The following is a 72089-nucleotide window of genomic DNA, read 5'->3' on the forward strand; positions in this document are numbered from 1 at the left end:
CTCCCACACAACTATGATTTGTCACTAACACTGGGGCTAATTAATGTTGCTGAGAGGAAAACAGAAATCCAGGACCTAATAATCTTATGTAGCATATGAGGGCCAAAACTTTCCTTCTTCTATGAGGCCGGATATGAGCCATGGCACATGAGTAAAAACAGCCCATTGAACAGGCAGATTGAGCTGAAGAAGGTCACAAAGGGAGGTGATTTTCTTACCTCCATTATTTTTGTAGGACCCTACAGGTAAGAAAAGCAGGTCTACAGACATAGGGGAATTGTCAGTATCCTCACCAAGAGTTGCCCAGAATTCTTAGCAAGGAGAGTCCTTCATCCTAGTCATAAATCCTGGTCCAGGGGCTTTCTGCTTCCTTACACTAAAGTGTAAATGACAAATGTGCTATAAATTTTCTAGGGTGGAGAAGTGAAAAAAAGAGAAAATACTGAATGCCTGAAATATGGAAGGAGGCCAATAAAAGGGGAGATTGAGTTCACTGAAACTCTAATGACTCCATAATATAGCAGATCAGTGGAGATCACGCAACCATAATCCTCAAGGAAAGGACTGCTTCAAGGTGAGATGGGCTTCAGGAGGCTGAGAATGCTAGTCAAGAAAAAGTTTAAGATCATATCGATATCAGTTAACATTAACAGAAAATCATTAGTTATTGATATACTGCAGAATATTGCAGAATAGGACAGAAGAGAGGTGATGAAAAAGGATGGCAGAAGGAAAAAGAGAAATACTATCTAGCTCCTGCTCTAGATTGCAGTCAAATGAAGATGAAAATGTACACTCAGATACACACACACACACACACACACACACACATTTTCTCTCTCTCTCTCCATCTCATCTCTCTGGCTGTCTCTATCTCTGTCTTCCTTTCTTTTTTCTGTCTTTGTCTCTGTTTCTGTCTGTTTCTCTCTTCTCCCCCCCACAAAAATCATTATAAAGCAGCAAGTCCACACATGACAGGCAGATACTGCATCTGGGTCCTTGTCTCCAGTAATTCAGAGAATAAGATAAATAAGTGAATTAGAAAGATCGGAGTTTCAGTCTGGCCTCAGAAACTTACTAAGCTGTATGGCCTTCCTCCTTCAGGAAATTCAGTACATGACTCAAAATTTTTCTGCCCTTTCCAACTCCTGCCCTCATACTATGAAACATCAGCATACATTATGACACTCACTCAAACTCCCTAACCACCTCAGTTCTTCAATCTGCTCACTTCCCTTAAGATATACCCACCCTAACTCAACCTACATACAAAAATAGACCCTTGGGCTCAGGTAGGTGGTACAGTGGCTAGAGCACCAGCCCTGAAGTCAGGAGGACCTGAGTTCAAATTTGACCTCAGACACTTAACACTTCCTGGCTGTGTGACCCTGGACAAGTCACTTAACTCCAATTGCCTCAGCAAAAATTTAAAAAAAAAAAAAAAAAAGACCCTTGATTTTGCTGTAATCCATAAACCCTAATCCACCTCCTCATGCAAGAATTCTGAAATCCTTTTATAGAGCCATAATCTATTGGTCTGTGACTTCCCTTACAAGACCTTCCTTCCCCTTCATTTGCACTGTCTGATCGCCAATCCTTTGTCCCCTCAATTCTCTACAAGCCATCTCCCCCCTTCACTAGCTATTCTATTTTCCCCTCTTGACCTATGATCAATTCAATACTATCCTCTCTTGAATCCCTGCCCCCCTGATCATTTCACTAATTACAACTTGCCAAGTCTCAACTTTGAATCACTCTCACAATTTTGCTGCATACACAGATTAACAAAAACAGAGAAAATCACATAACCTTCTTGATTAAGTCCACTACAGATTACAGAATCTTAACTGGATCCTCATTGCTGCTGAACAATACCTCTCATCAATTCATGATCCCCCTCTTAACAGTAGCTCTTCCAAACTTGATCCCTTCTCAAACCTCCCATGGCTCACCTCTCTTCCTACTCTCTTAGCTGAGAATATTTTATAGGAAAAATTGAAGACATCTCCCATGTTTCTCCCCTCTTCAACTCCTAAACCATCTGGTTTTCATCTCTCTTTCTTCACCCATCTCACATGAAGTGATCTTACTCCACACTAAGGTTAATCCCTCTACCTACTCAAGCAGCCTCAGTTCAATGCATCTCCTCTAATAAACTGCCACTTCTGTCATCCCTATGCTATCACTTATTCAATCTGTCTACTGGCTCATTACTACAAACATAAACATGTTTATGACTTCATCATCCTTTTTTCCCTCCCCCCCACTAATCCTCACTTGATCCCTCCATCCTCATTGTCCCTTATCTCTTCTGCACATTGTAGTTAAAACACTGAGAAAATACCACCTACAATAGATGCTTCCACTTTCTCCTGTTTACAATCTGGGCTCTGACTTTATAATTTCAGCAAATCTGCTCTCTAGTTACTGGCAATTAGTTGCCAAGGCAGTTGCCTTTTCTCAGTCTTCATTCCGCTTGCCTTCTCTGCATCTTTGCACACTGTTAATCACCCTCTCCTCTTTTCAGGACATCACTCTCCTAGTTCTCCTCCCCCTACTCCTTCTCCATGTCCTTGGCTTCATCCTCATCAGACCATGCCCTCGTCCTACAGGCATCCCCTAGGGTTTTGTTATGGCCCCATTTCCCTTCTCCCTCACTTAGTGGTCTCATCAGTTCTGATATTTACTTAACATCTCTGTGCTTATTCTCAAACCTACCTATTCTGCCCGAGTCTAATCTAGCCTCCAATCTCATGTCTTCATGAGCCTTTCAGACATTTTGATTTGGATACCCAAGAAATATCTCAAAGTCAGTTTTATGTCCAAGGTTCTAATTAATATGTCCTCACTTTCCCCTGGTGTAACTACAATAAACATAGTTAGTTTAAAAATACTACATAAATTTGAGCAGACCTATCCATCACCCACAACTAGTATAAGAATTACTGCCAGCCAACAGGGATTTTAGAGCAACTTTCAATGTTATCATCACTAGTGCAATAAATCTTAATATTAGCATTACATCTATTTGCCCAGTCTTTCCTAACATCCCATTCCTGCCACGTATTAGACATATGGCAACAGCAAAGGGCTGGACTATCATTGCTAGGGTTAGAGGTCACTATCACAAAGATCACCAAAACTCACAAATAAATTGAGAACACATTCTGTACCTTTGGGTAATTTAACAATTTCTGAGAACTGAAATGTTTCCCACTTGTCAGAGTAAAGCTTAGGGAAAGCAATAATCTCCATGTGAAGATAACCAAAAATACACATCAAGAGATTGAAATTATTGACAGGCTAACAATATATTTGATGTAACAGAAATAAAGCATGCTAGATCTAGATGGAGTCAAGTTCAGCCTTGTTTTGGAGATAGAAGACATTGAAAATCCCAAGCCCTGAAGTGAGTTCCCACTGAGCACTTCACGTGAGCACACGGACAAAGGCCTTGTCTTTTCCTTTGTGTCCACTGTGCTTAGCACAATGCTTGTTAAATTATTGAGGATGATGAAGACGATGAACATAGCAGTCCATAGCCAAGCCAGGCTAAGAATTCAGGCCTTCTGCTGTTTTCAAAATACTCCTCCCTTATCATTCTATTGTTACTAATCATTTATGTGACAAGGCTTGTGTCCCGAGTTAATAGACATTCTCTCTCATACTGAATCATTAATCTTGGAAGGTATCTAAATGGTTCAGTGTTAGGATTCTTACAAAGTGCTAAATTGGTTGTCTAATCTAGCATGGTACTTTGCAAGTTCTCTAGCTCACTAATGTATTTAAGTGCTCATTGGAGTTCACACTTTTGGGAGAGTTCACAAGTCTGGGAGACTCATAAGTCAGGAACCCACAATCCCACTCTTGGAAGAGGAGTCAACCTTTGAGTTCACACCTCTAAAAGAAGCTATAAAGGACCAAGCACTAGAGACTTGGAGGAGACTGAGAAAGTGGGAGTCAGTGGAGGGATTGAGAGCTAGAATGCAAGAGAGGAGATTGAGAAGCCAGAAGTCGGAGTTGAGCTAGAGACAGAAGCTAGAAGAGCTAAAGAACAAACTGCAAGAAGTCTTGGAAGAGGGAAGGAGATAGGCCTCTAAAAACTAACCAGGCTATTTTGGAAGACAATAAAGGACTGTACTTTAACAGCTGGCTGCATTTGAAGTGATTATTGATTTGAACTAAAACGAAGATTGCCTCCAGAAGCTCCCCAAGAAATATGCTCCCCGAGAACGATTATATTTGAGAAAAGAAGAACATCTACGTTCAGTGTGGATAGAATGCTGAGTCTGGATTCAGAAAAACATGAATTCAAATCAAGCCTGAGTCACTCTCCAGATGTGTGTCCATTGGCAAATCACATAACCTATATGTTTGTTTCATTTAGGACAGGGACTGACACATAGTAGACACTTAAATACTTGTTTCCTTTATTCTGACTTAGTGGCAGTATTCTCTCCCTTGATATCATACCATTCAGGTCGGGTCATTGTGAAATCAGAAAATTTGCAGAAAGATGATACCAGGAAGTTATAGAAATTACAGCTTTAATTGTTCTTGAAAGGGGAAAAGCAGCTTTTTTTTTTTTTTTTTTTTTTTTTGCTGAGGCAATTGAATTGAGGTCAAGTGATTTGCACAAGGTCACACAGCTAGGAAGTGTTTTTGAACTCAGGTCCTCCTGATTTCAGAGCTGGTGCTCTATTCACTGTACCACCCAGCTGCCCCGAAAAAGTAAAATCTCAAAGAGAAACAGTTTAGGGGGCAAAGGAAGATCCCTGGAGTTATCAAACAGTGTAGGGAATAAAAGAAGCTCCCTGGAATGATTCAGTGGGGGTTATAGCTTGTATTCACAAAATTAAGTCCTGACTTCAACAAAGACAAAAGGGAGACAGGGGAAACTCTGGAACCTTAGTGAAAAACTCATCAAGTTCGTTTTTAACAGAACAATATGCCAATTGCATATCTGTAATTAATTTTAGAATTGAATTTGCAATTTCCCCATTCTTCTGCCATTCCCAGAAGAGTTTGGAAAAATGAGAAACCAAAATAAGCAACACAAGTCAATCTTTATTGAAAACTGAAGTATTAATACATAACAATTCTTGTTACAATAAACGTGCTTTTTTAAGAATTTTAAATCTGAGCTCATCTACTCATCGGATTGCATAAAAAATAAAAAAGTATGAATTTACACATAATTGAACTGGCTCAGGATGGATTTTCCACACCTTCGTGTTGACACCTTAAGTTCAATGCAGAAGTGAGTGATGCTTTTTAACATTTTGGAAGACAACACTGACCTAACTTTAAAAAAAAAAAAAAAAGTACCAACATAACTGTCTGAAAAACAGTATTTTTAAAAAATGATAAAAAAGAAACCTGTGTCTACTCAATAACAAAATATGGAGAACTATTATTGGGTCCTTTTCATTTGTACTTTTGTTGCATGCAATCACTTGTTTTGGACACAGGGCAGCCAGTAAGAGTACTACAATAAAAAGAACACTAACAAATCCATTCTATTTAAAAACGTCTGTACAGGAACCAGCTAAAACAAACCTTTCAAGACAGTCTACTGCTGGGACCCAAACCTGACCCTACCAACAAGGTGGTCAGAATCACTCTTTTAATTCAGTTCCAAGAAGCTGGGAAAAGGCTGGTCATGTAATTATGACCAACAAGAATATAGGCTTCTGGTAGTGGTCAGTGTTCACAAATCTTGCATTCGACAATTTGAGTTTTCTCTTGAAGTTAATCAGGTTTCCTCTCCCTCCACCCATGTACACCAAGCAATGGTTTCCTTTATCAGTACCCCTCCCTTGTTTCATCTTCAAAAGGTTCATAAACCTGATAGAAAAGTCCCAATTAATCTGGAAAAGATCTCTGAACCAAGATGGGACTGCATGAATGACACAGGATGTTGATTGGGGCGGTTTTTTTTTCTTCAGGGATTAAAAAAACCCAAGGCCAATTTACTATTTTTCTTTTATATATTCTCTAAATAACCACCTACTCTACTTCTTTGTGTGTTATCTAAAATATACCAACTACTTTCCCTAGTAAATTTAGGTCCAATAAAGCACAAATGCCACTTAAAAATAATTCTGAAGTTTCTGAAGAGAGCTTAGTAAAATGAAAGTCTTGGACAAGAACTTTTACCTCCCCTCACCTAAAATAAGTTCATTTAGCAAGGAGAAGCCTCTCCTCCTTTGAAGGAAGCAAGAGAAAAATTAAAACAAGTGATTTGTTCCAATCCAACTACTAATTTATTACAGTCATATTAAATCACAATTGATTAGGACTTTATTGCTGTCCCTCTGCTAAATGAAGCACAGTCATTTGGGAGTATTTTTCTAAAAGCTTCAGACTAACATTCAAGCCACAGAGGAGAATTCAAGATGAAGAAGATGATATGTTCTCCAATCAAAACAGTGCAGACCACATATGTCTCTGCCACAAATTAACAATCTAAGGACAGGGAAACTGAGCCAAATTTTCCAGAACACTTTTTTTGTAATGCTTGTATTTCTTTAAAAGGCAGGCAGATACAGTTGCATTTGATTTCTCATGCAGGTTTTAAATTTCTGATGTGTTTCCCCGCCTTTTCCCACCCGTGGATATGCTAAAATAAATAACAGATATGCACAGGAGTACAAACTACTAGATAAAATCAATTAAATTACTTCTAGTTTTAGACAAGAACGTTATTTCCTCTGACTACTTGTAAAGTATTAACAAATACAAAGCATACTAATTTCAAACACCTTTAGTTCTAGAGCAGATGACACCAGAAAGCCTAGGTATGACAAACTGGGTTAAAGGGTGACATCAGGTAAAAATGACAGGTGGGGTTAAGAAAAGAAATTTGCTAATAGCATAGCCCAAAGGATTGCTGGTTCTTTTCCACTGAATCAATATTTCATTTGCATAGCATACAAGGAAAAAGTTCCAATGAATAACAATTTTGTAAAACTAGAACTTTACTAACATATTTTTCAAGTTTTATAAAAAGACTGATTTTTAAATTTTCTAAATTGCTTGGTTAGTAATGAACTATGCCAATCAATGACTGATGAATTTCTAATTACAATAATTCGCCTTGTTTCCCAAAGAATAGCCTGCATGTGTTGCTAGGTTTAATAAACTGAACACTACCACAGATCCTAAACAAGATTTTTATTGCAATAAAAACAGTAGAATCTACAGATCTGATACACTAGATCTCTTGGGTCTTTAGGTTAAAAGTTATATCATAAGAAATCTCACTCCTATAAAGCTGCCAAACATTGACAGGAACCAGTACATTTCCCCAATGCTGCTGTTCTGCCTTCCATTTCCTAGTAAGTCCCAATACAACTAAATGCTTGCATTTGTAGGAGTCCTGAATCAGGAATGTAATATAAAAAGGAGAAGGTTTCAGGAGGTTCTTTATTGCTATAATTTGTCTCCTAAAAATACAACTTTATAGTGTATAATTTTGACCCTAGTTATATTTCTTTATTTTTTTTAATTTAACAAAATGTCATTAAGATAAGATATATTTATCCCCTATCACCAAGTTTTGTTACTACTCTAATTATTCACGTGACCAGGCACGTGTCCTTAGTTAACAAAAGTCATCTTTCTCATTCTCTCTCATTATGCTGAATCATTTACAATAGATGGTATCTTGATAACTACAAAAAATGAAAATTTCTCTTTGTAGATGAATCCCATAATGCAATTTAGTAAAAGTATTCAATGAACAAGACTACCCAAATTTTTAAAAAGAGGAAAAGGAGGAGGAGGAGGTACAGAAGAGAAAGTATCACTGGGTGAAAAAAAATTACATTTGAGAACCTGATGTTAATGAAAAATGTAATATACAGAGAATCTCTCTCTCAAAAATGCTATCTAAGACAGCATTTAAGAAAATTCTCCCTCATATGGTTCCAATGTTTCATGCTTATTCCTGTGGAACAAGAAATTATACAGTAAAGACTTTAGAGCCATCTTGTATAGTTTCTTAAATCTGAACGATTCCACGCCTCACAGCTATTTTTTTTTTTTTTTAAATCAAGGACATGCCTTAAGACAGTGAATCTTCTTCTAAACTAGATATTGATAAACTCAAAAAATTGTTCGATCAGTTCATTCACTTTAGTCCATGAAGCAGAGCATCCTATCAGTCACTATCTGCAAACCTGTTCATTATACAAATGGAGTTATGAAAAACAGATTGGAACAAACTACAGATTCAATTTGTTTTCTCTGGGGGTAAATCTCTGTTCCATAGACATATATGGTAGTCCTTAGATGCATTAAGTGCTCATGAAACATTTTAAAGTATTTCTAAGTAAATACTATAATTATGTCAAGAGGCATTAGGAATAAAGGGTCTTCTGTTTACAGTGATCCATGCAAAAATATTCCTAAATTTTATAAACTAAATTGTTGAAGTTTTTTTAAAAAAAAAAGAGTGCTTACTGTAAAAAATAAAGTTACTAAAGACTCTCACTCATCTCAACGGGTTGTTCAGGAGCACATATCCCTCCCCACCAGGGAAGGATACTGGAGTGGAGGCATAGGGTACTAGCTTGAAGGAGTTGTCAAATCCACAAAAGGAGCAGGATATCCCACCCTCCCACAAAAACGTGCCATTCAAACTCACTTGTGGGTTGTAATAAAACTGCATATGCTACAGCCTGACAGACCTCTCTGTAAACTCTTAAAAGGGAACAAAATGTAGCCATTTACTGCACTATAACTTATCAGATTCACATATATTAAGTCAATCAGGCTCTGGGGGGAGGACAGGAAAGGGGGGGGGACACAAAACCAACCCTTGTGATTTTTTCCCACAATATTCAGATTTCTAAGTTAAATTCCTTTCAGCAATATTTCTGGCATGCAAATTGATTCTAATGCTAGTCCTTCATTCCTAACAGCATTTACTTTGAGTTGAATTATTACTGTTGTAAGAAAGAAGGAAAGGACAATGGAATAGACTCAACAATAACAAAACACTAATCTGCAGCTGGACTCATGGTCATGCTTCCCAAATGACATCTGAGGTAAAATTAAATTTAAGTTTGCATCAAAAAATACTGTGACTCACAAGCAGCCCATACTATGGTCAGAAATCAATTGGCAAATTGAAAGAAAAACTCCCTATTTTTTTAATGTTCATATTTTCTGACAGCCCTGCTACAAATGTATGCATAATCCACTATAAGAAACATCAGATTAAGGACATTTAAAAAAAAAAAAAAAAAAACCTTGCTTTGTTCCCCTTAAATTCTTAAGCATACAAACTTTATTCATAACGTATAACTGAATTCTTGCTTATTTGTGGGGGGGAGTGGGGGGGACACCTAGCAGTGCCCTACACGTTTTGTTACATTTTTTTTTTAAAGTAAGTTAGGTCAAAATGTACATATATTTTTCAGCTGAACCGAACATTTTTTAGGAAACAAATGGAATAAACTGGAATCTGATATGTCCCAATAGTGTGGCAGTATCACTTTTAAACCTATCCTTCATCGCATGGAAATATGATGATTATATACTTGATGTGTTTTCAATAAGATATAGAAATTACTTCTCCAGAATTTGTAGTAGAAATTTGCATTCAAAATTTAAGCAACCAAAAAAAAAAAAAAAAAAAAAAAAAGGCGCTTTGTTCACCTTACCCCCTCTTACTGGCCACACAATCTAGCATTTCATTCTGATCTTTAAGAAAATCTATGTAACACTGACTCCATATAATACAACTGAAAAAGGGATGCTTGGAAAACTGATTTTGTGCAGGAATTTTGTCCCTGCCAGATCTTTCCTCCAGTCACTTCTACTTGTAATAACTGAATTCAATTGGAAAAGAAATATAATTGCCTAAAATGAAAAAAAAAAAAAAAAAATCCATGTCCTTAACTGTCAACTTATCAACCCCCCAAAAGTTGAAGCACTTACTAATGAGTATTATGATGTTCTATAAAGAAATTCACTTTCACGACTCTACCTTTTTAAGACTTTGCATACGTTACAACAGTGCATTGATAACAAGTTGTAAAATACTTTTCAGTTCCTTTGGATTTTGCATATGATGGTTTTGCATCAGTCATTGCAGGTAGATTGAGCAAGCTTGTGTGTGTGTTTGTGTTTGTGTGTGTGTGTGTGTTTTTGTGTGTATGTGTGTGCATGTAAGGGTATGTGTTTGTGTGTGTGAGTGTGTGTGTATGTGTGTGTGTGTGTATTTAAACATGCATTCAACTAGATATGGATCAGAATAAATTTATACTCCCTTTTTATCATTATAGTTAGCTAAAAAATTGCAAGACAGTCCACAAAACAGGATTTGCTTTAAGACTAACTACTGGAGTTCCAAGATGTAAGATATGCAGCACTGGAAATCTTCAGTGATCTGAATTTAGTAGTGTTTAGCAAAGTGTTGAAAGCATTCAGAAGAAAGAAAGTCCTGGTTGGAGGCATGAGGGACTTCAGCACCAACTGTTAAACCTCAATTACTTGATTGCATATCTCCCATCTTCAAACCTACAGTTAAAGGAAGATATTAAAATAAGTCATCATTGATAAGTCAAGTGGTGTCTTTAACTGCTAAGTTCTAATATGCACTGTAAGACATTTGTCAGTCTTACAAATCACATCTTTTACACAGATACCCACACAAAGACACAGAGACAGGGAGGCAAACAGACAGACAGAAACAATACACCTTGAATTCACCAAAAGGAAAGACTATTTTATTAAGTTCATTTTGTATTCACTTGTAATTTTTAGAAAATCATAATAATGGGAATTACAAAGACAAACTTTGAAAGGTACATTATATTTATATCAATAAAGATCTATATGTAAATAAATATGGTTTCATTTTTCACACAATTCCAAAAGTAAACATAAAAAATCATAATTGCTGCTCACTTACATTTGCCAGGATGATCACCATTGTGGGGGCACGTAGCTATAGGTTGGTGTTCCTGGGGCCCGATATGTGGGCATAGTAACTGGATGAGGGGCTACTGGAGTAGGGGAATGAGTAGTCAACAAAGTACCTAAAAGAAAAGAAGATGATTATTTTCCTTAATAGATAATGAAACTGTTTTGCAAAGTAACTAAGGATCAAGTTGAATAACTTGCAGTAATATATAATTCATGGTATAGTACATTCAGTTTGTTTTTGAATGAAGAGAGAAATAAAAATAGATACATGGTATAGATATAATTTAATTTTGAGTTTGACAGAATGTCTATTGAACCCTAAACAAGTCTGAATTTATTCTTAATATATATCCACAAACCAAGCTGGTCATAAGTATTTTTTTCCCTAGTAAACCTATTTATTTTTAACATACACTGCTTTATGAACCATGCTGAGAGAAAAAAAATCAGAGCAAAAGGGGAAAACCATGGGAGAGATTAAAAAAAAAAAAAAAAAAAAACAGAAAAAGAAGTAAACATAGCATGTGTTGATTTACATTCACTCTCCTTATAGTTCTTTTTCTGGATGCAGATGGCAGATGGCATGTTCTATCCAAAATCTATTGGGATTGCTTTGGATCACTGAACCACTGAGAAGAACCAAGTCTTTCATTGTGGATCATCACTAATTCTTGCTGTTGTTGTATACAATGTATTCCTGGTTCTGCTTGTTTCGCTCAGCATCAGTTCATGTAAATCTTTCCAGGCCTTTCTAAAATCAGCTTTGTTCATCATTTTTTTATAGAACAATAATATTCCATTATCTCCATATACCACAACTTGTTCAGCCATACTCCAACTGATGGGCATCTAACTCATTTTCAAATTCTTTGCTATCACAAAAAGTATTACAACAAACAGTTTTGTACATCTGGGTCCTTTCCCCTCCTTTGTGATTTTTTTGGAATACAGACCCAATAATAGTACTGCTGGATCAGAGAGTGTGCACAGGTTTATAGGACTTTGGGTATAGTTCCAAATTGCTCTCCAAATGGCTGGATCATTTCACAACTCTAGCAACCATAATGCATTAGTGTCCCAGTTTTCCCACATAACCTCCAACATAAATATTTATCATCCTTATCTTTTCCTGTCATCTTAACCAATCTGAGAGGTATGAGGGGTGACAAATATTTTAAATTATGTACATATGTATGTATGCATGCATACACATCTGACATGTATATATGTACATATGTATTTTTGAGTGTATATGTTAATGAAAATGTAAGATATACTCTATATGTATAGAAATTCAAGGTGAATGGTTTTGATGGTTCATAATGATATGCAGGACTCCAGTATCTGTCCTGCAAATTTATGTTTTAAAGAAAGTTTTTAAAAATTATATGTAATAATCATTCTTTTTATGCTATTACATCTTTGCTTTTCTGCATACACCTGAAAAGGACTAAGCCTGTCAATTTTTTATTATAATTTTTTAAATTATAATCTTACTTTGAAATAAAGATTTTCAAGCCATCTCTTTTTCTTTGCCTTCTGGGGAGAATAATATACTGCATCATTTCACACAGCCTAGTCCTTCTAAGAATATCTAAATTCCAGTCCTTCTAGTGTCAATCCTTGTTAAATTTTAAGGGTAAAAGCTCTTATTTCCAGAAACTATGCTCAAGCAATTTAGACTTAATCAGATTCTGTAAGGAAAACCCAGTTTTGCTCGTCTTACTTGCTATAGTGCTAGGCCACTTTAACATTCTAAAGTAATAATCCTTTCCAACACACCATATATATCTAACATACATAATTTATATGCATGTTATTTTTACAAAAAGTAAGTCCATAGGCACATGCCTTGCAAATCTATACATCAAAATCTTTCTTACAGCATTTTTATTTCAACTATCATTTCCTCCTACCAAATTTTTTCAGTAGATAACTTTTTTTGTGTCTCATTCTGCCAAGTTACCCAGACAACAGTCAAATAAAACACATGTTCTTTTTTTTTTTTCTGAAGCAATTGGAGTTAAGTGACTTTCCCAGGGTCACATAGCTAGGAAGTGTTAAGTGTCTGAGGCCAGGTTTGAACTCGGGTCCTTCTGACTTCAGAGCTGGTGCGCTACCCACTGCACTATCTAGCTGCTCCTAAAATACATATTCTAAATGATAAAATCTAGACTCTAATGAACTGCTTTCCCCTCTGATGTTTTGTACAAACTATTTGCTCTGTCAATGAAGAATCTAAAATAAAAATTATATAAAGTAACCGAGGAAAGAAAGATGGAAGAACATACTATCAATATTCTTGACATTGTTCTTATTTTACACATTACACATAATATATAATGGAACTATATATATATATATTGATGTAGGACAAGTATTGGAGTTTTATATATCATTGCTATCATATCATATTATTTCTCTCATCGGAATTTTTGAAGCAACATTTAACTTTTAGGATTTTTTTTAGAATTATCAAAAATTTCTCTAAAATTAATAGAAATTTCATTCATTCGGGAAAAAAAAAACTCATGCAATTTTAATGCTGAAAGCACAATAGTTAACTCATAAATTGTTTGAAAAAAATAAAAAGCCAAAGCTGTCACTTAATTTTAGATGTTACACTTGATAGTGGTTTTGGACAATATGCTTGATTTCAGCATAGAGACTTGGGTTCAAATCTAAGCTCATGCTACATATTACCCCAAGAGACATTAAACAAGTCAGCTGAATTATCTTCATCTTTAAAATCAAAGTCTGAATAAGAAATCTTGCCTTCCTTCTAAATCTGTGATGTGGCCTTTTTAAGATTCAGTTTTTTCATCTGTAAAATGAATACAAAATCAACACTATGTGATTATTATAAAGATACATATCAAACATTAAATAACAACTATCACATTGGCTTATCTGGCTTGTAGTTGGAAGAAAACTTACAGATGAAGAAATTGAGGCTCAGAAATGTTACAGTGCCCAAGGTCATAGTAACAATATTGGTAGAGTCTGGATTATTAAAATTCATAAGATATTATTTCAGTCTAACATACTATCATTCCAGCAATGCCTAAATAATCTAAATTAAATAATGCTAATCATCAAACTGAGAAAATCTTTCAATTTGGGGTTTTCAGGTTGTTTTGTTCTAGAATTCCCTGCTTCCAATCACCTAACACTTAGGTTTTTCTTTCAATTAAAAACAAAAAAAGATGCCATTTAACAAAGCTGGTCTGGAATCAAAGTCTATTAATATTACATAATAAGAGATGCTGGCCAGTTTAACTGTTACTTCTCCCCTTAAGAGGGCAAAAAGGATCCACTAGGTATTTTCATGGGAAAGGACATGAATCTATGAATAAAACAAACCAAAAAAGAGAACTATATGACAGAGTTTAGAACACTGAAATCTTATTTTTGTTATTGTTGTTCAGTTATTATTCTGTCATGTCTGATTCTTCATAACCCCAATTTGGAGTTTTCTTGGCAAAGATACTAGAATGGTTTGCCATTTGTGCAGCTCATTTCATAGATAAGGAAAGTAAATCAAACAAGGTTAAGTGACTTGTCCAAGGTCACACAGCTAACAGGTTTCTGCTGCTCTATAATGTCCTGTGATATGATAAGCTATAAAAACAACAAACCAGTTAAAAAGATTTACCTGCTGACATTGCCATAGTGGTCCCAGCAACCATTCCCATAGTCACACCATTTCCTCTTGGGGGAGGAATGGGAGCAGGGTACATAGTTGCTGGCATGCCATTTGGTTGCACAACTGTGGTGTGATGAATTACATGAGGTGGTGCTGCATACAAAGGCTGGGTGTAGTAAGTGCCTTGCTGTTGGGAGAAAAAACAACTGCAATTCAGTTTCTCACAAAATGTATTTTATGGCTATAGAACCATATACCCCTTTTCCCTCTATATCTTTGTGGCTACAATGAAATGCTCACGTTATTTTTCTCAGACTTTTTCACCTTTAGGCACTATCTTTCATCAACAATTTCCCAACTAACACAGATTTTTTAAAAATTTGGACCTGAAAAGCAACGTTTGTTAAGATAACATCTGTACTTACTAAAGCCATCCAAATTGCTGGTGCTTATGCTTTACCTGTGCATATGGATTCTGCTGTGGATAGGCACTTCGAACTGGGTACACTGCAGTCTGATAAGGGTTCGGTGATGATGAATAAGGTGGCACTGCCCCACTGGTGGGTGAACAGGACACTTTATATGGTGTACCGGGTGTATAACCTAAAACACAAAAGTGGAATTATCTCAAAAAGCAGATGCCAAATCATTTAAATGAGATTTATTCATTTTATAGAAAAGAAAAGAAGAGAAATTAAATATCTACTTAATAAGTAGCTGGCCCATTCCATTCAGGACTGTTTCTATCAGTGTCACAAATGGAAATTAGTGGGACAGCATTATATTTGCTCTCCACAACGGGTCCTTTATAAGGTACATGGCCAAGCCTCTTGTTTCCTAATAATCCATTAGTGATTTCTCATCCATGAGTACTAATAATCAATAAGTGACTTACATATAACACCATTAGGAACATGAAAGTAATACTTCTTGCTGGCAATCTCACTTAATTACTGAAATTCTCACAAATAGTTAAAAAGCAAAAAGAATACACTTTCTTCTAAGTGATTTCTCTCAAATGTGTTTCCTTAGATATAAGAAAAGGTTGTATTCTTCTAAAATAAAATTAGTGGGTGAGATCAGTTTTGATAAGGAAAAGGAAAGAATGGAGAACAAAAAGATGTTATTGTTTTGTATTGTTCTATCAGCTGAGAAAGTCTTGTGGAAGATTAAGCTTCAATTTTAAACATTTCAGAAACAAGGAAAATATGGACAAGAAATAAAAACCAACTTTGAAGAGCAATTCAAGGTGGTTGCTACCATGGAACAATGACAAGAGTGACCAAATATTCCATTAGAGCAAAGCAAGATTACTAAGCTGGGATCTGTGAATTAAAAAAAAAATACTCCAATATAATTGTTTCTTTTGTAATCCTATGTATATTATTTTATGGATTTAAAAAACATTATTCTGAGGAGTCCACAAGCTTCACCAGACTGCCAAAGGAGGTCTATACAAAAAAAGGTTAATAATTCCTGTGCTAGAGTAAAATATATTGATGTTAGTTTAATCAAAGTATCTCCCACAATAAAAAGAAAAACCATATACAAAAAAATTCTTCCCTTGCATTCATTCCACTTTGAAAAAGAAATCAGTGGAAGGATCGGTTTCTATACATTTGCTTTTGGCAAAACAAAACAAACAAAACAAACAAAAAAACAGCCATAGGGTCTTATAAATCTTTAATGATTTCCCCTGAATTTGAAAATATTCATAATATACAGGAAAAACTTTTCCCTTTCTTGTAGAAAATAAAAATAAGGCAAAAATATATGTGGACAGTGACGATTATCAAGAAATGTATACACCATTCTGTGCTAAAAAAAAAACAAAACAAAACAAAAAAAAAAAAAACTCCATCTTTTTTTCACAAGGAAGGTAAGTTTTATCATATGTATTCTGAATCTATTAGTTCTTTAATTAGAGAGTTCAGCTTTCTTTTAGTAATCTAATTCTCTGAATTTCTCATATTCATCACTGCTTACTATATAATATTCACATACAACAATTTTTTCAGCTATTTCTAAATAACAGACACATTTTGTTTTCAGTTCTTTGTTGGCACCAAATGTAGATATAAATAATTTAAAATATGTTGGACTTGTGTTGTTTTCTCTCATGTTCTATGGAATATATGCCTAATAATGAGGTTGCTAGGGGGAAAAGTGCTAAAAAGACAGCAAGGAAGCAAGGAAGCAAGGAAGCAAGGAAGGAAGGAAGGAAGGAAGGAAGGAAGGAAGGAAGGAAGGAAGGAAGGAGAGAGGAGAGAGGAAGGACCAATCAATCCATATACAATTCCATCAATAATGAATCACTGTGCCTGTTTTTCCAAAGACCCTCCAACATTTGTCATTTTCTTTTTCTTTTTTTAAGGGTGATGGTGGTGGGTTATCTTTGCCAATATGATGGTTGTGAAATGGACTAATCCATATTTTTCTAATTATTAGCCTTCTCTTAAAAAAATGCTATATATAGTATAGCATATATTTCTTTGCTTGTGAACTAATTGCTCATCATTTTACCATTTAAATGAAGAATGATTCTTATTCTTATAAATTTGAATGAGATTAGCGATTAGAACAGACCTTTATCAGAGACCTGTTACAAAGATTTTTATCTCAGTTGTTCTAATCAAAATGGTAACAGATTTATTTTTAATCTTACATAATAAAAATTATCCATAGTATATTTTGTGATCTTTTCTAAATACTGTTGTCATGAACCCCTCCCCCACTTACAAATCTGACAAGTAATTTCTTCCTTGTTGATATGTCATTTCACTTGGTATGAAGTGTAAGACCTGGTCTAAACCTAATTTCTTTCATTACTGTTGTTCAATTTTACCAGTGATTTTTATCTAGTAATTTGGCTATTTGACTGGACTACTGCTTTCAATTGCTTCTTTTTTTCTGTCACTAATCTATGTTTTTCAAAACTATCCAAGTTTATTATATAATTATTGCTATACTACAAACTATAGTCTGGTAATGCTATGCTCCTTTTATTGCTACTTGTTATTCCTACTTGCTTCTGTCATTTCCTTTCTAGATTTCTTGTTCTTCAAGTTGAATTTTATTATTTTATCTAGTTTTGTAAAGTATCTATTTGGTGCTATGTCTATGACACACAATATTGGGTAGCAATTTTATTATCTTGGCATGACCAAACCATGAACACTAAATAACTCACCAATTCTTAGTCCCTTCCTTTCCATAAAAGATGTTTTAGTTATGTCTGTGTAAAACTTAAATTGTCTTTACAACTAAATTCCCAAATATTTTATGCATTTTGTACTTATTGGAAAGGAACTTCTATTATTATTTATTCTTAGAAGTTGTTAATATTTTAGAAACATGCTAATGAATGATTATGGATTTACTTGTCTTATTAAAGCTATGGATTACTTACCTTCTTCATCGATTTCCTTTAAATTAATTTTTTTTCTTTTTTTCCATCAGGTTGGGAAATAATTTGTTCGTTTTTGTTAGTCTGTTCAAAAAGTCAGCTCTATAAAGTTTTATCAGTTCTATAGTCTTTATTTTAATAATTCTCATTTTCAAGATTTCTTCTATTGTATTTGCTTCATGGTTGCTGGTTTGTTTTTTTAGTGTATAACTGCATGCTCAGTTTGTTGATCCTCTCTATTTTTTTTAATATGTTTACAGAGATGAACAGACAAGAGCGTTTATTAAATACTTGATGTACTCTGACCACTGTACTGCGTTCTTCTATGAACTGCTTTGGCTGCATCCCTTAAGTTATAGTATGTTGCCTTCTTATTATGCTCTTTTAATAATTATTATTTCAATAATTTGTTCTCTGTTTCATTCATTATTTAGCAGGTTATTAGTCAATCTCAATTCAGGGAGACAGCTTTTGTTCATATTACTTTTTATTAATTACTATTTGTTTACATCTTGGTCTATTCTAAGCACAATGCCTTCCTGGCACATAATAAGGGGCTTAACAAATGCCTGTTGATTTACTAATTGAATCCTGAACTAGACTGTCATGGGGGTATTAAATACACTGGGATTCTACTCAGAAGAAATTCAGATAAATCTTTGCAATTGAATCTCTTCTTCACCTTTTTCCTCACACCTATTGTTGCCTACTTCTTACTATAACATAGAGGTACCAATATAGAATTCTACACCACTTCCATATAATCCATATATAGCAAGTAGAACTAATCAGAAGAGAAAACAAGTCTCCTTTAAACAGGAAAAAATGTGTTATGACAACAAGCCACTACACCCTTTCCAAGGGACTCAGTCATCATTAAAAGAATCAAGACCATTATAAAAGAGCTACAAACCCCTTTTGGGAGTGATATGGATGAACTAGAACTATTAGATATTTTTCTCACAAAGGATGAGAAAACAAACATCCTGTCCTGTGCTGTGTAGAGAATAAACATAACAGGAATATGTGGTTTGCAACAGCTCCAGATTAGGAGGCTCAATAACCAATGGATTGGAAAAAGTTCCATGAAACTACTCAAAATTTAGATAAATTACCATGATGCTTCTTCATCTATTTGTGTACTGCCTCCTAGAAATTTATTCAATTAGATCCAGGATCAGTAGCAGATATTCAATTACTTTTACAAATTCTGCTTCGGCTAGAGTGGAAAGACAAGTGAAGTCAGGGGATTGTCCTCCATTGACAGTTTGGTCATCAATGAAGGACCAAAACAAAGAGAAGAAAATGACAGGTATACATCCTGTTGGAATAGTAAGATACTTGGATTCTGGGGAAAATCACTAAGGAACTACCTATATAGAAAGCTGAAGGGACCCTCTAAAGCTTAACATCCTCAGGAGTCTAGACAGAAGAAGGTTAGGCAACTGAAGCAGTGACAGCCTCCTCACCAATTCTGGGATTGCCAAATCATTAATTTTTTAATCTTCAATAATATTTTGTTTTTCCAAATATATATATAGTTTTCAACATTTATTTTTGGAAGATTTTGTGTTCTAAAATTTTCTCCCTCTTTCCCAATCCAGCAAGATATATACAATTCTTTTAAACAGATTTCCATATCTGTCATATTCTACAAGAAAAAATCAAAACCACAAGAAAAAAACAAACAAAAAGATGAAAATAACCATGCTTCATCTTTATCTAAACTGCACACACAGCTCTTTCTCTGGGTGTGAATGGCATTTTCCATCAAGTCTATTAGAATTGCCTTCATTCGCTGCATTATTGAGAAGAGCCAAGTCCATCACAGTTGATCATCACAAATCTTCCTGTTACTGTGTACAATATTCTCTCAGTTCTGGTCACTTCACTCAGCATAAATTCATGTAAGTCTGTTTAGACTATTCTGAAATCAGCCTGCTCATCATTTCTTATAGAACAATAATATTCCATTACATTCATATACCATAGTTAATTCAGTTATTCTCTAACTGATGGCCATCCACTCAATTTCCAGTTCCAGTTCCTTGCCACAACAAAAAGGGTTGCTATAAACATTTTTGCACATGTGGGTCTGTCTAATCACTTTATGCATTATACCATTATGATACACAAGTTTGACAGGCCTTTGGAGTAGTTACAAATTGCTCTCTAGAATGGTGGGTCATTTCACAATTCCATCACCAATGCATTAGTGTCCCACTTTTCCCACATTTATCATTCTCTTTTCCTGACACTTTAGCTAATATGAGAGGTGTAAAGTGGTATCTCAGAGTTGTTTTAATTTTCATTTCTCTAATCAATAGTGATTTAGAGCATTTTATCATATGACTAGAAATGGCTTTAATTTCTTCATCAGAAAATTATCTTCTCATATTGTTTTGACCATTTATCAACTGGGGAATGACTTTATTCCTACAAATCTGACTCAGTTCTCTATTTTTTAGAAATGAGGCCTTTATCAGAAACACTAGCTATAAAAAAAATTTTCCTTAATTTTCTGCTTCTCTTCTATTATTGGTTGCATTGGTTTTGTTTATGCAAACCCTTTTTAATTTAATGTAATCAAAATTATCCATTTTGCATTTCATAATGTTCTCGTTCTTCCTTAGCCATATATCTCCCCTCTCCAAAGATCTGATAGACTATCCCCTGCTCTCCTAATTACTTACAGTATCATTTTTTGTACCTAAATCATGAATCTCTTTCAACCTTATCTTAGTACATGGGATGAAATGCCTAGTTTCTGCCATACTATCTTCCACTTTTCCCAGAAATTGTTAAATATTGAGTTCTTATGGGATTGCCAAATTATGACAAGCCTTTTTTCATTGCTGTACATGAAGAGTGAGAAGATTCATCAGGAGTCCTTTCCCAGAAACTGAGAATCCTATGAAGGATTCTCTGATTACTATTTCACTGATTATTATTTTTGCCAACATGATCTGATAGTGTGAAGCATTGTAGTGCTTCAGGCCTTCATGGCCTCTTTAAACTGGTTAAGAGAACACAACCCCTGGAGCTTGGCCATTCATTAACTATTTATGTGCCTCAGTGTTGTACCCATTTTACCCCAACCTTCTCCCACCAGCAGATGGTTGTTTACTAAGCCTCTCTTATCTGAACCCAATTTGTCCATTTGTGTTGTAATATCTTAAATTCAGCTACTCTCCTTCCTGAACCTCTGAAGGATGCTGATCCAATCATAAAGGAATGGAGATAATTGAAGCCATAGAGAGTCTACGCCCTAACCTCACAGATATTCCACTGGAGGAATGGAATAATCGTTCACAATGTTCATGGATGGCTCCTCTGTTGCAAAAAAATGGAACAAGGTGATTAGAGGAACAGTTATGTCCCCAACAGCTGAGTGGGCAGTAGCAATGTCCAACAAGGTGTGGGACACAAGGGGTCAAGTTGAGAACACTGTTTGCCAAAGGACTTTCAAGTAAACATTTACACTGAAGCCAAATAAAATTTTGAGATCTGTCATTCCTCTACGGCCTGTTGGAAGCAGCATGGTTTCATCACTGCAAACAGTAAGCTAAGAGCATCCTGCTTCCCTTATTGATCCAAGACTATCTGTATGATGCATTGTCCAGAACACACTGGAGTGTTAAGGAATGAAAACTATTTTGCAGATGAGACAGCAAAATGAGATACCAAGACTGAAGTTTGAATGACAAGACATAAAATCATTCTGCAGATTGGTCTGTGGGAAGTGTTGCTTTGTACCAAAAAGACAACTTCATGCCCAAGGACATATGGAAATTGAGGACCTGGTACTACAAAGCTTGCCAGTTATAATTTGCCCCTAGTGTTTATGCAAAAGATCCATTGCGAGGTCTCTAGTTTGCTTTCTTGTCAACAATTCAATTCTTCCTGGAAGAAACTGACAAAAGTGGAGAGAAAATAGGCAACCCTACCTTTTGAAGAGCTCATATTGATTTTAATGAAATACCAAAATACTATTGACTGTGACTAAGAACCATTCTTTACCACAAAAATAACTATATAGCTTTTCAAGTGTTTTGAGATAAATCTGAACTTCACATATCCCTTTATTACCCCCATCATCAAGGAGACTCAAGAGTTAGACTCAGAGTCAGGGTGTGGCCACAAGGGATGAAAGCTCTAATAAGATATGTGGCCTCTCCTTCCAGTTATCTTTTACAGATCAAGTCTTTACAATACATATACATTGCATGTTATAATAAATTTTTTTCTCCTACCTCGACTTCCTGAATTTGTCTGATTTATTAGGATGAAACCCTAACCAAATTCCCCGCCCCCCCCAACAATTGTTTTCTGGCCACACCCAAAACAAGGGAATATTGGCAAATTGAAGTCTCTTCCCATTCACTTTTCCCTGAGAGTCCTAACCAGTCTCCTCTGAAACACTCAACCCTAACCAAAGAAGAATTCCTCTCTATTATTCCATCATCAAAAGATTTAGTAATGAGAGAATTAATATTTTTGAAATATCTCTTCCTAAGTTTTCATATTTTAAAAATTTCACTCCTTGGGTCATTGGTGCTTCTTTTCTTTTCTCAATGCCTTTAAGATTATGAGTTTTAAGACAAAGACAAAGAAAATGGCTTCCCATCCTTCAATGAAGGCTTTATTTATCCCTAACCATACAAAAACATATATTTCATTTCATAGTCACTCACTGGAAGCTAAATGTGTTTCACTTTCGTGTATTTGTTCAGTCTGTATAATTAACATTCTGCTCAATCCTAGGTACTTTTGAATGAAAGAGTCATTCAATCAATTCAATCATTCTTCCTTTTTTCCATAATGCGTAATTATTTTCTTGGAGAATTAGTCTCAGCTTTGTAGGCTAGAAGTATTTGGAAGTATAACCTATACTTTGCTTTACAGAATATTCCAATTTTTTCTTCGTCTATAAGTGAGGAGAAATCAGGTCTTTTCTGATTGTCTTTGAACGCTAAAGGCTTTCAACTAGCTGTATGGAAGACCTGTTTTTTGATTTGCCATTTCTAAAGTGTGAATAGGCTATTTCTGAGCAAAATAAACTTGTTATTTTTCTAATTTTTCTAATGATGTTCTACGGGTTACCTAGAACTGTACTCTGCTATCTGCTTGCAATATTTCTGCTCAATGATTAAGACCAAAGATATAAGATCCCCAAAATGATGCCTGATTTTGAAATGACCCTAAGAATATGGCATCACCCCTCGTGGACCAAAGGTTTGTAAAAGGAAGGCTGGAAGTGGGATGGAAAGGTAAAAAGGAAGGAAGGCTGAAGCCATAATTATTTTTTCCTCTAAATGTTTCTTTATGGTGTATTCTTTTACTTTTCCGCTCAATGTCATTGCTGCTACTGATGAAATCTGATTCACTTTTTGTGTTTATTGGGTGTGGCAAGAAACAAGTTCTATACTCTGGGATGGCTCTCCCATTTTATTAAGCTTGTGCTCTTTTCTACTTTAAATATATTCTCATTTATGTTCATGAGAAGTGAATTATAAATATGCAAGTGATCTTACTGCCTTTTCAGGAATAGCAAATCTATAATTCTCAATATCCTATAATTATTCACCAAGGCAACAAAGGTAGTTCCATTAACTAAGAAAGGAAAATGAATCTGGTGTGGGACTATGTATTTAGGATGTCAGAAACTTTATATTCTTTTAATTTATAAGTTCTCTTAAACTGCCACAATTTTAAACCCATTTGCTAGAATCTTTATGTTTTTTTTTTCCTTGAGGAAGAAAGGTGAGAGATGAAGGAATCACAGATTTGGAGCACAAAAAGAACTCAGAGGTCATCAAATTCAAATCCCTCATTCTTTATGAGAAAACTGAGGTCCAGTGACTAGCATGAAATTAGAGTAAGAGACTCATGATCTAAACCCATATCCTCTCATTGCTGAATACAGCAACCTATTAGTGTTATTTTGCTTACTTTATTCTGTATCAACTCATGAGTCTTCCAAAGATTCTACGAATTCTTAAGACACAAAAAATACTTCATATATGAATTGCCTATAAATCTTGGTTACAACAGGGCAAACTTGCATATATGAATAAATGTCCATGTCTAACAATGTATATCTTCTTCTGCACCTAAGCTACAACATTTCTCTGCCAAGAGAAAGTAAGTATAAACTCCTATCATTCATGATTAGTGACTACATTATTCAAACTTCAAAGTCTTTCAATGTTTTTATTTGCATTATTGTGGTCTTTCCATAAATTTTACTCTGGATTCACTCTGCATTAGTTCATAGAGATCCTTTACAATCACTTTTGAATTCCTCACATGCATTGTTCCTCATAGTTTTTTAGTCATTTCGGTCATGTCTGACTCTGATCCCATGTGGGTTTTTCTTGGCAAAGATACTGGCATGGTTTGACATTTTCTTCTCTAGCTCATAAGGATGAGGAAAACTGAGGCAAAAAAGGTAAAGCAACTTGAATAGGATTACAATTAGTGTCTGAGAATGAATTTGAACTCAGATCTTTCTGACTCTAGACCTGGTACTCTATCCACTGTACTACCTAGCTGTATCATTTCTTATAGTGCAATATAATTAGTGTTATGTCACAAAATTTATTCAGCCATTCCTTAAGTGATAGACAACTACTGTCCTTCCCATTTTACAATAAAGAATTACTCTAAATACCTTTTGCAAATATTCGATCTTTCCTTTTATCTTCAACCAACTTGGAATCTATGTTTAATAGTGGCATTCTAGATCACAGGCTATGTGCAAATTAATGGCTTTCCTACTCTGAATACTAGTATGGTTGAAGCAAGTCACAGCTTCATCAAAAGTATGCCTATAGTCTCATAATTTATTTTATTATCTTGATAATTTCTTATTTATCTTTCCTATTATTTTTGGCATTTCAACATCATGCCTGGCATTTAGAAAATAATAAATGCCTTTTTGACAGAGTATTCACTATAACATGATCTAAAGTACTAAATTTGCTATCAGGAAGAACTGGATCTTAAACTAGCCTCTAAGGCCTATCAGGTATGTTACTCTGGGTAAGTTGGTGATACTTCTGAACTTCAGTTTGTTCATTAATAAAATGTTGATAGTAATAGCTCCTCACTCCTGGGCTTGTTGAGAGTAATCAAATGGGGAAAACTGGGACATTGATTCATTGTTGGTGGAGTTGTGAACGAATCCAACCATTTTGGAGAGTAGTTTGGAACTATGCTCAAAAAGTTATCAAACTGTGCATACCCTTTGATCCCAGCAGTGTTACTACTGGGATTATATCCCAAAGAGATTATAAAGAAGGGAAAGGGACCTGTATGTGCACGAATGTTTGTGGCAGCCCTTTTTGTAGTGGCTAGAAACTGGAAACTGAATGGATGTCCATCAGTTGGAGAATGGCTGAATAAATTGTGGTATATGAAAATTATGGAATATTACTGTTCTGTAAGAAATGACCAACAGGATGATTTCAGAAAGGCCTGGAGAGACTTACACGAACTGATGCTGAGTGAAATGAGCAGGACCAGGAGATCATTATATACTTCAACAACAATACTATATGATGACCAGTTCTGATGGAACCAGGCCATCCTCAGCAACGAGATCAACCAAATCATTTCTAATGGAGCAGTAATGAACTGAACTAGCTATGCCCAGAAAAAGAACTCTGGGAGATGACTAAAAACCATTACATTGAATTCCCAATCCCTATATTTATGCACACCTGCATTTTTGATTTCCTTCACAAGCTAATTGTACAATATTTCAGAGTCTGATTCTTTTTGTACAGCAAAATAACGTTTTGGTCATGTATACTTATTGTGTATCTAATTTATATTTTAATATATTTAACATCTACTGGTCATCCTGCCATCTAGGGGAGGGGGTGGGGGGGTAAGAGGTGAAAAATTGGAACAAGAGGTTTGGCAATTGTTAATGCTGTAAAGTTACCCATGTATATATCCTGTAAATTAAAGGCTATTAAATAAAAAAAAAAATAAAATAAAATAAATGTGTGATCAAAGAAAAAAAAAAAAAAGAGAGTAATCAAATGAGATAGTGCAATAAAGCGCTCTAGAAATGCTAAAGTTCTATAAATGCCTGCTATCGATATTACTTATGAGAATCCTGGACTACTTATGATCCAGATTAAAAAATTAAATTAAATATAAAAACTCTAATGAAATATTTTAGATGTTGCATGAAAAGCTCACTTTGTTAGTTTTTAAAACTGTTCTGCAATAAAAAAAACAAAAAAATCTGTGATACCATGTTTATATCAAAGACATAGAACATTTTACTCTATCATATTATATATGAAAAGGTTCCTTTCTTCTTTATGCTACCCAAATATATCATAAGGTACAAGCAACTGCTAATGATAATCTTCAAATATTAGTTACATTAACTTGAACTTGCTGACATTACTTTCCAAGTGTTTTACCAGTTGCTTTATATATGTGTACATGTATGTTCTATATAAAATATTGTTTTACATATATAAGTAATTTTTATGTGTATATGTTTCCTCTCTCTCGATTTAAAATTTTTTGAGGACATTTATTATATTCTTATTTCTCTCCTCTTTCCCCTACCTACATGATATATACAATATATACAATAGATGCTCATCACTAGTTACTAATGCTTTTTGTGATATTTATAAAACACTTAAAACCAAAGAAAGAGCTACTCTTTCAAAATGACCTGATTTAACTGTTTGCTTTTAAAATACATGCAAAATACTCAGTTTTTAATCAACTATTTTATGGTACTTCTTTCTTTAATTTTTTTTTAAAAAAACTTGAGAAATGCAAACTAGACTGTTATAAGAATCAGATTGAAGAAAATAACTTTCTTAGAGCATTTAGCACATTAATTATAATAATTAGTATATGAATGAACAAAGGAACTCTCTGTTGGTCTACATTATCAGATTACCTATTACCAAAAATTTCAAAATTAAAATTAAATTTTAAAAAATAGCTGCCTACTATTATTACCTGAGACAAACAAATTTATAACATAAGACTTGAGTTTTTAGGTAAAAGAATTGTATTTAAAACACAGATGGCATAAGCCAATGAAATGTAAAAAGAGGACTGTCCTGGCTAAGCCTTCAAGAGGTAGAATAGAACAAATAATTTGCAACTTATCTGTGTCAATTAGAAAATTTCCTATGCAAACTAATGTTCCAAATGTGGTACTAGGAAATACTGATTCCATCATATGACATCACTCCGTGGTATTAACTTTAGAGGTAGCATTCCCAAATAAATGAACAACTTCTGTGACCACTCCTCCAATCTATCCCCTTCACCACTAGAAATGCTCTTAACCATCCACTCATGAGAAATACATGAAATACAATAGTGATGATAATAGCTAGTATCTATATAATGCTTTGACATTTGATTTTTTATATATATATATATATATATATATATATATATATATATATATATATATGCTAATATCATTCTCATTTTACAAATAAGGAAATTGAGTTAAAAAAGGTTAAGTGTCTTACCCAGGGTTAATATATACCTAAGGTGGAACTACTAACTCCAAGTCCAGTGCGCTTACTCAGCTGACAAGGATTCCACTCAAAGTCTAACACCTCACTGTTAAAATGATTACTTTTTTCCCATCTATGAATTTATCTTTACAACATTACTACACAAGACCACAAAACTCATTTTTAAAAAAAAACACTAACACATAAATCTTATTCTATTGTTATAAACATAAACTGAAAGCTTGGTCAGTGTGAAACAGTCTTGTCGTGGCTAGACTAATTTCTGGAGGATCTCTGGATGAGCCTAAGGAGGTAGAAGAGCCACCATAAGGATGATCAAAGATGGAGTCTGGAGTCTTCTTTATTTCAAGTCCTCTCATCCCTTAAATATCTTAGTACAATTACATCACTACAGCACACTGAACATGTGCCAACTGTAGAACCATGACATCATATCATACTGTGTAAGTGCTAACTACAGTGATTACATCATTACATATGTTAACTAGAGAACCATTGTCTTATCAATCACACTGAGTAAGTGCTTAACTGTAAGCACCCTGCTGTCCTTGTTTCAAGTATACCTTTCCCAGAGTTCTTCCACTATCTGCGGTCCTCTACACAGTCTAGAAAAGGTGTGAAAGAAATGAATCAAGAGATAGATATAGATCATATATAAAACAGAAGGTTCATATAAAAATTCAGAACTTTTAACGCTATATCTCTGGTGTTACATTACACAGCTATATATTTAGTGCAAGCGTAATAAAGAAAGAATGAATACTGGAAACAAATACTATCCAAATTACATATAGAGATAACTAGGCTAAGATAAGGTAGGTGTTAAAATACCATACATCCAAGTCTTGAAATGTGCTACTTTTTTTTTTCATCACTCTAGAACAATTCTGTACTCAGTGATAGTATTCTACTCAATCTGTCATCTTTATCATTGTAAGTATGCCTTCCAGTGGACAAGTTATGACAACATATGAAAAGAAGCCACTCTCTTGGGTGAGAGCCTTTGAAGCTGTTATAATTCTTTATTGAAGCAAATATTTTCTTATTACCAACAACAAATACAGTTGGATCTTGTATAGAGAATCTCAAAAAATCTTAGTACAGTTTAAAACTATTAGAACAAAACTCCACTAAAACTTTTGGGACAACTTGTATTTCTATACCCTTTCATTAACTGTATGACTAAAGAAGTGATCTGTTGTTTAAAAAAAATTGTGAAAGACTGCTTGATCTCAATCATGAAAGATATATTCAAAATGTCCAGATTATTCTCATAAAGATATTTATAGAGATGGAAAAGAAAACGTGTGCAATAATTGTGTTGCTTTCTTTTTTGTAAGAACACTATCTCTGACTCTTCTCCAGGGATCCATTATCATCAGTGATAAAAAGCAATCAACACTATAGAGATGTTGGCAATGTTTTTGTTTTTTTTTTAATTTCTTATACTCTTCAGTTTAATATGATTTATTAGTATTCTATTTGGATATCACACTAATAAAATGGAGAGCATCCAGAGGAAGGTATGAGGAGTTCATGCCTTAAGAAAATGAAATAACTGGGAGTGTTTACCTCAGAAAAGAAATAGCATGGGAAAAAAAATAACCTGTCTTCAAATACTGCTAAGTGAAATCCTGCTAAGAATAAAAGAGGGAATTAGTTTTGTTCTGTTTGGCTTTAAAAGAAAAACTGAGAAGATGCTGGTAGAAGTTCCAAAGAAGTCATTTAGGTTGAATATAAGGAAAATTTCCCCAAAATTAAAGCTATGTAAAAGTAGAATGGATTGCCTTGGAAGAAATGGGTTTCCCTTTGATTGTAAGTCTTTAAACAAAGGGTAGATAACCACTTGAAACGAATTCAGAGGTTCTTATGTATAAGTTATATTTTGGGGGTCTCACTGAGAAATTGTAGTTTGCTTTTTATTGTCTTATGAATTGATATATACATATATAAATTAATTTTTACTAATTAAAGGCAATTTAATTAAGACAATTGGAGTTAAGTGACTTGCCTCGGATCACACAGCTAGGAAGAGTTAAGTGTCTGAGACTAGATTTGAACTCAGGTCCTCCTGACTTCACAAGCTGTCTGCCCTGCCTATCCAGCCTTCACTGTGCCACTTAGCTCTTATGAATTGATATTGCTCTTTATAACTGATTCACTAATCTTCCTCTATAACATTTTGCAAATCAATTTCTATCTGAAATGGCATTGTCCCTGGCTGCCCAGTTTCTCTTTCTTATTGTTGTAATAATGTTCGCTTATATCAGTTAATTTTTTCTTAAAAATATGAAAGGAAATATTAGTAATTGAAGCAAATGTCATTTCTTTTACCTTTGTTTCATTTTTTCATGTCAATAATATATATTAACAGGTCAAGGTGAAGCTGTTACTAATTACAATGGTTTTAAATCTCATTTTATCCCTTGCTTCTAGTTTGGTGGTGTTTTTTCTTTGTATTATGATACAATTGCATGCAGATAGTTAATTTAATAAATACTCCTCCATCAATAACTGACAGTTACAATTTCAGAAAAAATGGAAATGACTACATGTCATTTGCTGCTATTTATTCAGTACTTTCTTAGTTCTTAAAAATATTCATGATATAGAGGCATAAAGCTTATAAGAACCCTACGAGATTTTGTTCTCTCACTGATCTATAATATCTCATGAAGTTCTTCACAAATTTTCTCTACCTCTTCATACTCTCCAACAAATGGTAGCCATGATTATCTTCAGGATCATCATTTTTGCCTTATATTATCATGTATTGCAGGATGATCAACTATTCCAAGAAATAATCTTTTTTGAGGTATCTGGACACAACTAACTCTATTTTCCCATTCTCCTTGGGGAGAACTTGCTTCATTCCATTTAACTATAGCTTCAGTCTCTACTTTCATTTACATGGAGAATGTCATCATTAATATACTTCAGTTTTTATAGCAATATCTTCATTATTCATTAGACAAGGATCTCACAAATATATATATGTGTGTGTGTGGGGGGGTGCACATACACACTGCATGAGACCTGCAAACTAAAAAAAAGCATATACACATTGATATCTGGTGGCTTTATTGAAAAGAATGAAACACACACATACACACCCCAACAAACTACAAATGTTGGAGGAGCTATAGGAAAACAGTTAACTTAATACAATACTGTTGGTCAAATTGTGAATTGGTCTAGACATTCTGGAAAGCTATTTGGAATTATGCCCAAAAAACTATTAAACTACACATCTTCCCACACAGCAATACAACTACTAGATCTATACCACAAAGAAATCAAAGAAAGAGGGAAAAGGACCTATATGTACAAAAATATTTATAGCAAAACCTTTTGTGGCAGCCAAGAAATGGAACTGAGAATATGTGCATCGATTAAAGAATGGTTGAACAATTATGGTACATGAGTGTGACAGAAAATTATTATACTGTAAGAAATGATGAAAAGAATACTTTCGAGAAAACCTAAATGAACTGATACAAACTTAAGTAAACAGAACGAAAAAACAATTATAACAACACTGTAAAGATAAAACACTCTGAAAGCCATAAGAACACAACAACCCATTAAAATTCCAAAAGTTTCATGATGAAATATGCTACTGATACTCAAATATTCATTTAGCTGATGAATTCAAAATATAGAATGCAGCATTTTTTTTTTCTTTTGGCAGGGGTGGGGAAGAAGAGGAATTGGATAAGATAAATAAGGAATTTGTTTTGATTGACTATATATATTTCTAACAGGTTTTATTTTTCTTGTTTTCTTAATGGATGGGAGAAATGGAGAGAAATTGGAATATTGGAACAAAATATAACTGAATTAAAGATGCTTTTGCTTGAGACAGCTGCATTTTCTAGAAACATTATCATATCATGGGCAAATAATGCTATACTGAACTTATTTACAAAGTTAATCATTCTAATATCTTTTTCTTGTTTTCCTACAATTGCTTCAATTTCTACTACTATGTCAAATAAAAGCGGCATGAATGGACAATTTTGTTTATACATCCTTGCTTTCTACTTCTCTAAATGTAAATTCTTCTTTTGACCAATTCATAATACACTGGTACTTTTTATTTTATTTTTATCACATTGAGGGAAAAAAAATCTCTCTGTAACTATTTTTAGAGTGTTTTGTTTATTTTTTAAATGGCAAATCAGACTAGAGAAAGTCTTGTTAGGCTATTAACATCCCCATCCCCCAAAAAATGTTAATTAGTAAGAATAGTTTTCTGTGAAATTGGGTTTTTTTTTTTTTTTTGAGCAGAAGTTCTTAACCTGGAATCCACAAATTTTTTAAAAATTAATTTGACAACTATTTCAACATAATTGTTTCCTTTGTAGTTCTTTTCACTTTATTCTTTTAAAAACATTTAGGAACACAGTAATCTGCAGTCAGTTCAAAAAAGGAAGTGATTTTCCAAAAATCAGGACTGAAAAAGGACTGCCATAGGACCAGAGTAAAACCATATAGATGGAATATTAAATTGCAGTAAATTAAATTAATTTCAATATAGATATCTAATTAAATGTCTGTATTACATAAAGCTAAGAGATAAATATCTAATACAAGACAAATTTGGGATGCAAAAAAGATCCTGGAATGGCAGAGTGTAATAAGGTAATATACTCAAAACTAGTCAGGAAAATGACAATGGTGGGCAAAAAAAGGTGCTCTCAAGGCTATATTAACAAGAGAACTGATATTCTCATTGTATTTGCCCCTAATTAAACATCTGGAATATTGTGCCTAATGAGAGGAGTAACATCCTTGAAGTTGAAACATGCAGAGAAGAGGACAACTAGGATGGGGAAGAACCCAAGACAATACCATATTAAGGAACAATTGAAAAAACTAGGAATATTTAGCCCAGAAAAAAAAATTTAAATAAAGGTAAAGTAACTTTAAACAACTGAAGATTGCCATGTAAAAAGGATTAAAATTCTGTGGTTTCCTATAATGCAGGACTGAAAGCAATGGAAAGTTAAACAAATCTATTTACCTGTTATCAATGGACTGTATGTATAAATTAAATATTGATAAAAAGAGATAGATGATAGCTATTCACAGCTACTTAGCTATATATGTATACATATTTTTATATATCATAAATGTGTATACACACACACACACACACATATATATATACATGTGTATGTATACCTAAATCTAGACTTCTATCTACATAGCTATCTAGAGGTTCTCAATATATTAATTATATCTAGCAATCTAGATAAAGATGTGTCTAGATAGAGATCCATATCTAGACAGCTATCTAGAAAGATATATAGTTCATTCCTACCTGTATTTTCAGGATGATATACTAAGGCTTTCAAAAACAAAAAGTCCAAATGGTTGTTTGTATCTCCACCACCAGGAATATGAATTAGGAAGATCCTAATTCAGAGCCACAGAGGCATAGAACAGCTAATTATTTACTCTTCCCCATGGGACTGAAGTTCTAGGCTATCCTTTCTTTTAGATAGCTCTTCTTAACCTCCTCTTCAAGACTATCTGATGCTTACTTTAGATAGCTCTTCTTAACCTCCTCTGTCAAGACATCTGATGCTTACATGCTGATATATTATCCTTTTTACTGTTTTTCTTCCTCCTTTCCCACCTTCACATCACTTCCAGTTCCCTGGACAGGGTCTCAGACAAAGAACACAAAGATACTACCTGTCCTCAGGATGTTCACAATTTAATTTCAAAGATAATACAAATACATAAAAGACGTTGTGGGCAGGGAGTGCACAAACAAGAAATTAATCAATCAACAAACATTTATTAAGGGATAAATATGCCAGAGATACACAGAAAAAAAAGCAGTTCCTATCCTGAAAAAGTTTATTTTCTATCAAAATATGAATTTTAGTTCAATTAAAGGTTCAATAAATAGGCAATGAAATTTTATGATTTGTGAGGAGATAGAAATTTTCATAGAAGAGAGATTAGCCTGGATTTGAGTGCCTTGATGTACAGAGAAAATATGGATATCAGGGGTGGGGGTGAAGGGAATGAAGGAAAAGGAGAAGATAATCTTATCCATACCAATAATCAAGGAAGCAGCTGGGATTAGAATCAATCAGCTAACAAGCATGTGTAAAAGCATCTATTATCTATCTTTGCCAGGCATTGTGTTAAGTGATGTGGACATAAAGACAAAATACAACAGAATTCAGGAAGCTTTTGTTATAACAAGGGAAAGGTGATAAATGACATAATTGAGTTTTGTTTCTTTTTAAGTTGGACAGATAAAATCTACTTGGTTAAAACAGAGAAAATATGTATACAACAAGGAAAATATGCTATTCAGGAATGCCTTTATGATTAAAATGCTATAACCCAAGAAGATATACAATGAACAAGTCTTCAGTTACAATGCAAATTTATTAAATCTGAAACATTTTTAAAGGAGAAAGAAGATATGGAAAACAAAACTTTATAACCTAAACCAATCTGTTTTTACAATAGAATACTTCAGATTACAATATGATACACCAATCCAAAAGTCAAAGGCCAACAGTTTATGCATGTAAATATGACAATATTTCTATTTAGTTTTAATGTTAGAGCAGCTGAGCCTGAAGTCAGGAAAACCAGAGTTCAAATCTGGCCTCAAACATTTACTAGCTATGTGATCCTGGGCAAGTTACTTACCTTCTGTCTGTCTCAATTTCCTCAATTGTAAAATGAGGATAAAGACAGCATTTCTCAGGATCGCTTAGATAAAATGAAGTACCTGATAAAGCATTCTGCAAACCTAAAAAAGCACTATATATAAATATTAACTAGCTGAAGTTGTTCCCAGTTACTAGGTTGAAGTTTAATATCAAGCCAACATTAGGAACACATGAATTCTAATTTTATATAGCAGTCTCTCAAAATTTCCCACTCTCCCAATTCTCTCTCTTAAGCTATGATACACATTATTTAAAATTGATAACAATTCATCTGTATGCATACCTGTTTGAAAAGTTGGATTTGCTCCAGGGTACATATTAGGGGAATAGGCAGGAGCAGCCGCTGCATAGCCCATTGGGAAGCCAGCTGAGGGGGAAAAAAATTTCCAAGGTTATTCCACGATAATAGTTTTACAACTTGGATTGCCACATGGATTTAAATTCACATCCAAACTAACTGACTCATTTGTAAAGTCAGCACAAATGTTAGCAATGTCTTCTGTTTGTTTTGTTTTTTTTTTTTTTTTATTGTTAATAGGCCATGTTCAGAGAGATGTCTCCAAGTCCATGATTAAAATACATATAACTTCTGAAGAAATGAAAGGTGATATGGGGGGGGGGGGGGGGAAGTGGGCTGGCTTTAAGGATAAAAAAACTAGGTTTGGTCCTGCTTCTACTATCTTATTAGCCATGTAACCTGATGAAATTCATGTAAATTCTCAAGACTCTAAGTGGCAAAGAAAAGACCCCAAATCCAGTTGACTGCTGAAAACAAAACCATGATATTGAAGTCATCTCTTAAGATTAACAAACTTATGACAAATTGCTAGAATTTGATGGTTCAGCAAGTTTCAAATTTACATTCAGACAAATTTAACCAACACAACAACAAAACTGTGAAAGCCATCAAATAACTAGATGAAATGAAGATGATTTCTATATATAGCATCCTAATACTCCAATCAAAAAAATAAAAAATAGGATTAGCTTTCAAATAACTTGAATTTAACAAATTCAATCAGATAATCCCATATTATTTTCTAAAATATTAACAAGCTTTACATTTAATAATACAGTTCAGATTTTTACTGGAGATCAACAACAAATTTAAGGGTTTACAGTTTCTATAGTTCACCCTCTTCCCTTTGTAACAGAACATTTGTTAATCTTCATCCTTCAGGCAACTTTCTCTTTCTTCAGAGTTTCTCAAATATATTTTACAGCAGCCTTAAAATTCTTTGTTCCTTTCAGTTGAAAGATAATTAGACAACTCCTTTTTTTTAGTTTATTCTGCTATTTCCAATTAGATCATTGTGTATAATGAAGAAAATTCAATTTGAGTTATTAAATATTTACAAAGCACCTATTTTATCTAAGACACCACATAAGAAAATGGGTAGCTTTAAATAGAAATGATACAATCCTTGACCTAAAGATTTATAGTAAAAAGATATAAACATCAATAATCATGAGGGAATATTTCCATATTAGAAGGTGATGATTAAAGACGGGGACAATGCTGGCTCTGTCATTTATTATCTGTGTGAGCTTAGTAAATTTACTCTCCCTCTCTGGTCCTCAGTTTTGTAATCATAAAAGAGGGAGTAAAAGGTAAAGTTCCTTGAAATCAATGATACATACAATGAGAAGATGAGAACGAATGCTCAAAGACAGGAAAGGGAATGTCAAGTTCAGAAATCCTTTTTGGAAAGACTGTAGAACACATTAAAAAACACACTGTGAAACTACTAGAAAGATAAATCAAAACAAGTTTGTAGAGGACTCTAGATGCTCCCCAAAAAGAAGTTAGCCAGGCAGATCAATTAGAAAGCTACTGTAATAATAGATGAAATATAGTAATTATAATAATTATTCATAACCATATTGGCACAGTGCTTAAAGTTACTTATTTTAAAACTAAACTATTTTGTGAGAAAGTGCAAATGTTATTATCCCTGTTTTTCAGATGGAGAAACTGAGACTCAAAAAGATCATCCCTTCATGATGATGTAGCTAGTTAAATTTCAGCTGGTGCCAGAACATGAACTCACTCTCTTAACTCTAACTAAGCCCAAATCATGTTTGATTTACAGCAGATGCAGCAGAAATGTAGCAAGATTTGGATTTGGAAAATATTTCAGAGGAAGGATCAATAGATATAGCGAAAACCTGGGAAGGTAAGTAGCCCAGTGGATAGAGCACTGGGCCCATACAAGAATAGCTGAGTTCAAATCAAACATCAGACAATTACTAACAGTTTGACCCCGAGACCTTATGATGAATATTAAATAAAATGAAAATTAAATTAAAATTATTCTAAGTACTTATCATGGTTCCTGGCACAAAGTAGGTACTATATAAATCCTGGCAATTATTAGCATCATCCTCATCCTCATCCTCACTATCACCATTCAACTGGATATGGGAAGATTTTTTCAATATTGGATAAAAAGGGGAATGGTGGAACTATCAACAGATAGTGAAAGTAAAATAGTTAAATAGTACTGTCTTCTTTTATCATCCTTTCATATTATGTCATCTGTCCCAACCAGCAAGCCTATTACTCCTTACTTTTCTTCTTGGTCCAAATATATAGTACGTAAAAAGTCCCATGTACCATTTTTTATATAGCTCCTGGTTTCTCAAAATAGCTCTCTCCTTAGTTTCTTGTCAAGATTATATCTACATAGTTGTAAAGTTGAAATTTCATTTTTTAGACTTTCATTCCTTAAGTTATATTTCCTTTTAAAATCTCAAGCTATATGATTTTATATATATAATTCTCCCTATTTTTTGGAATCTGTTTTAGTAAAGTCTAGTTACATATCTAAGTAAGTCTAATGTTCTCTTCCTTGGCTATTATGAACTCTAAAGTAAGTCATTTCCCCCCCCCCCCCCCCCAGGGCACCTGACAGTACTAACTATACATCACTAACCCAATTCCTCTTGATCACAATTAAATCTAAAATAACTTATTTCTTTGCCTTCTCTACCTTCTTGGAGATGGAAGATGGAATTAGACAAGCTAATAATTTATCAGGTACTCTGCTTTAAAAAGAGTAAAATTTACAACAGGTCTCTAAAAGAGTGAAGTTTTCTATTACTAAAATCTTGCCCCTGTATCAGTTTGGTAATTTGCATTAGGAAAGTATCAACCATATCCCTATTTGTTAGGCAATTTATAATATAAATTCATGCTCAAATTCACTCTCAAATGCTTTCCAAAATCTCCACACTTGCAGAATCCTTTTATATAGGGGAGGCAGGGTTTAGGGTGACAGGAAGAGTCAAAGAATTTGAGTTGTGTTTCAACTCTAAGCTATTTTACCAGATATACAACCTTGAGCAAATCACTTAACCCCTACATTTCAGTTTTCAACAATCCAAAGTAGGGATGAAAATATTTATAAAAATCTACCTAAAAATGTTGTTGTGAAGATGAAATGATACACAAGACTATTTTGTAAATCATAAGGCATTTTATGAATTATCATCATCATTATTACTACTATTATTCAGTACTTTTCCTCCTTCCCCTTAACAGAACTACAGCATTTTAGATTTTGAAGTGATTTCAAGGCTATCTCATCCAATTCATATTTGAACAAGAATTCTTTCTATTGGCCATCCAGGCTTTACCTGGGGATTGCAATTGAGGAAGAAACTATTACTGAACAACAAAGTCCCCTTCCACTTTGAGATAACTATAACTGATGTTTTCCCTTACTTCAAACCTGAATTTGCCTTTTAGTTCTCTTTTTGCACTTTGGGGTCAAACACAACACCAAATTCATCTTCAATGTGCCAACCCTTCAAATATTTATGAACTCCCTTTCTTAAAGACTCTCTTCTAAAAATTAACTGTCCCTAGTAACTTCAATTAATCTTTATGTGCAATGAACCATCCTAGCTACCTGCCTCTAATATACTTTCAAGTGTAGCAGTGTTTTTCCAAAATGTAAAAGTCACAACCAGTCAAGTATTTATTAAGTGCTTACTACATATGTGCCAAACACTATTCTAAATGTTGAGGACATGAAAAAATAATCCTTGCTTGCAAGGGGTTTCCATTCTAATAAGGAAAAGGAGGGGAGGGGGAGAAACTGGGAGAATAAGTGGGTAGATGTGAGATAATCCTAAAAAGGAATGCACTAGCAACTCAGGGAATGAGAAACTCCTACAGTAGAATCCTGATGGAAGCTATGGATTCCTCTATTACTGTCAAAGACAGTAAACATCAATAGTAACAGACAAATTTGGAAGAGAGGTTTGGGAGGAAGGCAGCGAGTTTTGTTTTGGCCACCCTGATAGAATCTGACATGCCTAGGGGGTATCCAGTTCAAAATGTCCATACATAGTTGTTGATATGAGAAAGGAACCCAGGAAACAGTCTCAGTCTGAACATATGGATGTGCAGATCATCTAGACAGATAATAACTGAACCCATGGGTGCTAATGAGATAAATAATGAAGAGAATAAAGAAAAAAGAAAAGGGCCCAGGACAAAGTCCTAGGGGACAACCACAGTTGGGTAGGAATGACATGGATGAAGATCCAGCAAAAAAGACTATAAAGCGGCAGCTGGATAGGTAGGAGAACCAAAATATAGTAGTATACTAAAAACTCAGAGAGAAAATATCCAAGGAGAAAAGTGTTCAACAGTGTCAAATGTAACCTAACATTCCAGGGCATACTACATTTGGATTATCACCTTCTTATACCTCTGTTAACATAGCCTAAGATTACACTGGCTTTCTTAAGTGTAGAATTAGAATGTTGATTCATATTAAACTAAGATACAACTCTTTAGGGAAACTGTTATTTAGTCATCCAATCTCATCTTATTCTTGTGAAATTGATTTTTTTTAAACTTATGAGTATTTATCATTATTAAACTTCATTTTATTCAATTTTGCCCAATGGTTTAGCCTGCCAAGATCTTTCTAAATAGTGGTTTTCATTTAGAGTGTTAGTTATTACTTCCTAGCTTTGTGTCATTTGCAAATATGACAATCATATTATCCATGACTACTTCCAAATACTTCCAAATCAATGATAAAATCAAGGACACACAAAAAAGGTACAGATCTCTGGGTCATTTTCTTTCTATGCTGACAATGAATCATTTATGACTCCTCTTGTAACCGGCCATTCAATCAGTTTTGATTTCATCTAATTGAGATATAGTAGAAACCTCTACATATGGAGGCAGATCTGGTTCCAAACATGAACTCTGCTATTTTCAAAAAGTTCAGTCTTAAAAACAATTCTCTGTACATACTTCAGTTTCTTGATTTGCTATAAGAGATGAGTAAAAGGACCCCTGAAATCCCTTAATCTCTACATCCATGATTCTTTACTATCATCTATAACACTTTTACCCATCTTTTCCATAAGAACAGCATGAGATACTGTGTCATTAAAAATGTAGACATGTCATACTTATTTTTCAGACCCACAAAATTTAGAAACAATGTCAAAAGAAAAAAAAAAAGCTTAATTTGGTATAACTTCTTGAAGAAATTATGCTATTATATGTTTCTTTTAAACAAGGTACACCATTCTATTGCCAGAACCAAGCCCATAACACAGTCTTAATATTTTATTTACCTTCTGAAGTGAACCTCAAGTTCACTTTGTTTTATTAACCATATTTTCTATGCTGTATGAGAACATAAACCTTATTCCAGAGCTATTTTTACTTAAGACTTATTAAGCATCATACTTCAACAATACAGTTTCTGTGCTGCAACATATTTTCCATAATATCTGATTTTATTAATTTATCTAGATGCTTTTTTCTCTCCCTTTTAAAATTTAAAGTCTTCTTGAGTCAAGGTATCACTGGCCAAATACATTTCCCCAATCTCTGTAAGGTACATTCTATCTTTTGCCAGAATCCAATTACACTGACATTATAGGTTTTAATGCAGAAATTCAACTTATGGTCTATCATACCATGTATGTAATCAGCTGTTCATTTCCTAAATTTTCCTCTATTTCCTAAACACTTGATCACCAAATCAAAGAGATGAAATCACCTGAGTCTGCATATGTTTCAGTTTCCTATTTAGAAGTTCCAAGTTATTAATGATGTACTCCAAAGCTCTATGATCATTCAATAACAACAAATAGTATTTTGCAATGACTTACCTGGATAACCAATTCCTTTGGCATTTGCATAGGGAACCCCTGAAGATCCAGGGCTATAAACAGGATTCATGATTTCAAGAACTGAAGAGAAAAGAAAATAAATTTCAGGTAACCCAGTTTCTCAGATTCTTCTATAGGTCTTTTAAAATACTTTTTTAATATTTTATTTTTCCCCAGTTACCTGTAAAACAATTTTTATCATTTGTTTTTAAAACTAAGTTCAATGTGACTCTTTCCAACAAATCAGATGACGGATGCCAGTTCTAATGATCTTGTGATGAAGAGAGCCATCTACACCCAGAGAGAGGACTGTGGGAACTGAGTGTGGATCACAACATAACATTCTCACTCTAATGTTCACTTGAATTTTGTTTTCTTATTCTTTATCTTTCCTTTTTGATCCAATTTTTCTTGTGCAACAAGAGAATTGTATAAATATGTTTATACGTAATGGATTTAACATATATTTTAACATGTATCATATATATTGGATTGCTTGCCACCTAGGAAAGGGGAGGGGGGAAGGGAAAATCTGAAACACAAGGCTATGCAAGGGAAAATGTTGAAAAATTATCCATGCATATATTTTGAAAATAAAAAGCTTAAAAAAAAAAAAACTCAGTTCAAGATTATCTCCTTTTTCTTCTTCTCACCTCAACCTCCATTAAGAAGGCATGTGAAGTTATGCAAAACAATCCATAAAAGTCATGTTGTGCAAAGAAAACAGTCTCTTCCTACATCCCCCCAAAACTCTCAAAAAAACTAGAATTAAGGTGAAAAAAGCATGTTGTAATCTGTATTCAGAGATAATCAGTTCTTTTTCTGGGAATGGATAGCATTTTTCATCATAAGGTTCTTAAGTCACTGTGAATAGCAAAGTCATTCATGGTTGATCATCTTACAATCTTGCTGTTACTTTGTACACTACAGGCATATTTCTAAAGGGTCAATAGTCTATGGGCTTATTCATAATTTAAAGATGAGCTATACTATGAGGGTCTTCAGTATTATAGTGAACAAAGAAAATGGTCAGTTGTTCTGTTTACCTAAGTGACTAATTTAGGAAATAAAACTGTAGCTTTGGTTTAGGAGAGATTTTTCTGGTTTCCTGGGCTACAGAAAATAATTTAAAATGTCAAAATGGTACTTAAAATGATTAAATAATAATGGCAATAAGAATTTGAAAGTAACACATAATCAATAACTCCACAGACAATTATTAGCAAGAACCATAGGCTAACCCATTCAACATTTTGCTCCAGAGACATTCAGAGGAGAACAGAGATTTCTATCTGGAATCAATTTTCTAAGTTCGTGAATATGGCAAACAATTATTAAGCACTTTAAAGGTTTGCAAAGTGTACATATAGTAACTCATTTAACCCTCACAACCCATACTATGAGAAAAGATATTACAATTATGTCCATTTTTATAGATAAATCAAACCCAAAGGAGTTGAATGATTTGTCTGTGGTCACATAACTATTGAGATGCATGACCAGAACACCTAGGTCACTTCTGAGTGTGAAATACTTTCCAATATGCATCAATACATCTTAATTGCATTACTGAATATTCTGTGAACTAGTTATATCTATTAATCAGCAGTAATAATAATCTACTATACAACTAACTGGTCATAATGATGTTACACAGACTTTCTTGCCTCAAATTCTCCCCAAATGTCAATCCCATATTTTCCAAAACATTTTAGATATTTTCAGCCATAAATCCTACAAGCACGAAAGAAAGAAAGAAAGAAAGAAAGAAAGAAAGAAAGAAAGAAAGAAAGAAAGAAAGAAAGAAAGAAAGAAAGAAAGAAAGAGAAAAATCTGTTAGTTCTGTGGAAGGCCATTTGATGGACGACTTGATGAAATTTTAAGAATTCTTAAAATAATAGGAAGAAAAAACGACGTTACACATTGATTACAATAATGTAATGGGGGAAATGAAAGATTTTGGAATTCTATCAATGCAATAATCAATAGTGACTGATATTTAATTAAGTCTCCCACCTCTTTCCAGGTGTAAGGTAGAAGGTACATATTTTTGGATTCTGCTAATGTCAAAATAATTTTTTTTTTGTTGTTTAATTTGCAGAAAGAGAAAAAAAAGAAAAGAAGGAAAGAAGTAAAGTAAGAAGGGATTATGTACTAGGCATTGTGCTAATTACTTTAAAAATATTTCATTTGATCTGCACAACATACCCAGGAGGGAGATGCTATTATTATCACCATTTTACAATTCAGCAAACTGAGGCAGAGGTTAAGTGACTTATTTAGTCTTAATTAACTATTTGCTTCTGAAACCTATTTTGAACTCAAGTTTTCCTGATTGTAGACCCAAGCCTCTATCCATTTTACCACCTCACTACGCGAAAAAGCATGGATTGTGAAGTTGGAAGATACCTTCAATAATTTTTTTTTTAAGAAGACTGCTTTGCCTGACAAGAGTAATGAAAGCAAGAAAGGCCTAGTTCAATAATTCAGCTATGTCCAAGGCCCAGATCAAGAATGATAATTTTTTTTTAAATCTTTTAAAAATTTTTTTAATATTTTATGTTTCCAATTACATGTAAAGACAGTTTTCAACATTGCTTTATACAAGATTCTAAATTTTTTTCTTCCCTTTTCCCTTATCTCCTCCCTCCTGAAGAGAGCAAGCAATCTGATATGGGTAATAAATATGAAATCATTTTAAATATTTTCCCATATTAGTCATGTTGTGAGAAAAAGAACAAAAAACAAAAAACAAAAGGAGAAAAACTACTAGACAGAAAAAGCAAGCAAACAAAAAAAGGTGAAAATAGTTTGCTTTGATCTACATTCAGTCTCTACAATTCTCTCTCTGGATTCAAGTGGCATTTTCTATCTCAGGTTTATTGGAACTGTCTTGCTGTATTGCTGTATCACTGTATTGCTAAGAAGAGCTAAATTTATCACAGCTGATCATCACATAATCTTATTACTACTACTGCATGTGATGTTCTCCTGGTTCTGCTCCACTCAGTATCAATTCATTTAGAAGTTTTCCCAGGCTTTTCTAAATCAGCCTGCTCAATGGTTCTTATAGAATATATGTCATTTCCTTCATATATCATAACTTATTCAGCCATTCCCCAATTGATGGGCACCCACTCAATTTCAATTCTTTGCTACCACAAAAAGAATTGCTACAAACATTTTTTGCACATATGGATCCTTTCCTCCTCTATTGGATTTTTATCTCTTTGGGATAGATAATCCCAAAGTAGAAATACTGCTGGATCAAAGAGTATACACAATTTTATAGCCCTCTGAGAGCATAATTCCAAATTGCTCTCCAGAATGGTAGGTTCAGTTCACAACTTCACCAAAAATATATTAATGTTCTTTTCCCCACATGTTCTCCAATCTTTATCATTATCTTTTCTTATCATCTTAGCCAATCTAATAGGTGTGAGGTAGTACTTCAGAGCTGTTTTGATTTGCTTTTCTTTAATCAATAATTTAGGTTTTTTTCCATGACTATAGATGGTTAATTATCTGTTTTCATATGACTAGATGGATTTAATTTCTTCATCTAAAAATTGTCTGTTCATATCCTTTGACCATTTATCAATTGGGAAATTACTTATATTCTTATAAACTTGACTCAGTTCTCTATATATTTTAGAAATGAGAAGGCTGATTAGTTTAGAGAGATCTTTGAAAGTCAGGCAAAAAAAATTCTGTAGTATATTAGTCAGGATCACTGAAGGGTTAAAACCCAAAGGAATGTTAAAAAAAATTTTTTTTCAGCATTTTTCTCCAGATAAGTGGAGAGAGCTTATTCTAAAATCACAGAAGCTAAGATGATATGACCAGATTGTTTGCTGTGCTGGAGAAGGGGGAAGAAAGGGAGAGAGAAAAAAAATTGGAATTCAAAATTTTCTAAAAATTAATGTTGATATGCCTAAACGACTATCAAACTCGGAATAACCTTTGATCCAGCAGTGTCTCTATGGGGCCTGTATCCCAAAGAGTATACAAAACAGAAAAAGACCCACATGTGCAAAAATGTTTATAGTGGCAAGAAACTGCAAACACAGTGGATGCCCATAGGTTGGGGAATAGCTGAATAATTTATGATATATGAATGTTATGGAATATTATTCTATAAGAAACCATCAGCAGCATGATTTCAGAGAGGCCTAGAGAGATATACATGAACTGATGCTGAGTGAAGTGAGTAGAACCAAGAAAATACTGTACATGGCATCAAGAAGATTATATGATGGTCAATTCTGATGGATGTGGCCCTTTTCATCAGTGAGGTGATTCAGGCCAATTCCAACGTCTTGTAATGGAGAGAGCCAACTGCCCCCAGAGAGAGAACTGTGGGGACTAAGTATGGATCACAACTAGTATTTTCACTTTTTTTTTTTTGTTATTGTTTGCTTTAACTGTTTTCTTTTTCATTTTTTTTCCCTTTTTGATCTGATTTTTCTTGTGCAGCATGCTAATTGTAGAAATATGTATAGAGGAATTGCACGTTTAACACATATTGGATTATCTGACATCTAGGGAAGGGGGTAACAGGGAAGAGAAGGAAGAAAAAAAATGGAACACAAGGCTTTGCAAGAGTAAATAATGAAAACTATGTATATGTTTTGAAAATAAAAATCTTTCTAAAAAATGAAGGTTGAAAACTATCTTACATATAATTGGAAAAATAAAATACTATCAGAGTATCGTGAACTAGAGTGCTGAGAATGACAATGAAGAGCAGAAACAAGAAATTTCATATGAAAAATATCAACAGGATTTAGTTACTATTTCAATATCGAGGATGAAGAATGAGCCTAATGATTGCATACTTTTGAGCCCAAATGACTAAGAAAATGATATTACGATAAAATAAATCAGAAGAGTAAATGGTTTTGAAGGAAAAACGTTTGTTTGGCCTTCTACTCATTGAGTATAAGGTAGTGAGAGAGATGATTTTTTTATATATCTCATCTTTAAAGTTTTTATTCTATATTAAGAAGGACTTAATTTAAAAAAAAAATCTTAAGATGGGGTAACAGGAAAGAAATGAAAGGGGGGGGGGGGGGAGAAGGAAATCAGACTCAAAGATAAGACCTGAAAATTAGAATAGATTGCATTTAGAAAATTTTAAGGCAGAAACTTCTTGAAAGGGTTTTTATTGTACTCAGACATGTTAAATATAGCCTCAAATGAATGGCTAAGTAAAATATAATGAGTAATAGAGCTCTATAATTGCCCCCAACCAAGCAAATTAGTATTACAAGCCCAAGGCTTTAAAGAAATGAGGCAGAAAGCCAGTAACAATTTCCATTAGGTGATCTCCTAACCTTTTCAGTCCTTTCTTTTGTAAGGAAGTAAATCTCTTTGAAGTACATCTTTTTTTTTTTAATTTTCAGATCCTTGCCACAATTATTTTCTAATACCACTAGCTTTTTCACAGAATTATGTGTTTAAAAGAAAATGGTAGCGAGACTGAACCACAAATACTCATTTATTTTATGATCACTCAGTAATACAAAGAAAACAAGAAGGAAAAAGGCAGTATCATTAGTTAGCACTGAAATGCCTTCCCCCCCTCCTAAAAAAGTGAAAATTTGGAATACCTGGAGAGCTTTAAGGTTTGATATTGCCAAGCTTGACATCCTAAGTATTAAAATAAAAAATACCATATTTTTCTCTCATTAGAAAACAGAGATGAATAAAATAACTGCAAGGGGTTTTTGTTGTTTTCAGTCCTCAAAATGTCTAACTAAGCTCTGAAAACAAACTTAGCACATTTCTGCACATTTCACAAAAAAGTCCACCATTAATAGTCTTTATGATTCCAACAATTGAGCTGAATCCACATACTTGATCAAAATGTATAATTAACCCCTGACAATAACTGTAAATTTCTAAATCTAACAAGGAAGGAAATGAATTCTATTGTATGTGTGAGCAAATGTGTGTGCATGTTAACAGAATTAATGAACACTTTCTCCATTTTTGTTGTTCAGTCTTTTTATTTATGTGAGTCTTTATTATGAGCTTTTCTTGGCATCTGTACTTGTATGGTTTACCATTTCCTTTTTCCAATTCATTTTATTGATGAGGAACTGAAGCAAACAGTGTTAAGTGACTTGCTCCGGCACACTGCAATTAAAATGTCTAAGGCCAGATGTGTGAACTACTGAAGATGAGTCTTCCCAACTTTATATTAGGCATTATATCTTTCATGCCACCTAGGTGTCCTACTTTCTCCATAACCATTTTCTATTCTGTGTACATCAGTATCGAGTCATCACATACAAGTGACATAGGACTAAATTACAAGGCTAGCCCTGATTTGGGGCTATTCATTACTCAAAACAATATAGGTGTTAGGTGTATAAAATTAGAAGTTAGGAATACACAGGAATATTTCCCCCCCCCCAATATCCTGTATCAGTTTGTCAAATCTTTCCCAATTATATTTTAATCTGGTTTGGGTCACACTGGAGTATTATGAGTGTTTCACACCTCGACCCAGAGAATCTGGGAGTTAAGTACCCAGGTTGAAAAAAGATACAATCTTTCCACTCAACAGTTCAAATCCCTAGATAACATCCTTTTTACGACTTTACCATCTTTGGCTCCTTTTCTCTAGCCTAGAACCAACTGCTAGAGTTTCTAAAATTGATTTTTTTTCTAGCCCACACAGGTTATTTACTCATATGGGGAACTCCTGATAGAGACATTTTCTCCCCTCCATCAACTCAACCTGGCAACTCAGCTGGAATTTAGTCACTTGGAATTTAAGAGATTAAAAAATTGACCAGTACCATAGCTACTATATGCCAGAAGCAGGACTTCAACCCAGTCTTATCTATGACATAACTTTTTAAAGGCTTTTAGTTAAAAATAATTCATTCTGGTATTCTGGCATATATTTTATACTTGAGAAATTCTGCATTCACTTTTCAAAAAAAAATTGCTCTTCTATTAAAAAGGAGACAATGGTTTAAAAAAACACCTTTAATTAAAAATGCAAGCCACCATGACTAAAAAAATATTTTAAATGTATAATTTAAGTAATATAAATATATTTTAAATATACAATTATCCTATCATTACTAATCAGATGAAAAGGCCAGCTACTAGTTTACATTTTGAATTACATATTTAATCACATAGTACTGAGGAAATTTTTAACTCCCACCTGGTTCTATATCAAAACAATTACGTTCAAAAAGGTTCAATTTGCTGGTATTTCTCAAATCTGAAGTTTTTGCTTTGAAGTTTAATTCAACTGGAAGTAAAGGGTTATCACAAATATCACATTAATGAGAGTTAAAAATCAATACCTAATAATTTGACATTCTTTGGGAGGTATGACTAAGCCACTATGTTCCTACCAGGTATAAAAAGGCAAAAATGCATAATATGCTCCCAAAAGCTCTACATGTATTCACAAGGACTGTTATCTATCAAGACAATAAGTAGATATAGTTAATCAAAAGATAGATTAAGGCTGAAACACTGTCTTGAGAAATCAGAATGTAAAAGTATTATAGAATCAGACTACCTACACTATATCAGACTATCTAGCACTAAATAGTTAGATCTCTTTGTTTTATAGATGAAACCATCTCTACCAAAAAAATTAAATGAAGGGGGCAGCTAGATGGCACAGTGGATAGAGCACTAGTCCTGAAGTCAGGAGGACCCGAGTTCAAATGTGGTCTCAGACACTTAAGACTTCCAAGCTATGATCCTGGGCAAGTCACTTAATTTTTTTTTTTTTTTTTTTTTTTTGCTGAGACAATTGGGGTTTAGTGAGTTACTCAAGATCATATAATTTCTTTTTTTTTTTTATGAGCAATATAATTTTTTTTTATTAAAGCTTTTTATTTTTCAAAACATATGTGTGGACAATTCTTCAACATTAATCCTTGCAAAACCTGGTATTCCAATTTCCTCTCCTCCCACGCCCTCCCCAGATGGCAAATAATCCAATATATGTTAACTATGGTAGAAATATGTTAAATCCAATATATGCATACATATTTATACAATTATCATGCTGCAGAAGAAAAAAAATCAAATCAAACCATTAAAAAAAAAAAAAAAAAACACGTTGAATGACTTGACTAGCCAAGGTAAACACACATAGGATGAGCTTCAGGAGCAAGATTTGAACTTAGGACCTCTAACTAGAACTAGGACTTTTCCCACTAGTAATGTGGTTAATATACTACAGTTGATCACATTAAGAAAAGTGTTCTTTTACAAGTGTGAAGACTGATGAGATTTCAAACTACAGAATCTCAACATAAGTGGCTAATAAAAAAATGCATCTTAAAAACTATTACAATTATTACAAGGCTAGAAATGAGAATAGGTAAAACTTTCTGAAAATCCAATTCAAATCAAAAAATTAAAGTGAAGTAAAATTAAAGTAATAATAGAAAAAATGGCAAATATCCTAATACGGCTATTAGGGCAAATTAATGGTTTTGCATACATCACTTTAACAATGTCTAGAATGCAAACATTACAAATAAGTCATATGTATATGTAAGGTAACACGGTGTAATGAACAAAGAATTGGGAGAGTTGGGAAGACCTGAGTCAAGAGTTCTCCCTCTGACACATTCTAGGGACCCTGCATAAGTCATTTAAAATCTCAGTGCCCTCAGCAATCAGTTCAACACTAAAAATACAAATATAGCCAACAAATCACATGTATGACTATGTAAGGTAGCTTACTGGATGAAGCTAGTTAAAGTGACCTAGGGTAGAGTTCTGCCCCATACACACTAAATGGCCTTATGCTAGTCATTTAACCTTTTAGTGCCCTCAGAAATTTAACACTGTATCTTGCAGAAGTACCTCCAAACTGGAATGTTAAGAGAAATTTCCTCCAAATTCCCTATGCCAATAAAATCAAAGACCTGATTAAAAAGCAAATGCTTTTTTTGGGAAAATCACCTCCTAGGAAAACAAAGGAGTTTTTGTTTGTTTAGTTGAATTTCCACATAAGTTCCAAAGTAACTTCCATGGAAAAAATATAAAGAGCTCAAGACAATTCCTTGAGGAAAAAATTCCCAGCTTAGCCAGTATTGTCTATTTGTATAATCAACATGGTTTTTTCATACATAAAATGAAGGGATTAACTTCTAAGACAGATTCTTTTCTGGGTCTCAGGGATGCCTTAGGCAGTAAAGTGAAACCTATAGACCTCTTCTTAGATATGATTGTTAAGGTATAAAATAAAAAACTTCAGATGACATGAGAAACCATTTATATTAAAATGCAGTTATAAAAAAAAATTTTAAGAACTAACTCAACCAATTTTTAATGTTCTAGGTAAATGATATTTGTTACATGTTGTTTCTGATAGGTGTCAGGAAACAGGAAAAATTTTATTTCCCTAACATTACTTTATTTGTTATAGACAACGTGTTTATTATCACTGAACAGAATGGTGTTGACCTAAACTTAAATCTTAGATGAGGAGTTAAAAGAATCTGGCTTGGAAAATAGTATATATTAAACAAGATCAAGTTGAGGGCTCTTTGAGAAAATAAGAAACACTTAAAAGCACATCATTTTAAAAGAATTTTGTGTTCACTGCTTTTCACATCATTCTTCCATAATATTCATGTGAGCTTTCCTTTTAAGCAGTAAATGAAGGCAACTCCTAAAAATACATCTATGCCTGATCTTAAGCATCTGTAGGGTTTGCTTTAAAGAGTAGATTAGCCTGGGGAAACATCTTAAAGTTATTATATAAAAGTTCACCTAGTCTGTGTTCCAAATTTTCTTTTCTAAGCTGAAACAAACATCTCCTCTTATCACTTTCAAAGTCAGAGATGGACAATGCCTTTTGCTATTGTTCTCCAAAACTGAAGATCTGTTTTCTTAGCGGGAAAACTATCAAAATTTCATTATGAAGATTACATTCAAAAGGACTCAAGAATCAAGAAAAATCCTGTCCACAACTATTGATTTTCCCAAATATTAAAAAAATGAAACTTGACATTACCTAAGGATTTTTAAAAAACACCCAAAATGCCTTACTATTATACTGAATATTGAACTGCACTTAGAAATAAAACATCCTTGTCATAGGCATCTCCAGAGCAAACATATTATTTGTAACCACTCACATCTATTTTTTAACTTCCCACAGTGCCTAGTTCTCTGCCAGAAAAAAACTAACCATCCTAAATTTACTACCTACTTACCTATAAACAGATCTAATTTTCCAGATGCATGCTGTTCCTAATCAATAGGATCCTTTTAGTTTTTTTCTCCCACTAAAATTAATGTCCTTTTCTGGTTGAAAAAATTCTCTAAAGTACATGCTGCTGGCTTGCCTCCTTCCTATCTTGTCTGCCTTTAATAGCCCACACACATCCATAATCTCTATAACGGTCTGATCTTTCCCACACAAATCTAATAAGATACATTCAACAGTATTCTCTTAATATATCTTTCAGACATATAGCTAAAAAAAGTACTATGAAATGTAATTTATTTTCCTACCAGAAACGACTTTTTTCTTAAATATTTTTCCAAATCGCTCAGATGCCTGGATGTCCCCTAAGGAGAATTCCCACTGATGGGAAGAAGGGGTAAGCTAAAGATAAAGCTTTAGTTCCAAGTCTTTAATGAACTTAATGTATATCAGAGCTAAATGAAACCCTGAAACGCCTTGTTCCCCTGGGCTACCCAGACTCCGGGAGAAGTAAACTGATCCAGAAACAGGAATAGTCTTTTAAGCTGGGGTCTCCCCTTTTGGTTGTTCCCTGAGCTCTCCAATCCTGAGGGATGGGGGAGTGGGTAGCAAGAAATCCGAAGTCCCAAACTTCCGGCCCGCACAATGCAAGGGAAGTTCACCTGGTTCCTCTTGCCAGTCTCCCCTCCTCTCCGACCCAAGCAAAGAATCCAGGCGCATCTCCCAACATATCCAAAGGTTTGGAGCCCGGCATTTCTAACACGGAGTCTCAGTGGCTACCAAGATCCCAGTTTTAAAAAAAAAAAAAAAGGTAAAGTAAGTCGGTGTTTGCCGGGGGAAGTAGGGGGATAGGCGCGGGGGGAGGAGGGGAAGAGGGGGTAGGTAAGGTGGGCCCTTTCCCTTCCGGAACTAATCCCCTAGACCGGTTCAACACAACAAAGAGAAATTTTAAATCGTGTTACCTGCGTTGCATCAGCCAGAATCTCATTTAGGGTTTGAGAGAGAGGGAGAATTGGGGAAGGGATCGAATCGAATCCATCCCATCCGCACCGCTCCTTCCTCTCTACCCCCACCTCCCAGCCACCTCCCCTGCAGATTCCGGAGAGAACGCACCCCCGAGTCAGAACACATTAATACCCCCGCACACAGGCACACTTTAGAGAGTGGAGAGGTCTGACAGCCAACACCTGCTCACCTACAGTCTAATTTTAGACCATCTTGTCCCCCCCCAAAAAAAAAAAAAATTTACGAGTGTTAAGAGCTCGTCCTTCCCTAAAGTCCCCATCCCACATGCATTTTACCTTAAAGCGCTCCCTCCCTCCCGACGGCCGGGGGCCGGGAGGGGGGGCCTTCAGCATCTTCCCCCCACACACACACACACACACCTCCATTCACCTTATGCCTCCCCCGCCCCGACTCCGGAGACACAAATCGAACCAGGGCCTCCGCCTCCTCTCCCGACAGCGATGGGGACAAGGCCTTTACCTCCCCAGACAAACCAATCATCCCCGGCAGACACGGATGGGAAGGTAGCCGGCCTCAGCCCAGAGGGATAAAGGCCGCAGGGGAGGAGCCGCGCCGCGGTTCGGGCCGCCGCCCCCCTCCCGGTGTCCCGGGCCCTTGAGGCGCCCAGGCCGCAGGCGGCATCCCCGGCCGGCCCCGTTATCCGGCGGGCGGCATCCCCGGCCGGCCTCTCCCCGAGCTCCCTCACTCACCGAGCCGCGACGACGGGGGCAGGCGGGCTAGCTTGCTCGGGTGGCGGCTGCAGGGGCTCTCCCTGCTTCGGTCCCCCGGCAGCAGCCTCGGCGGCTGGGGCGCGGGCTCAGGCGGCGGCGGCGGCGGCGGCGGCGGCGGCGGGGATTCGGCCTCGGTTCTCGGACGACGCTGGACGCTGGGGGTAGGGAGGCCCCGGAGGAGAGATGCGGCCGCCGCCGCCGCCGCCGAAGACGTTCCGGGCTCGGGGCGCTGATGCTGGGCTCCGGAGGCTAGTCTTCGTCACGGCCGGCGCCTTCTCAGAAGCTGCTAGAGCGGCCCGGGCTGTGCGGCGATCCCTCTTTCCCTCTGTCCCTCTGTCTGTCCGATGGTCTGCCTCTCCCCCTAGCTCAATCGCTCCCCTCCCGAATCTGCGCAGCAACCGGACACCGTCCCAACCTCACTTCCGCCCCAGATGGGAGGGAGAGAGGGAGAGAAAAGGGGAGGGGCGGAGGGGGAGAACAGAGTGACTCTGGCTCGCGCCAGACGCCGCCCTCTCCTCCAGGCACGTGACCGAGGGCGCCCTCCCTCCCGGGGCCTCGGACGGAGCTCCCGGGCGGCTCCCCTCCCCCTCTGGAGCCTCCGCTGGGCTTCCCTGCGAGCTTCCCGGTTGTGCCCGGCTCCGTGCGGAGAGCGAGACCGTTGGCACAGCCGTGTTACTCTGCCTGTTGTCATTCGGCTGTGTGTGTGCGTGTGCGCGCGCGCGCCGCCGTCGTGGTCGTCCGCAGCCCCTGAGAAAGCGCCGGGCTGTCCGCGGGGCGGCCCGAGTGTGCGGTGAAGGAGAACGTTATCCCTGTTCTCTTTTGCCGGGCTTGGGTTTTACTCCTTTCCCTCTGAGGGGCAGGACGCACTCTTCGGAGATGCAATTGTCCCGGACACCTACTTTATCCCTTTCCCTCCTTTTTTCTAGGTACCATTTTACCCATTCTATCCATCATCTCTCCTCCTGACCAGTGCGGAACAGTTATTCTCCCCATTATCTATCTGTCCCTCTAAGCACATCTACAGCAACCAGCAAACATTTATTCGGCACCCTAAATGCCCAGCCCTGTTGTTTCAGGGGGAATTGGGTCCCAACTCTTACACTTTCTTTTTTTTTTTTTTTTTTTTTTTTTTTTCCTTTTTTTTTTTTTTTTTTTTAATTTAATAGCCTTTTATTTACAGGATATATGCATGGGTAACTTTACAGCATTAACAATTGCCAAACCTCTTGTTCCAATTTTTCACCTCTTCCCCCCCACCCCCTCCCCTAAATGGCAGGATGACCAGTAGATGTTAAATATATTAAAATATAAACTAGATACACAATAAGTATACATGACCAAACCGTTATTTTGGTGTACAAAAAGAATCAGACTCTGAATTATTGTACAATTAGCTTGTGAAGGAAATCAAAAATGCAGGTGTGCATAAATATAGGGATTGGGAATTCAATGTAATGGTTTTTAGTCATCTCCCAGAGTTCTTTTTCTGGGCATAGCTAGTTCAGTTCATTACTGCTCCATTAGAAATGATTTGGTTGATCTCGTTGCTGAGGATGGCCTGATCCATCAGAACTGGTCATCATATAGTATTGTTGTTGAAGTATATAATGATCTCCTGGTCCTGCTCATTTCACTCAGCATCAGTTCATGTAAGTCTCTCCAGGCCTTTCTGAAATCATCCTGTTGGTCATTTCTTACAGAACAGTAATATTCCATAATATTCATATACCACAATTTATTCAGCCATTCTCCAACTGATGGACATCCATTCAGTTTCCAGTTTTTAGTCACTACAAAAAGGGCTGCCACAAACATTCATGCACATACAGGTCCCTTTCCCTTCTTTAAGATCTCTTTGGGATATAATCCCAGTAGTAACACTGCTGGATCAAAGGGTATGCACAGTTTGATAACTTTTTGAGCATAGTTCCAAACTACTCTCCAAAATGCCAACTCTTACACTTTCAACCTTTACGCCCCATCATTTACCCTTTTCTGAACCTGTTTCCTCCCCTGTAAAATGGAGGTAATGATCATACAGGTAGTTCTTATCTCACAGCCTATGAGACTAATTAGAAGGATTGAAAAATTGTATTTAAATAAACATTTATTTTCTTTCAAAGATATTTTCATTAAATATTTTATTACAATTTTTACATTTAATAGCGATACAACTAATTTTGTTTAATAACTTTTATTTTTAAAAACATGGATTCATTTCAAGTCAAAGTATTTTAAGTTTTTCACTTTTTCACTTAAAAAGTTTTAAGTTTTTCATTGATTCTAAGTTTGACCATGCTTCAATTTCTTTGCCAGATCTTTATCCACATTATGCCCTTTAATTTTGGGTTTACCCCAAAGTCCTGCTCTGTACCTTCTCTTTCTTCTACAAGTTCTCACTTGGTAATCTCATCAACTCCTATGAATTCAATTACCATATCTATGTAAAAGATTCCTAGATTTCTATATCCAGCCGATCTTTCTCCTGAACTCCAGGACTGATTCTTATTTGCCTAAATAACATTTCAAACTGTATGATGTAAAAACATTTCAAAATCAACACTTCCAAAACAGAATATATTTTTCCAGCAAAATTCACCCTAATTGTCCCTAACTTTCTTACTACCATCATTTCAGTTGCCTAAATTCACAATCTCAATGAAATTCTTGACTCTAGACTCTTGCTCTTGGTTTAGAGTCAGAGGACCATAAATATTGGCTTGGCCACTTACCAGTGGTATTATTGTTCTTTGCAAATAACACATCATTTACCTTCTCTGTGCTTTTGCACTGATTGTCCACCTTGTCTGGAATCACTTCCCCACACGCCTTAAGATGTGTGACTTTCTTAAGATTCAGCTCAGAGAGTGATTCCTGCAAGAGAAGATTGACTGGTCTCTAGAATATCTTCCATGCTCCAGGGCCATCTCCAATCATTCTGATCTGTAGCTGGCCGCTGGATCCAGATGGCTCAGGAAAAGAAAGTGAGACAGGTGACTTTACACAACCTTCCCTCACTTAAATCCAATTCGCTTGCATGCCATGACATCATTTCCCCGATATTATGGTCCTCTTCAAGAACAAAGGACAAACAAAAAACACTTCCTGTGCAACAGTAGCTCCTATTTTATTCTGCTTCCATCTACAATTTATAACTTGAATGTACCAATATATGCTGTTTCCTCTAGTAAAAAGTAAGCTCCTAGCAAGCAGGAACTATTTTAAATTCCATTTTATTTTCATTTCCATTTCCAAATTCTCTCTATCCCTCTCTTTTGTCTAATGAGAAAACAAAACAAAACAAACAAATAAGCAAAAAAAAAAAAAAAAAAAAAAAAAACCAAAAAAACAAAAAAAAAGTGAAAAGAAAAGAAAAAAAAAAGTAGTCACACATAAAAAAATTTCAACATTAAGATGTTGAAATTTTAAAAAAAAGAAAGAAAAGAAAATATGCTTCAATATGCACTTCAAGTCCAGTTTTCATCTGGATGTTGATAGTATGTTTCATCATGAGTTCTTTGGAATTGTGATTGGCCTTTGTGATAATCAGAATTCCTAAGTTTTCCAAAATTTTCACCTTTATTAGTTATAATATAAATTGTTCTCCTGGTTCTATTTAATTCACTTTGTATCAGTTCATATAAGTTTTCTTGTGTTTTTTTGAAACCATCCCCTTCATCATCTCTTTCAACACAATAGTATTACATCAAATTTATATCCCATATCTTGTTCAGATATTCCCTAATTGATGGGCACCTCTCAGTTTCCATTCCCTTGTTACCATACACAAAAAAGCATATGGTCCTTTCCTTCATTCTTTGATCTCTTTCGATCTATAACAGTGTCACTAGGAGGACAAATCGGATCTGATTAATATCTGCCACAAATAGTGGTAAAGAAGTAATAGCTCATAAAATCTTACTAAGATTCAGTCTATACTGTTCTCTCTGAATCGATGCAGTTACTTTGAAAACCAGTGGTTCACAGTGAAATCATGTATTTACACAGTGATTTCCAAATCACTAGCTCCAAAATTTTCAGTTTTGAATTTATATTTCTGCATATTAGAAATCACTAAGATGTCCTGTTTGCAATTTGTACTCACCCTATGAGTACAATAACCATATTGATCATTCCTTTCCCCTACCTCCATCCCCTCTTTTCATATTCTGGTACTACCATTTTCCCAGCCAACGTAGTTTGAAACTTTGGAGTCAGAGTTGATTGTTCTCTCTCCATCACCCAATTAGATCATCATATCCTGTGTGCTCTGCTCCCAGAATTACTGTCTCATCCATTCCTTCCCATCTCCCCCACTTTCCTCCCCAATCCAAGCCCTCAATTGAAATAGCCTCTTGAACTGTCTTTTTTCTTCCAGTCTTTCCTTTCTACTTCACATAGCTCCTAAAATAAGCTTCCTTAATGCATAAATCTGATGTTACTCCCTTACTCAAAAACCTTCAAGTGTTCTCTATAGTCTACAAATAAAATACATATTACTTATCCTGGCAATGAAAACTGTATATTTGTATATATATAATATATAAACTTTAAATATATAATTTATATAATCACAAATAAATATATAATTTTAAATAAAATATATATTTATATATTATATTGTATATTTATTTAATTGTTTTTTGTTTTAATATTTGATATTTATAGCATGATAGATAATAAATAATAATTTACATATTATAATAATATAACTTTAAATAAAATATAAATAAACTTTATGTTTATATATATAAATTTAATTTTTCTTTTTAGCCTTATTTCACATGGCATCTCCTCACAAACCCAGTGTCCACTTTATTGTCTACCATACTCAACATTTCTGAATTTCTCCTTTCTTCTGCCTCAGAACCTTTCCAGAAACCTAAATCTGGAACAGATTGATTTCCATATCCTTTTCCTCCTTTAGGGCTCAGTTCAAGTGTCACTGAGTTGGCCAGGCCTTTCCTAACTTCCCTAAGCAAAAACTTATATGTCATTCTTTTTTATCTATAGAAGGAAGGAAGGAAGGAAGGAAGGAAGGAAGGAAGGAAGGAAGGAAGGAAGGAAGGAAGGAAAGAAGGAAAGAAGGAAGGAAGGAAGGAAGGAAGGGGAGGGAGGGAGGGAGGGAGGGAGGAAGGAGGGAAGGAGGGAAGGAAGGAGGGAAGGAAGGAGGAAGGGAAGGAAGGAAGGGACACAAACATTTATTAATTCCTCACTCTCCTACACATTTGACCATAATCTGAATTATACCAGAGTAATTTTTTATCCATTTGGACATTTCTCATATCCTCTAATGAATTTTAAGCTCTCTGGGGGGCATTTTTCATTTTTCTAAGTTCAGTGGGTTAGTACAATACCTTACAGAAAGTACCTAGTTTATTTAAATTTTTTTCTTCATTTCTTAGATGGTTTCTCATTACCCATAGAATAAATTCTAAATTTATCTGTCTATTGTGAGATGTGAGATACATCTGCTATGACCTTCCATAACAATAATAATTATTATAAGGCCCCACCAACCATATATATTTTATTATATATATGTAACAAGCAAACAGGGATTCATTCTTTGTTCCCCAAACACATGCAAAGAATTCAAGCTTTGGCACTTTGGTTTATATAATTCCTTCTCTCTGGAATGTCCTCCCACATCATCTCTACTTGTTGAAATTCTACCCATTCTTCAGATTCTATGTCCTCTGTGATTCTTTTTTCCCCTACCCCTAACCAGATGTGAACTCTTCTTTCCTCTGAAATCTCTCTAGGGATTTTCTTATAGCTCTTATAACATATAACATAGTTTGCTTTGCATTATGACTATTTGTACACCCTCCCCACTGCTAACTAGATTTTAAGAAACTTAGGGGCAGAAACATCATATGTATTATATGTATGTATATATAAAATATGCATATATATGTGTTTATATATAGATATACATATTGTGTATGTATACTGAAAGTATTTTTTTTTTTGGACAAATTTATAACCAAGATAAGATTTTTATCGTCACTTCTATGGTTGTTCAGTTGTGTCCACATGACCAGAATCTTGGCAAAGATTCTGCAATGGTTTGCCATTTCCTTCTCCAGTTCATTTTGTAGCTGAAGAAACGGAGGCAATTAAATGAGTTATCTGGGGTTTCACAGCTTGGGAGTGTCTGAAGCTGGGTTTGAATTTATAAAAATGAGCCTTCCTGTTTCTAAGCCCAGTGCTCTATCCACTGTATCACCTAGCTGTTGCTACATATGAAAGGTCCACACCCTTAAGAAAGTTACTAGTTTCCTCTATTCACTCTTAGAAAATTGGAAAGTTGCCTTCAGGTGAGCAGTGGTCCTTCTTAGGGTAATAGAAGGAGCCATCAAATGATTATCAGAGGCGAAACATGCCTTTTTAATAATAGTTTGAATATTAAAATAGCAGTAAGTTTTTATCTCTAAAAGACAAAAGGAGTATGATCTATTGGCATTTGGCATTTAGCAGCTGGATTTCTGATCGTGGCACATCTCTGTTTTTTTTGTTTTTGTTTTTGTTTTTTGTTTTTTATTTAATAGCCTTTTATTTACAGATTATATGCATGGGTAACTTTACAGCATTGACAATTGCCAAACCTCTTGTTCCAATTTTTCACCTCTTACCCCCCACCCCCTCCCCTAGATGGCAGGATGACCAGTAGATGTTAAATATATTAAAATATAAATTAGATACACAATAAGTATACATGACCCAAACGTTATTTTGCTGTACAAAAAGAATCAGACTCTGAAATATTGTACAATTAGCTTGTGAAGGAAATCAAAAATGCAGGTGGGCATAAATATAGGGATTGGGAATTCAATGTAATGGTTTTTGTCATCTCCCAGAGTTCTTTTGCTGGGTGTAGCTGGTTCAGTTCATTACTGCTCCATTAGAAATGATTTGGTTGATCTCGTTGCTGAGGATGGCCAGGTCCATCAGAACTGGTCATCATCTAGTATTGTTGTTGAAGTATATAATGATCTCTGGTCCTGCTCATTTCACTCAGCATCAGTTCGTGTAAGTCTCTCCAGGCCTTTCTGAAATCATCCTGTTGGTCATTTCTTACAGAACAGTAATATTCCATAGTATTCATATACCACAATTTATTCAGCCATTCTCCAACTGATGGACATCCATTCAGTTTCCAGTTTCTAGCCACTACAAAAAGGGCTGCCACAAACATTCGGTGGCACATCTCTGTTTTTCCCCCCTGATAACTCCAGATGAGGTTCTCCAAGTAGCTAGCTACCAGCTGCTCCTCAGAAGATGTCACAGGTATATTTCAGCTCTCCTAGGGAGCCTTCATGTTAAACTTTTCCTAGAACTTTCCTTTGCAATCTTTTGGTATACAAGGAAGAAAAGCCCCTTCAGCAGCCTTTTGGCTCTTTCTCACACTCTGCTTGCTTTTCTTTTGGTTAATTGAAGGAAGCCTAAAAGAAAACATGGAAGCCACATACCTAGCTTCCTCTGTGGCTGTTTCCCCTACTCCCCATCAAATTTGGCCTTTTTCTTGGTTACCCTTGACAACCACATTGTGCCTTAGTCATTCCCTTTCCCTCTTTTTTTTCCCCTCTAATGAATAGAAAATTTACATAGGAAGAAGTTTCTTGAGCTAAACTCTGCATTTCATAATGTGACTTTCTACCTTTCAGAAGACTTTACAAAGAAAAAAGAAAAAACAAAAAAAAAAAAACAACTAGCATTACTGAAGATCAGAGAGTGCAGCCTGGGTCCTTAACCAGGTCTTGCCTCTCATCTTTTTAATCTCATGAATAGAGGAGAATGATTTTTAAATATAGTATAGGAATATGACATTTTAATTAATTTAATTACGATTTAAGGAAAAAATCTTCAGAATTCCCCATGAAATTGTTTCAATTCTTTGCATTTAAAATATGCTTTACAAATTAATTGTTTTCCTTGAACAAGAAGTCTGATTACACAAGCCATTCTCCAATTGAAAAATGGTCAAAGGATATGAACAGACAATTCTCAGATGAAGAAATTGAAACTATTTCTAGTCATATGAAAAGATGCTCCAAGTCATTATTAATCAGAGAAATGCAAATTAAGACAACTCTAAGACACCACTACACACCTGTCAGATTGGCTAAGATGACAGGAAAAAATAATGATGATTGTTGGAGGGGATGTGGGAAAACTGGGACATTGATGCATTGTTGGTGGAGTTGTGAACAAATCCAACCATTTTGGAGAGTAGTTTGGAACTATGCTCAAAAAGTTATCAAACTGTGCATACCCTTTGATCCAGCAGTGTTACTACTAGGCCTATATCCCAAAGAGATTATAAAAGAAGGAAAGGACCTGTTGTACACGAATGTTTGTGGCAGCCCTTTTTGTAGTGGCTAGAAACTGGAAACTGAATGGATGTCCATCAGTTGGAGAATAGCTGAATAAATTGTGGTATATGAATATTATGGAATATTACTGTTCTGTAAGAAATGACCAACAGGATGATTTCAGAAGGCCTGGAGAGACTTACACAAACTGATGCTGAGTGAAATGAGCAGGACCAGAGAGATCATTATATACTTCAACAACAATACTATATGATGACCAGTTCTGATGGACCTGGCCATCCTCAGCAACAGATCAACCAAATCATTTCCAATGGAGCAGTAATGAGACTGAACCACTACACCAGCAAAAGACTCTAGGAGATGACAAAAAACCATTACATTGAATTCCCAATCCCTATATTTATGCCCACCTGCATTTTGATTTCCTTCACAAGCTAATTGTACAATATTTCAGAGTCTGATTCTTTTGTACAGCAAAATAATGTTTGGTCATGTATACTTATTGTGTATCTAATTTATATTTTAATGTATTTAACATCTACTGGTCATCTCATCTAGGGAGTGGAAAGAAATGAAAAATGGAACAAGAAGGTTTGGCAATTGTTAATGCTGTAAAGTTATCCATGCATATAACCTGTAAATAAAAGGCTATTAAATTAAAAAAAAAAAAAAAAGAAGTCTGATTACATATTTTGATTGTATCCAAAACGTTAATATTACATGTGAAGAGTTGCTTCTCATTGATTTTTGCATGTTATATAGATATGCATGTACTTTGTTTTTTTATGATAGCTTTTCATTTTTCAAAATACATGCAAAATAGTTTTCAACATTCACCCTTGCAAAACTTTATGTTCCATATTTTTCTCCCTCCCTCCCAACCTCTCCCCTCCTCTAGACAGCAAACAATACAATATAGGTTAAATATGTGCAATTATTCTAAACATAGTCCCACATTCTGCACAGGAAAAATCAGGTTAAAAAGGGGGGGAAATGAGAGGGAAAAAAAAGCAAGCAAGCAAACAACAACAAAAAGGTGAAAATACTATGTTGTGAACCTCATTCAGTCTCCATAATCTTCTCTCTGGATATAGATGTCTCTTTCCATCACAAATCTATTGGTATTCGCCCGAATCACCTCAATGTGAAAAAAATCAAGTCCATCACAGTTGATCATCATCCCACAGTCTTGTGTTATGTATAATGTTCTTTTGGTTAGTCTATTCACTTCACTTAGCATAAGTTCATGTAAGTCTCTCCAGGGTCTCTCTGAAATCATCCTGCTGGTCATTTCTTACAGAACAATAATATTCCATAACAATCATATACCATAATTTGTTCAGCCGTTCTCCAATTGATGAGCATCCACTAAGTTTCCAGTTTTTAGCCACTACAAAGAGGCCTGCCACAAATATTTTTGCACATTCAGGTCCCTTTCCCTCCTTTAGGATCTCTTTGGGATATAATCCCAGTAGAAACACTGATGGATCAAAGAGTGTGCACAGTTTGATAACTTTTTGAGCATAGTTCCAAATTGCTCTCCGGAATAGTCTCTAGAATGTTTGGATCACTTCACAACTTCACCAACAATACATTAGTGTCCCAGTTTTCCCATATCCCCTCCAACATTTATCATTTACCTTTTCTGTCATATTAGCCAGTCTGAGAGATGTGAAGTGGTATCTCAGAGCTGTCTTAATTTGCATTTCTCTAATCAATGCACTTTTAATACATGCATGTTATGTCCTACATGTTGTTAGGCATATTGTCACTATAGCATACTTCTACGTAATGCTCTGTAGAGTGTCATGTCTATCACATGTTACACATTACATGTTACATGTTAATGTGCATTTATTTAATTTTTGTTTTAATGGTACTAAAGGTTAGTGACCTGGCAAACCAGGAAAATCATCTTTGCTCTTTCAAAGCATTAGTGTTTATATTTATACTCTATAAGATGCAGGTTTTAAACTTGATCCAACTAATTTTTGCAAGGTACTGCAAAAAGTTTATGCTCAGGAAAGGAATGCAACCCAATCTCCAAAACCAAATGTATGGGACTGTCTCCTCATTAGAAGAGATCAATGTCTTCTGCCTGCATAGAGGGGCAAAGCAGAGCAGGGAAGAGGAGAGTTCTTTAGTCTTTTTGGTTCTTCATTCTTTTCAAGGATTTTTGGCTTCCAGCTTCCAGAAAGAATATAAATGATGCCAACCTTGCTTCATGTTGCTGAGGGGAGGAAAAATATCTGGGAAGAAGCCAACATGAAAGGAGCTGGCAGTCTCCATTATGTTCTTATTTTCAGCTTGCTACACTAGTGACTGGGGAATTCCCCTTTGGGTGAGCTCTTATATTGCTCCTAATAGGAGAGCTCATTCACTCTATATTTTTTAACTTCTGTTTTATTATCACATTGTATAAGTGGGTTTCTTTGAAGAAAGTAGGAGGAAAGAGAGAGAGAGAGAAAGAGAGAGAGAGAGAGAGAGAGAGAGAGAGAGAGAGAGAGAGAAAGATGGAGAAAGAAATATTATCAGAAAAACTGTGCTCAGATTATATCTCTACATATCATAATGGGGCTAAGGGATAAGACTGGACTAAGCAGATTCCACTTTTCCTCATACTCACACTATAAAAATGTTACTAGATAAACAAAATTGATTTTTTTTAGGTAGTATTATTTGAAACAATACAAGGCCTAAAATTTCCAATGAGCAATAGTGCCCAAATCCCTAGCATTAACAATTCATCTTTAGCTAAAGGAATTATTTCCTGAAGTTTTTGCTAAAATGTGTATATGTCACAGAGGAAAATATTAATATTATTAGCATCCTACAAAGATTTTCTACATAGCCTTTTTTTCTTTTAATTGACAATTTCATTCACTCCTAAGACTTCAAATATCACAGAAAAGACTACCAAATTTATGTATCCAATAATGAATTTGTAGAGTTCCAGCCTCGTATTCCCAAACTGAAGCTGGGTATTCTTTGGCTGTCCAGACACTTGACACTTTAAATTCTATAATTCCAAAATAAAATAAGAACCACGTAATTGGACAAAGGAAAGACAATCTATTAGGCAGGTTTAGATTTACTGGTTAGAGGAAAGAGTTTATAGTTTCACTTAACTTCAGTGGAAGACAGTGGAAAGAATCCCTTGGTCTGGAGTCAGAGGTCCTATATATTCAGATCCCAGTCCTGCCACTTTGTGGGCAAGTTACTTAAACTGCAGTTTCTAAGTATTTATTACGGTGAATATTATATAATGCATGCAATTTTAATAGCCACACATGTAAAATTAAGAGATTGGTCCAGGTGATCTCTCAGGTTTCTTCTAACAATATACAACAATACTGCACAATAACAGTACAAAGTATTACAATTTAGATGGTGTTAATGAAAGATGGAAACCACTTAATTGAGTTTCAAGAAGCGTCTATAGTTTGCCAAGGTTGCCACTGCTTTTTATGTTCAAATTGATCAAAGATTATCTATGGATGAATAATTCATACTAACTAGACTTATAAGAAACTGATTTACAAACCAATTTATTCATAATGAGACTATTCTGAGTGAAGCCTAAATTAAGCAAGGTGATTCAAACTCAGAGGATAACATTCAGTAAGATATTCATGGATTGTCAGATGCAACCCAAACATCTTTATTAATAAGAGACTAAAAGATCCCATAATTTCTAAAGTTAAAAAGGATATTGACTTAGATAAATGTTGGTCCATTCTGCCTCCACAGACAGGAATACAAGAAGATACTCCCTCCTATCAACTGGGGAATAACTGAACAAGTGCTTTATGAATGTAATGGAATACTACAAGAAATGAAGAGCAAGCAAAATTCAGAAAAACCTAGAAAGACTTATATGAACCGATGCTGAGTGAAGTGAGCAGAACCAGGAGGACATTTACACAGTAATAAAACATTTTCTAATTATCCACTATGATAGACTTAGCTCTTCTTAGCAATACAATGACCCAAGATAATTCCAAAAGACTCATGACAGAAGATGTTATCCACATTCAGAGAAAGAATTAAATTATTGAGTCTGAATAAAGAGCAAAGAATATTATTCTCACTTTTCTTTTGTTTCTTTGGGGGGGGGGTTGTCATGTTTTTCTTTTGTCCTATTTCACATGAATAATGGGGAAATATGTTTACTATGAAAGTACATGCATAACCTATATCAGATTACTTGATATCTTGGGGAAGGGAAGAGAGAAAGGAAGGGAGAAAAATTTGGAAAGAAGAAGAAGGAAGAGGAGGAGGAGGAGGAGGAAGAAGGAGAAGAGGAGGAGGAAGGAGAGGAGGAGGAGCAGGAAGAGGAGAGGAATGCTTTCCCTGACCAACTAAAGGAGCCACTCAGCTTGCATACTACCACAGCTGTGTAGACTATTGGACAGGGATGGCAGTGAGGAAGGGGAAGGGAAAGCAAGTATGGGGGCCCCTGGCAAGGAGTTGAAGGTGAAGGAAGAAGAGGAAGATGAGATTCCAAAAGTAACTACAGTCTGCATTTAGATGCTCTCTCCAGATCTTGGTAGGTGATCTTAAGAGGGATATCTGCCCTTCCTGCTTTCCTTAATAAAATCCAACTCTTCATCTGTACCATGACCTCTAATCCTTTGACCCCTCAATTCTCTTCCACTTCATCTCCCCTGCACTAACTGCTCTGTACTCTTCTCCCCATGTTAACCCCTTGGTGAACCAATTCAACTCTATGTTGTCCATTTCTCTTGATTCTCTAGTCCCTTTACCATTTTACCATTTATGCCCAGCCAAGCCCAGCAGTCAATCATTCCCACTGTTTACCTTCACTTCTACACATGTGCTGCTGAACAAAAGTGTAGAACATTATAGATCCATTCTGACCACTACACATTTATATTATATAACCTTTACTGAGTCCTTAGAGCAGCCAGTCAGTCCCACTGTATCTCCCTTATCAACTCACCATCCCACTCTCCAAAATAGATCTTCCAAATTTTTAAATCCCTTCTCAAAATTCCTATGGTCTCTCCTCCCCCCACACTCTTAACTGAAAACCTTGCCTCATATTTTTTACAAAAAAAGTGAGGCAATTCTCTTTGAGCTCCCTCTTCTTCCCTCTTCCACATTTTTAATCCCCCAGATGCCTTTTTGCCACTTTCTTCTCCTTCACCCTTTTCTCTTGTGATAAAGTAGCCTTACTCCTTTTCAAGGCTAACCCCTCTTCCTGTTCAAGTGACTCCATTCCATACAGTATTCTATGAATTGCTCCCTCCATCACCCTTACTCTATCACTTATTTTCAATCTCTTACTATTCACTGACTTATTCCCTACTTCATGCAAACCCATATCTTCTCTATCCTAAGGGGGAAAAAAAAATCACTTTTTCCTTCTATCCCCACTAATTATCTTCTGCCTTCAAAAAACCTTTCTTCAATAGATGTCTCCACTTTCTTTCCTCTCACTCTCTTCTTAACCCATTACAATCTGGTTTCTAACCATATTAATCCACTCAAACCGTTTTCTCCAAAATTGCTAATGATCTCTTAGATGCCAAAACTATTTATCTTTTCTCAATTCTCATTCTCCTTAATATACTCTTCTTAATGGATTTTCAGAGACCCATTCTCTTCTGGTTTTCCTCCTATCTATCTGACCATTCTTTTTCTAATTCATTGGATCCTCTTCTTAATCATGCCCTCTAATTGCAGCTGCCCTATAAGGCTCTATTCTGGGCTTTCTCTTTTACCATAGCCATGCTGATTATTCTCAAACCTACCTAACCTTCTCCAGACTCTCTGATGAGCTCCAATTTTTCTCATCTCCAACTGCCTTTCGGACTTCTTGAAATTGATATCCTATAGAAATCTTAAACTCAATCTGTCTAAAACAGAACTCGTTATATTCTTCTCTAAACCTTCCCCATTCTATCCTTCCTTTTGCTTTAGAGAGCAACATTATCCTTTCAGTCCATCAGACTCATATCACCTCATTTCTGTACTACTGCAATTAGCACAGTAATGGGTCTGCGTGCCTCAAGTCTTTCTCTCTATTCCAATCCACCCTCTCTTTAGCAACAAAAGCACTAGTCCAATCACGTCACATACTCTCCCACTCGATAAACTCCAGGGATCTCCTATTGACTCCAGGGATCTCCTATTGACCCCAGGATCAAACACAAAATGCTCTGTTTGGCATTCAAAGCCCTTCATAACATAGCTTCCTCTTACCTTTTCAGTCTTCTTACACCTTACTTTCTAACGTGTACTCTTCTGCCTAGTGACACTGGTCTCTTCCCAGTTCCATAATTAAAACAATCTATTTGTTAGCTTCAGGATTATTTTTCTTCCTCTGTTTTGACACTCACTATGCTATGTTCCTTTAAGGTCCAACTACTAAGAAGCCTTCCCCAATGTCTCCCAATTCCAGTGCTTTGTCTGGTAATTATCTCTTCTTTATCCTATAAATAGTTTGCTTTGCATATACTTATTTGCATATTAACTCACTTCGTAAATTGTGAGCTCCTTGAGGGCAGGAGTGATCTTTTGACTCTTTTTGTGTCTGTGTCTGGCACTTAATGAGCACTTTAAAATGTTTATTGTTTGATTTTGGTTAAGAACATCCCTTTCCCAGTATCAAAGTACCTGAAAAATAAATGAATAATAATCAGGTTAATATAGCATTTTTAGGCTTTCAAAGCAATTTCCTTACAGTTAATTAGATGGTTTAAAAACTATCTTTATAGTGATTCAAGGCAATTCCAATAGACTTGTGATGGAAAGTGCTATCCACATTCAGAGAGAGAACTAGGGAGACTCTAGTGCCATCTCCTTCAAGAGGCCCTTCCTGATCTCTCCCATCCCTACACCCTAAATTATTTTGAACTTGTTTTATATATATTTGGTATTCACTTACCAACTTATATTGCTACACCCCAAATTAAAATGTAAGCTTTGTGATGTTAGAGACTCTTTTGGTTTTCTCCTAGTACCTCTACTACTTAGCGCAGTCTAAGCTTAGCAGTCTAGTCTGCTATATCAAGACATTTAATATATGCTTGTTGAATTGAATTGTATCCAGTGCCTCAAGGTGGAAGAGATGGGAGTGTGGATGGAAAGAGAAAAGAAAGAGCCTGAGAGAAAGATGGAACCAATTTTAAAGATAATTCAAACCAAATGCACCACTTTCTCTTGAGTGCACTGTGGGTAGTCTATAACAAATACACAGGCCACCTTTTAGCTTGTGGTGAAGAGCAAGTAATTACCAAAGCACTTTGCCGATGCAGGAGGGCATTTTAATTTCGGGGCAAAAGCAGGCAAGTCAGGTAAAAGCAAAGTGTTTTACTTCAATTAATCCTCCTGTGGAGACCCAACCATGTAATTGAGAGTTGAGTGCAGGTCCAGAACAAAAGGCACTACTTATCTGTAAAACAGTCCTTTGGGTAGTGTAGTCTTGCTTCAACTTAAGTGCTTTCTAAAGCTTGTTTATCTTTTTGCCGAGACAAAAATATGGAGAAGCCATTTGCCACCTCCAGTTTCTCAGCTGGAAATCAGTCAAAAAAATAAAAGACTAAGCCACTTGGGAAGTTTAGATGAAAGATCACAGATTCTCTGAGTCCATCCAAAATTGTGTTTGTTCCCTCAGAGGGACCTGTCTCCACCTGGATTGCTCCAAACTATTATTTGAATAGGAGTGGTTTTTTCCTCCTATTATTTCCTATATAAAATATTGAAAAATTTGATTGAAAAAGATTTCTGAAATACCTGAGAATATTGTAAAAGAATATTGTAATTTCTGAGTCCCTAAACCAGCCAAATTTGTATAAAGGTGGCAGGTCCCATTACATAGCTTTCTCAAAGGGGGATTTCTAGCCATAGAGAGAGAACCATAAGTGACTACTTATGTGCTATATTCTCTCTCTTTTTTTTTAAATAGGAAAATATGTAGCTTTAATTTAAAATAGACATTTTGAAAACAATTTATAAAAATATGTTCTATTTAACATGTGTTGGACTACTTGTCCTCTAAGGGAAGGGGGAAGGGGAAGGAGGGGATAATTTGGAACAGAAGGTTTTGCAAGGGTCAATGTTGAAAAATTTACCCATGCATATGTTTTGTAAATAAAAAGCTTTAAGAAAAAAAAAAGTTTGTTAAATGAGATAAGTTCAGCAAGCTTTTTCTTTGAAGATTACAATAGGAGAGTACTGACAATCACAATTCAATTAGAAACTTGCTTCAAAATATCCAGTGTTATAGTTGCAAGCCATATTATCCCAAAAATATTATGTAGAAAGTTCCATTGAATAATAGGACCCAAGCTTTCCATAGAGCAGTCCAACTTTTCCATCATATGTGTTTTAAACCTTATCTCTTCAATAAAAAGCAACAATAAAAAATAAGAAGTTTGCTTTTTTCCCCTAGCTCCCACCCAAAATTTGAACAAACTTAATGACTATGCTAATATGCTCTATATTCTTAATCTCATTAAAAATGTCCATGAATTTCAGTCACTTTCCCTCTTTATCCGATTTACTTTGAGAGGACTGATGTCAAAGTTTCAGGCAAATTTAAAAATTGTTCCATGAAAAAAGGCTAGGGCATCATTTCTACATCCTTTACTTTGATATTGCCTTAAAAATAAGCAATAACTTACTCTATAATAATATACAATGGTTTCCTCCATTCTAGTCCTTACTCTTCTAATTTGTTACGGGTAGTAACGGGTAGTAAATCTAGATTTTCTTTCATTTTTCTATTTTATTCTACTTTTAAAATTAAATATTATTTTATTGTGCGACTCTGGGCAAATGATTTAACTCTGATTGTCTCACTGGAGGGGGGGAAATATATATCTATATGTATATATATATGTTTCCAGCTATAAATTCTCTTTCTCTAACTTCCCCTTTCCCCTCATTAAAAAAAAGCAAGAAAAACAAAAGCCATTAAAGACACCTTTAGAAAGGGCAAAACTAAATTATTTGTATTAAAAGCTTTTTATTTACAAAACATATGCATGGGCAATTTTTCAAGATTGACCCTTGCAAAACCTTTTGTTTCAAATTTTCCCCTCTTTCCCTCCCCCCCACCCCATCCCCAAGATGACAGGTAGTCCAATACACAAAACTAAATTCCTATATTAGCCACTTCCAAAAAAAAAATGTTTATTTTCACTCTGAGTTTGTTATTTCTCAATCTGGAATGAGGTAGCATTTTTCATCATGAATCCTCTGGAATTGTGGTTGGTGACCCTGGGTTTTCAAAAACTATACTCATTTTCTAGCTGTCATTAACAGCCCAGCATAGTTACAGGCAGAGTCTCAATACCAGAAAGCTGCTCATACACTGATCAACTTTTTGATCATGCAAATCCTTAAGCAAATGGGGGGAATTATGGTTTGTGTTAGTCAGTGAAGGGAAGAGCCACCCTGATGAAACTATGACTCTTCAATGTATCAAAGAGCAATGTATTCTAGATTTGGGCAATCTGGTGTAGTTCATTCAGCACGGCCTCAGAGAGTTCGAAGACTTGGATTCTAATTTTATATTTGCCAGCTAACAAGCCATTAGACCCTCCACTAATCACTTATTTATTCTATTCTCCAAATATTTACTGAGCACTTACTGTGAGCAATACACTGAATACTAAGTGCTTAGGAAGATACAGATGTAATGTGAGTAGCTGCTGTCTTTGCCCTTTAATGGACACTCCAATGAAACTTCAATTTACCCAACAGTTCTGAAATGGGCAGAATTGTTCACTGGAGAAAGCTCTGAGCTGATTGCATTAAGTGAGCCTTTATTTGAAAGAAGGGCAAGGTATCCACAAAAGCAGAAATTATCTGGTGGAGACACAGAGATATAGAGGAAAGTAGCTAAGATTAGGGAGGGTAGATATATAAGCCATTAGGAGAGTCCTGATTGTTGCAAGGGAAGAGCTGTCCAGTGTGGCCAGGATGAAATGTGATTTTTCCAGAGCTACCGTGAGTCTTTAGTAACTATCAGTGTGCTGTGATGTATCAGTGCTCCACAGCCTGCCCTTTTGGAATTGGAGCAAAAGAAATTCAAGAGGCAGACCCTTCAGCACTGGTGATAGGAGTCTAGGACTGTGTCTTTCTCCTGCTGTGGTGGAGCAACAGAAATGCTTATTATCTGATGAAAATCGTTGTCATTTGTCTGTTTTTATTAATTGTTTTCTTTTCAATTTATCTTTTGTACAGGTTCTAGAACAGGACTTTTGCTTTCATAGCCTGATAACTTCTGCCTGTGTTTCAGTGCATTCATGAAGCTTTCCACTTTCCTTGAGACTCAGTCAGCAGTGATATAGATATCCCGCTGTCTGCTGAAGGCATTTTAGCTGTCCTGATTTTTAATTAGGATAGCTTTCATGTCTAAATTGACTACAGTTTCTAGCTACTGCACACTATTCTATTACAGGAAGAGGTTGAGAACGTAAGTAAGTAGCAGGGATAGTTTACCAATTAATGTACCACTCTTTAATCAATCTATCAGCAAATACTTTTCTTTGAATTTTTCTGGGAAGCAACTTGATATTAACTAAAGCAATTGGGTAAATACCCATGTTCTTTTACCTAGAGATTCCACTACTAGGCATATACCCTAAGAAGTCATTTATCGAAAAGAAAGCCTCCATATGCAAATATTTCTTTTTGTATTTTACATTATATAATATTTTATATTACATTGTTATATATATCTTACATTAAATTATATTATATAGTATATATTAATATACACTTTATATTTTCTGGTTCAAGAAATAGTTAAAGTAGCACTTTTTGTAGTAGCAAAGAATTAGAAGCAAAGTAGATAACAGTCAAGTGGAGAATGGCTAAACAAATTGTACATGAACATACTGGAATATTACTGTGCTATAAAAGACAAATATGATGAATATAGAGAAATGTGGAAAAACTTATATAATACAAAGTGATATCAGAAGAGCCAAGAAAATTATACATACAGTGATGTATAACATCATTGCCATGTCAGTGGCAAAAACAACAATCACAAAATAATTGAAAATGAATGTTAAAAAATTTCAAAGATAAGTTTGGCCCCAAAGAAGGGATCCATGAGAAGGCACTTCACCCCACTGTCTTACAGAAGTGTGTGTGTGTATGTATATGTGTATGTCTGTGTTTGGTGGTTTGGTGGAGAGTTCCAGGGTGTAGAACATTCATTTATCATCACATTTTTTGGTTGATTTATTTTATTGACTTTTTTTCTTACTTTTTCATTCTTTATAACTGTTATTTTTTTGGTCTCTCATAGCTTCACTGGCTTTCCCTTGCTCAATTCTAATTTTCAAAGAGTTATTTTCATCCTTGAGACTCTGTATCTCCTTGTCTAGTTGGTTAATGTTTTGTTTTGTTTTGTTTTTCATAATCTTGTTT

General features: G+C 35.1%; 1 protein-coding gene across 1 annotated transcript; it reads right to left on the reverse strand.

The window, feature by feature from the left end:
• Nucleotides 1–5047: 5047 nt before the first annotated feature.
• Nucleotides 5048–52778, reverse strand: FAM168B (family with sequence similarity 168 member B). Its single transcript, XM_031959847.1, has 7 exons — nucleotides 52315–52778; nucleotides 40390–40470; nucleotides 34520–34603; nucleotides 15045–15187; nucleotides 14594–14771; nucleotides 10925–11051; nucleotides 5048–10530 (listed from the first exon to the last, which is right to left on the reverse strand). Exons 2-6 carry the CDS (start codon nucleotides 40457–40459, stop codon nucleotides 10939–10941), a joined length of 588 nt encoding a protein of 195 aa, XP_031815707.1. The 5' UTR covers nucleotides 40460–40470; nucleotides 52315–52778; the 3' UTR covers nucleotides 5048–10530; nucleotides 10925–10938.
• Nucleotides 52779–72089: the final 19311 nt, after the last annotated feature.

The sequence above is a fragment of the Sarcophilus harrisii genome, chromosome 3 (assembly GCF_902635505.1).
Source record: "Sarcophilus harrisii chromosome 3, mSarHar1.11, whole genome shotgun sequence".
Classification (NCBI taxonomy): Eukaryota; Metazoa; Chordata; class Mammalia; order Dasyuromorphia; family Dasyuridae; genus Sarcophilus; species Sarcophilus harrisii.

Excerpts from the sequence above, each read along its gene's own strand:
- FAM168B (XM_031959847.1), bottom strand. The coding sequence starts at position 40,459 with ATGAATCCTGTTTATAGCCCTGGATCTTCAGGGGTTCCCTATGCAAAT. Across the intron at positions 14,772-15,044 it reads AGCAGAATCCATATGCACAG|CAAGGCACTTACTACACCCA; the intron begins GTAAAGCATAAG and ends TTCTCCCAACAG. Across the intron at positions 11,052-14,593 it reads CACTATGGCAATGTCAGCAG|GTACTTTGTTGACTACTCAT; the intron begins GTAAATCTTTTT and ends CTTTTCTTTTAG.